Source organism: Podarcis liolepis (assembly GCF_965112155.1).
Source record: "Podarcis liolepis genome assembly, chromosome: 14".
Taxonomy (NCBI): Eukaryota; Metazoa; Chordata; class Lepidosauria; order Squamata; family Lacertidae; genus Podarcis; species Podarcis liolepis.
The window spans coordinates 22,816,446-22,887,761 of NC_139569.1; the positions used below are offsets into that span (position 1 = coordinate 22,816,446).

The window sequence follows — 71,316 nt, forward strand, 5'->3', positions numbered from 1 at the left end:
GTAATTTTGTAATCTTCTCAGTTGTCTGTTGCTACTTTAGTTTTCTGTGCAGTGCTTAGAGATTTTGTTATTATTATTAGCATTATAGAAATGGTGTTAATAAATAATATTTCGGAACGTTGTCAGTCTTTTTGCTATGCATTTGGACGTTTCTTAAGAGATCGTAACCAAATTTTGCAGGGTGGCTGCAGCTCCCATCAGCCCGCAACCTCAGGATGGGAAAGGCTGGTGTTAGGTGTGCACACGCTGCAATAAATTTAGTGTCGCAATTGGCACTTCTTACTTAAAACTGTTCTAACTCTCACACTGTGCCATCTGTGAAGTTTATTTCTTTTTGCACCCCAGAGGAAAAGGATGTCTCAGGATACTAAAAAAGACTGAAAAATTCCCATATGCCTTTGGGGTTGTATAAGTTGCCGATGGTGGTCCATTGGGAATCTGCCACCATTTTTAAAATAATGCACGAGGAAAGCACATTTTCATATTAGATGTCTTTAAAAATAAATAAATATTGTTACCAATTCTACACACATAAATAATCAGACATGGCATGACTAACAAAAAATGGGTCAATAGGAGGGTAAAATACTAAACATATTTACAATGCAGAATAATGAGGTGATTACAGTAAGCCAGTAAAATGAATTTGTCAATAAATCAACTTGGAAATAACAGAGTAATAGAAGTGAGCTAAAGAGCAGTGCCTGCTTATCTAGGCCATATTGCAATATATGATGTAGGTATTTCTCATGCGTGTGTTGTTTCATTTGAATATTTAATAAAATCACACCATAAAGTGCAAAAATTACCTTGTTTTTTTTCCTTTCCCTTTGCCACCTTCAATTTTTGTGACAGCTTTTCCATTCTGGCTGTTTGCCAGACTATATTATACCACTGATCAATATTCATTAATTGCAAGGATTTCCAAGCTCTAGCTATTACTGTTTTAGGTAAAGGTAAAGGGACGGACGACTCTGGGGTTGCGGCGCTCATCTCGCTTTATTGGCCGAGGGAGCCAGTGTACAGCTTCTGGGTCATGTGGCCAGCATGACTAAGCCGCTTCTGGCGAACCAGAGCAGCGCACGGAAACGCCGTTTACCTGCCTGCCAGATCGGTACCTACTTATCTACTTGCACTTTGACGTTCTTTCGAACTGCTAGGCTGGCAGGAGCAGGGACTGAGCAACGGGAGCTCACACTGTCGCGGGGATTCGAACCACCTACCTTCTGATCTGAACTGCCCTCCGATGGGTGGAGGTATAATAAAGATGTCATTTCCTAGGCTCTGTGGTTTAACCCACAGCGCCACCTGCATCCCAATTACTGTTTTAGTGGCTGTTAATAAATGTGTTATTAATTCATTACTCCTTAATTGGTCCATATCTGAAGTACAGTACATAAATTAAGTAAGGCTAATAATCCTGGGGTTATTGCATTTGTCTGAGCTGTAACCTGAGATATCTCTTTACAAATGTCCCTCCAAAATTGGCCTATTTGTGGACAATCCCACCACATATGTTGCTATGTACCTAAATTTGGCATCCTCTCCAACAGAAGAAAGAGCTATTTGGGCTGTATATAAGATAGGCATCTCAGTGTTAAATACTGTATCATCCATAAACAATTTTAGTGAATGTTCCCTAGTAGTTGCTGACAGAAATTTACATGCTGCTTTTGCCCATATGTTCCATTGTTCTCTTCAATGTTTATATCCCATGTTTTTCTACTAGAAAAAATGTGCCAGGACTCACTATGAAGTTGTTACAATAAGTGCCACACTTTTAACCAGTGCTTTTATTCTAGAAAAAAGGTGCTGATACTGCGTACCCTTGGGTACCACCAGGAAAAAGCACTGTATTATATCCCAATTTAATTCCCACCAGCTTTTTTTTATTTTGGGGGGGAACAAAATTGATTCTCAATATGAGTTTTGTATAAAAGGTTAACTAATCTCTTATCCATTGAGCTGTATCTTACTACTTTCTTTTCACATTCTCTCACTTTCCTTGTTGCTTCATTTTTAATTTGTATATTTGTAAGAAATGATCCCAATTGATATCCTAGCAGCCATAAAATTTGGTTCTTTTCTAAACATACTTAAATCTCTGCAACTGTAAGAGGTTGACCTTTTGTATAGTAATCTTTCAAATAATATAAATGGTGTTCTTTCCATGGCTTCACATTATATAATCTGCTTTTATTTTGAAAGAAACTTTTGCCCATTTCTTTCTATATTCTATATGACACAAATGTGTTGGGAAGAGTAAGCCAACCCAATAATCAAAGCTGATTTTTCATTAATGCTAGTACCCCATAAGAACACCATCAATTTCCATATCCTCTAGTATTGGCCACTAGGTTCTCTTATTGAATTACACGATTTCCACCATATGGCAAAACTGGCTTGCTTCATAATAGCTACTTAAATTTGGAATGCCCCAACTGCCCTCCGATGGGTGGAGGTATAATAAAGATGTCATTTCTTAATGCACATTTATGATACATTTGTGTTCATAAGGCAGTTAGGATGTGCACAGACGAGCTACACAATTCTAACCCGCAAATGTTATAAAAGTTTTAATGCTTTTTTTTTTTAAATGAGTTCCAATTTATACATACGCCTAATAAAATAAATGACACGTCCGCGGCCATAGGTTCATCAACATTTATTAAGTGGGCCTGGTGGAGTCAAGGACGAAGGAAGACCTGCAATCAATCTTTGATAAATCTGCAGAAATCTTAAAAATATTAATTATTCTGCAATGACAAGAGAACTCTGGGGACATTTCTGCTCCCCTCCCCCAACCCTCCTCTTAGGGGAGGGTCACAACTCAGAACAACACGCTAAGTAGAGAGATAGAAAGCAGCTGCGCCTGCGCGCAAGCATAGACCAGAGGGCGAGCGAGGGAGTTAGAGAACTCCGAACTCCCTCACATCCACCCCGCGCTTGCGCAGACTAGCCCCTCCACTCCTATTTTTTCTCCCTCCCTTCCATTTTGTCGGCGCAACCAACCTTAATGCTCATAATATGTTTCGGGGGAAGCAAAGCGAGAGAGAGAAAAAGACCCGACTCGTTTCCGTCTCCTTTATGACATTGATGGACACGTCAGACACCCAATAGGCTTGCGGAGGCGTCCAAAGGGACGATCGGCAGTGGCGTAGCGAAGGCAGAGAAGGCGGGATTTTCAGCCTTTCTTTTCACTCCTTTTTTTTGGCCGCAGCCAACCAATCACCCAGCCAGCATGTTCGGGTGACACCTTTTGGTGCGCTCGGGGCGGCGTCTCGGGCTCAGTGTGGTCGGAGGCGACGGAGGGGCCGGACGCTCCCCGGCCTTGTTGTTGTTGTCGTCGTCGTCGTCGTTATGGGGCCGCTAATGGCGTCCCCGTCCCCGTCGAGAGGCGCCCGCTTTAGGTAGCTGAGCGGCGGCGCACGACAGAAGCGGGAGAGGCAAGATGGAGGAGAAGGCGGCCAAGGAGGAAGGCGACGCCGAGATCCAAGAGCTGCACGGGCCCGAGCACTGGTTCAGCAAGTGGGAGCGGCAGTGCCTGGCGGAGGCCGAGCAGGACGACGGGGCGCTGCCGCCCGAGCTGCAGGACGACGACGAGGCCGCCGCAGCTGCCGCCGCCGCCGCCACCCCGCAGCCCGAGCACAAGCAGCAGAAGCTCTGGCACCTCTTCCAGAACTCGGCCACGGCCGTGGCGCAGCTCTACAAGGGTGAGGAGGAAGGGAGGGGGAGACCCCGAGGGATGGAAGGGAGGGAGGGGAGGGAACGGGGAGCGCCCCCTCTCAAGATGGCTGGGAGGGAGGAGGCAGAGAGGAAGTGCCAGGGCCATGGGGGAGGGGTTTCTTTTTGGGGAGGAGAGGCTGAGGTTTTAGGAGGTATATCCAGTTCATGGGGGAGGGGAAGCGGGTCCCCTAATTATACTGGGGGTGGGGGGAGGAGCAGGGAGATAGGGACCTCCATTTATGGGGGAGGAGATTTGGAGGCACGTCGAATAGCTTGTGGTTAGTGGGGAGCCCCTTGTATAGAGGCGGGGTGTGTGGAAGGGCACCCCTATTCATGTAGGGGTATGGGGGACCCCTATTCATGAAGGCAGAGGAGGAGACCCTGGAGAGGTTCTCGGGGTAGGTCGAAGAGCCTTTGGAGGAAGATTGGGATCAGTAGAGGGGGCCCGATTCATGGAGACGGGGTGGGGAAGCCTGGCATGGAACTGGGGAAGGGGGACCCCCACTATTAAGGAGGCGCAGGTTGAGAAGACGAGGATTCTGGCGGCTTTGGAGCAGGTCAAAGAACAAACGGGTCTCCATGGGCAGCTTAATAGAAGGGGGTTTCCTCTGCCTCTACGTGGGGCTGTTGAGTATCCTGGGGTTGGGCGAGAAAGGAGAAGCCTGTGTACGCGCTAATGCGTGTAGTTAACACACGGCACGTTCATACGTGCGCAGTCGCGTGTGCCTGTATGCCTTACACGTTCCTGCCTCCGCGCTTCTCGTGTGTCTGGGCATTGACGCGTGTACGTACACACGTGCGGTCTCTGTTCATTGATACGTGTGTGAGGGGCAGAGGCGGCGACGTGTCTGCTTCGCTTCCTTTGCCCCCTCTCTTTCGTGGGAACGGGGCCTGCAGGGGGAGGCGAGGAGGAAGTGGCCGCGGGCGGAGAGCGGGAAGCGCCTGTCAGTGGGCCCTCCGGCCGGCCTTCCTTCCTCCCAGGCCTCGCCCGCCCGTCACGGCCTTTCCAGTCGGCCGCCGTGACACAGACACGGCGGGCGCGCACACAAAATGGCGTGAGGCGGATCCCTCCGCCCTCCTTTTCTCGCCTCGCGCCCCATTTTCTTTTCCCTCACGAAATAAATGTAAGGAGGGTGGGGGGCGGAGGGGGAGAAAGGCATGTTGGTTTCTCCTTCGTTCTTTTCTCCCTCTCTCCCCCCCCCCGCGCAGTTGGCAAGTGGGTTCGTCCCGGCCCCTCCCTTCAGCTCCCCGTCGTCGGCCCTTCCCACCGACAAAATGGCGAGAGGGAGGCTCGGGTTGGGAGGGGCCTGTGGCAGGAGGGGAGAGAGGAGACGACGTGAAAAAAGCGAGTTATTGTAGGCTTCCCCTTTCCCCCTTCCTTTTAATGGTGTTTGTCTTTCCCTCCTCCTGCTGCCAGTCTCCCCCTACGTGAGGGGAAGCAGTTTTACTCCCCCCTCCATTCACATGTGGTTGGTTCCAGTAGTCTCTCTCCCCCCTCCATGAAGACTTGGTTGATTCCAGGATGCTTCATATCCTGATTTTTCAATCTTTTTTTGTCCCCCTCCTTCAAAAAAGGTATCCCATTTCCCCCTCCCTCCTCTGTCCAGGCAACTGAACAAAATGGCGAAGCCCAACATGGCCGAGGGAGGGTCTGAGTGACAGATCATAAGCAGAGCCTGAGAAAGAGATAAAAGCGAGTTAGGTGGTTTTCTCTCTCTTCATTTTCTCGTTTTTGTTCTTTTGTTCTTCCTCCTCCTGGCACCCCCCCCCCTGCACAGACCGTGTGTGTCAGCAGCCGGGCCTCTCCTTGTGGGTCCCATTCCAGAATGCAGCCACTGCTGTCACCAATCTATACAAAGGTGAGAGATTTCAGGTTGGTAGTGGGTTGTGGGGAGGGTGGCAGGATGAATGGGGCCTGAAGAGGACAAGTAGGAAATGGACTTCAATAGAGGAATAACTGAGTTGTTTTTCCTGTGTGTGTCTGTGTGGTTCGACAAGTCATGCTGTGCCTCTTCATCTCTTGCCTCCTTCAAATCATAGTCTTGTTAATAAATGCATACTGGTCTTCACTTCGTATTCTTGGGCATTTCTGCTCCACCAGGAGTTCAACCCTCCCTCCCCATTTTATCCTGCAGCCATCCTGTGAGGTCGGCCAAACTGTGAGACAGCAACTGTCTACCTAGTGAACTGCATGGCCAAGTGGGGATTTAAAACCTAGTCTCCCAGGAGCTAGCCCAACACTATCCGCTACATCACACTGACTGTTTTGCAGTTTCCTGCTCCCTCCCTCTCTGTTTCTGTTGTGGTAGTTGCACAAATTGTGGCCACACAGTTCTTCAGTCTGGTAAAGATTTGCTGTGCTTTACCTGACTGTGGTACTGCAGTTACAGATAGCAGAATAACTTGCCACTTTCAAAGTTAGGCTGGTCAGCCAGGTTTTCCCTCTTGCCTTCCCACACAATTAGTGAACGTTGCTGGACAGTGCAGCTGTATATTTGTGACAATAAATATGGAATTAGGGTGCTGGTGGTTACAGATAGCTTGGCAAAAATGCAATGTTGTGGAGTTGCATATTTGATTAGGAGGGAAGCAGGGGTATAGTTCTTTATAAATGGCCTGAGTCTCCAGGTGCTTCACTATTGCTCCCATTATCCCTTACCATTGGCTAAACTGGCTGGGGAGTCAGTAGTCCAGGTGCTCTTGGGACTACAAGGTTGAAGAACGCTGGCCTTCAAGTAGTGACTTGCAGTGTGTAGCTGGGTATTTCCCAGACTAGAGACATGTATGATAGACTTCTGGGAAGAGAGGAGTGATTCATAAATGATAAATTTGAGAATGCTGAGGTCTGAAAATCAGTGCTGTATGTTGTAGAATAAGGCCTACTCCACCCTTTCCCAGAATACTGCTGCACACTGTAGAGAGAACTGTTTCCATTTTATAAAACAGAACACTTCTGGAGTATGGTGCCATGATATTTTCAGTGTTAATAATTGTTAATTATAATATGTGTTGAGGTGCCTGCATCTAAATAACTCAGCATTGAGTGCCTTCTGCTTCCATCGTATAGATAGAAGCTACTGAATCATGCCCTTCACTGTTCTTGGAGATGCATTGTGAATTGTGAGTGAGTGACAAAATCTTCGTTGTAAGGAGTCTTTGGCCAGAATGACAGAGCCAAATGTACTCTGAGTTGCCAAGGTTCTTGGAAGAAGAAATGAATCAGTTTAACTGCTCCAGTGTTTGGAGCCTACCTGTCCATTCCTTTCCCTATCTTGAATGTCAGCCATTTTTGTGCTGCATTGTCCTTGACCTGCATTACCAGCAGTCTGTTAGGTCTACCTGGGTCCGAGTGCCTTTTAGGAACTGAGATAATAAGGTCCATTCATTACAGAAGCCTTTCTCAAACTATGTTTTGACCAAAAGAGCCTTGTAAGTTAAGAACACCTAGATTTTGCTGAACATTTGTGCATAAGGCAGTCTGAGAGCCACCTTTTCCTCAGTGGATTTGGTTATAGAGTGTGGAATTGGTGGTGTAAGCCTTGAGACCTAACTGTGATAGAATAGAATGGTGGTGGGGAACCCATCACCCCAAGCCAGTATGGCCAATCGTCAGTGCTGATACAAATTGGGAGTCCAACAGTACCTAGAGCACCACAGTTTTCCTATCCCCAGAACAGGAATGTTGAGGTGCCCCAGGATGTCATCTGTGTCTTTATTCCCTTCATTCTGACCCTCTGCCTCATAGGAATGACTAAGAGCTTTCTAGGTTCTTCATTATCACAACACAGACAGAATTACCTTGGTCTGTCTGTCAAGTGGCAGAATGCTTCTGTCTCACCTATTGTAGTACACCTGGCCCTTGGATATGGAGTACAGGTATTATTCAGCTAAGAAACCTAGGTGTGGTTCAGGCTAATTTCTGAACAGTTTGAAATGGGGGTCTTGAGTCACCTAGCACATTACTGGATGAAAAGTTGCTTTGTGACTCAGTGCCCTAAGGCCTCCATTCTTGTAGGAATCATGAGAAAGTTGATTTGCACACTTGGAAGGGGAATTTCTGGAGTCTACAAGGAAGTCTAGAAGTGGTTAAATCTCTACCCTTAAGTTATGTTACAAGCAGACAGCCTTGAATTGGGGAGGCTGACTCCTAGAATAGTGTCCAGCTTGACATAATAGCATAGTTTCCCTTAGGAACAAAGTGGTTCTACACTTTGGCTGTGTAGTAGCTGACATTGGAGAGAACTGATCTAGTATTAGTCTGGTGCTATTTATACTGTCTTCTAAAAAACCTTAGTTCTTAGTGACACTGAGTGAATTGCAAATCAGTTGGCATCCAGAATGTAGATGACAAAGCATCTAGTTCCTTCTCGCAGTCACAGAAGACAGCTTGCATACTGACTGCTAGGGTATTAATATTACTCTTTTTACTTTTAATGATTATCATTTCTATGTTTTGAGCTTTTTCTGTTTTATCTGCATATTTGTATTTTTAACAGTAAGTTGCCTTGAGTACCGATGGGGTGGGGGAAGGCGGAATATAACTAAATAGCAACAGTTCATCCCTCAAATTAGCGAGCTGTACTGTGCTGCTAGACTTAAATGGATCAATTTGTGTTTGCTTCGTCTTATATGAGAAGGGGGCAAGAATGTGATTATGGGTTTTTGTGGGTTGGGTTTTTTTCTGATTTATGAACTGCAGACCAGCACAGGAATCTTAGCACACTGAGACTAAAATAGCTTGCCAGCTACTGGTACATCCTCCACAAGGCTCACAGGTTCTTTTCCATCCACCTATGGTGGAAAACTGAAGACAGGACTACATGCTACTGACTTTGTCTGAAGTTGCTCCCATTTCCTATAAGGAGACCCTTCAAGGAGTAAGGAGCCATCTGACAAAATGGTTTCAGTTTCAGTTAAACCACAGGTTACCCTTTTGATACTTTGACCCAATATGGTGGGGTAACAATAGTTTAGTCAGACTTAACTTTTTCTGCAATCATGTGAGTAACTTGCTATAGAGCAATAGGTGTAATTAGATGGTGTAGCTTCCAGTGTGTAGTGGTTTGAATGGAATGCAACACTCAAAATGGCAAGCTCTTAGTCATCAAGGGAGGTCTTTGCCAACTCAGCCAATAGTATTAGTCAGTGCTGTTTTTCCTTATTTGTGCAGCCAGCTTCCATTTTGTTTGTTTATTGCTTGGTAAGGGAAGACATCTGTGTGATAGCAGTGACTTATGCATGTACCTGTTGAAAATAAAAATAAAAACCCATGGAATTGGGTTGTAAATTTGCCATGTGGAGTCAAAAGACCTGTGTGCTAGACTAGTCTTGTAACTGCATCCTGCCCATCAGTTGTGTAAGGCAGAAAGTGGGTAGGAACAGGTGCACTGAGTACTACAGGTCAGCTTGGGACAGTGCAGGAGCATTGCTCAAAGCTGTGGAAAGTCGACTGTAGGTGGAGTTGGGACAGGATGTTTACCAGGGCTGGTGGCCCAGCCCACTTAAATTGCAGGATACTGCAGGAAATTGTGCCAGTGCTAATGCAGCAGCACTAGTTCTTGAGCAGAGGTTCTCCTGAAATCCCATCAGCTCATATAAGAACATAGAATAGAACATAGGAACACGGAAAGCTGCCTTATAGTGAGCATGACTTAAGGAGCACTGTTGACACCAACCAGCAGTGGTTCTCCACAATTTCAGGTCCTGGCTCCTTTTAAGCATGGAGAACATGTGCTCTTCAACTGAGCTACAGCTTTTCCTTACACAAATAGGTAGACAAATCATCCAAAACCAGTTTGAAATCCATTTTGTGTTACCAGAGTCATATTTTTGACCTGGCAGTATATTGTGAAATCACAATGTTGGAGAAACCACGAAGCCAGCCAAATCCTATACATAGTTCCATATTTATTTCAGACATTGTAATGTACAGTATTGATATATTGTGATGTTTAGTTGGTGATCTATCGTGATATTGAAAATCAGGTATCTCCCAGCTCTGTACTGTAGCACAATGGTAAAAAGGTGAACTGTGAAATCTCCAGTAGATGTCTTGGCTATGGACTCACTAAGAAGTCTTGTGTAGCTGACTCTCTCTCTATACCCTCCATCTGTAACTGAAGTTAGTACTGACCTATCTGTACATGTAATTTATGAGGATTATATAGTACAGCAAAAATTGTATATAAATGCTGTTTGCTTCCTGCTCTTCCTCTTCTTACACTGGGGTAGCATGTGCCCTTGTCCTTCACATTTTATTCTCTCAGTAATACAGTGATGTAGGTTTGGCTCAGAGTGACTGGGTCAAGGCCACCCAGTGATCTTTAACATAGTGCAGGATTGAATCCATGTCTTCCCAGTCCTTCCTTTAACGTGCTAACCACTGTACTACATTGACTTTCAAATTGACACATTGATAATTTTAAGATAGAGGCAACTGCTTGTCTTTTGCCATGGATTCACATTGTCTTGCAGATAGCCCTGTTCTTACTGAGTTTGCCACCTCTACCTCAACCTCAGTAGCTGGATCTATGTGCGTATGTTCGGCTCTTGTGGCAACATTAATTCCAGTTGGATCTTCAAAGCGTGCTTAGAATCAAGGTAGCAAATCTGCTTTAATCTTTTCAAAAATGGAACAGCTCCTTGAGTAAGGAACATTATTCTAAATGTATGAATCTGACTAGGAAAAAGGTGTCAATTTTATTATTTACTGCCAGACTTGTATACTGCTATTTCCACACCAAGAATGGACACAGGTACCTTTTGACACTGTGCACACACATGCTTTCACATGTATATGTGTTAGCAGTCCTACAAAAATGTTCATCCACCATCATTCAATTACTCATAATACATCAAGTAAACAACTGTTTCTTCATTTGGATCCTACTGACGGTGGCCTTTCAAGGTAAAACAAGTTGCTTTTTGGACTGGCTTTGATCACCCAGTCAATACAATGTGGTAGTTCTGATTTCTCAGTGGGAGGTCAGTCTGTTAACCCCAAGTAAGAAAATTGCTGATAATCATGCCAAGCATAATGGCACCAGGCAGAATAGGAAGATGTGTAAAAACAAGGAGTGTCAGTCTAAGACTGTAGTTCTCACTTTGATATATTGCTGTTGATAAATCACAGTGCAATTTACAAAGTTGCCAAGGACAAAGTGGAATGCATGTATTTCCTAACTCAGTAAGGATAGGATTGAAAGTGCAAACTTGCAACACTTTTTAGCAGGTAAAAACTTGTGCTGAGGATTTTGCAAGTCGAGCAAATTTTAGGAGTGTTTCTAATATATAGGTCCAGTGGTGGTGTAAATTGTGTAGTTTGCTAGTGGTTGAAGATGCCCAATAAAAGCATGATAGTTTAACCATTTTTTTTGTTAGTAGTGCTCACGTTTTGAAATCTCCCTATAAGGTCTGTTAAAAACAAAGCTGAAGGCTTGTTTTCAGTTCCTTCAGCTTGAAATGACATGTGACTACTTGGCTGGTATGAAGATCATAAGCTTTTCTTGTCATTGCAACTCTGGAATGCGGTGTCATACAACTCTTGAGTGTGTCTATTCTGGATGCTAGCTGAAGTATCTGTGTAGAGGGCAGATACAAGTGCAGATGGTTGTCAGTGTGCTGTCATAGAAAGTAGGACTTAAACATGTTAAGTGAGTTGCGTAACTTCTCATACTGCTCTGTCTCACCTTTGCAGATATGTATTTACTGTTGAAAAGCAGCTTAGTATGCTTTTTATATAACTTGAATGTAATTAGCATTAGTATATTGATAGATAAATTTGCTTTTGCTTCCTTGGCAATTTCTGTGTCATGGAAGCATCTTTTAACATTAGTTCTATGCATGCAATTCCATTTTAAAAACTTATGTGAGGAGGCTTTTAGACTTGCTTGTTTCCCATGGGCAAGCTCTTTGTTCAGATTGGGATCATATTGATGAAATTGCTCAGTCTACTCTCCTAATTCACCGATACAAATAAGACAAGTGTATTGTAGGAAAGTTAAGATGGTGGTAATGGGCCTAAACACCATGGCACTTGAGATTAATAACTGATGGTGGTGCTCACCTCAATTGCTGCCTTACAACATTGCCTTTAAAAGTTGCCTGTAATCAAAACCCTTGTACAATGTGGCAATATGGTGCTGCCTGGACTAAATAGCAGATGTTTTACCCTCACCCTCCCTCTCAAGAAGCATAAAGGTGGCTGTCAGATTGCACCTGTTTCTTTTTATTGCCTACCCCCATTCTCCTCCTCCTCTGTGATCTGTTTGTCTGGCTTGATTTTGGCTGTCATCTGTCTGTTACTGACCCCTGGCAGCTTTAGTTGACCCATAGAGGAGGAAGTGACTCAGGGCTCTCTTGACTGAGTTCATTTGCTTTAAACATCTACTTCCCCTAAGCGTCAAGGTGTCCAACAACAATAAAAGTGATACTGTATATGAAAGACAATAAACACAATTCTTTAAAAGCTGTGTTGGTTGCAGGAGGGTAGGGATTACTGTAGTTTATTGTAGTTCCTGTAAATTATTCCTGGTGCTTGTAGCCGTCACTTAACGCCAAACTACCACTGGCCATGAGCAAATGCTACAGCCATGGGGCACCTCCTGCAGTGGTTAACAGCAATAAATCAGCAGTAAAACTTCAAGGCATTTTGTAACTCTACCAAAGGGTTCTTAATGAGACTTCATAGAAGAAACTGAAAGGCATAATGTTCTCCTAATACAAATGCTTTCGGGTTGTGGAGTTTTTTCTTCCTAGTAGTCATAGTTCTGCATTATAAGTTGCTGGGTCAGCAGCAGAATGACTGTAGTTCAGTTCTGAACCCCATGTGAACAGCCACTCATCTTGATAACCTATTGATATGATATCAGCTGTGGATATCCTGAATAGTGAGCTCTGGCTGACTTGTGAATGAATTTGAAAATGCAGTTGCCATATAGTGTGAAAATTGAATAGTTGTTCTAGAGCTCAGGAAAAGATTTACACATTTTCATAGGTGTAGATCCCCCCCCCCAACACCTAGGAGTGAAAAGGGGTTTGGTACAGTATGCTAAATGGCTTAAATTGTCTTGTTAAGAATGGATACTCATCCAGTAATAGAATGTGAAGCACAATGGTTATGTGAAGCAAGCCTCTTGCATATGCCAAAAGTTCTGATATTATTTCAGAATTCGTCATACATAGTTTTCTCTTGAATTGGAAGAATGGAACAATTTTTAAATTGAGTTTTAAGGCATGCGTGCAGTTTCAAACTGCCAGAGTAGTTTTGATACAACTTATGGCTGTTCTCATTGCTGGCTTTACTCAGATTGCAGGGCTAGGCCCCATGGCATTCTCCTGGGAATAAATGGATATTCTACACTGTTTGCAGCTCAAGGACCGGGTCACATTGTTGTGCATGGTTACTCAACACCTGATGGTCTCACTGCTGAATATGCAAACTGACTTGGTTGAAAAACATTCTGTTTGAGCTGAACTGATAGGAGAATGATCTAGCGTGTCTTGATCATACATGTAGGCCACTGTTGGGTGCTGCTTTCATCAAATGTGAAAGCATGAATGTGTAAACTGTAGTCTGTTGCCGGTTGCAAGAGCTAGAATGATCTACCATGGATACCATTTGGCTTGGGTTGAGACAGTTGGAATCAGCTGCTGGATTCCATGTGTTGGCTAGGCAAGTCTTATGATTTCCTGTTTGTTCATGTTTGTAAAATGAGCAGTTCAGTTTGCAGTGCTTGAGGAGTATTTTTGTATAAATAATTTCTCCTCAAAAATTTCATGCCACTTTGAAATTTGAAATAGTTTGTTCTAGGTAGCGTGCATGAATAGTTTGCCAGATGTGATGTTGGTAACCCTTTTGGAGGATTAATAAAGTTGTACTTGACTCCTAAACTTATTCCTAATGCTTCTGTCTGATGTCAAGAGTCTGTTTACCTTGGGATATTACAGAACTCCTAGGGTAAAATTACATGTGTGCTCAAAAATGCTCAATTCAAATCTTCCCCTTGAGTTAATGAGCATTGACACTATCTATAGGTTACACTTTTCTGTGTTAAATATTACTGTGCTCACCCTCCCAATTTGAACGAGCGCCACTATGCATCAGGGTTCACATGGAACCCTCTAAGAGTGCGCCACTGCTTTTACACATTGCATGCCTCTAGCAGCACAAGACAATGCTCTTGAATGTGTGGCAAGAACTTTAGCCAGTGTTGCCCCCAAGAAGATTTTGTCAGCTTAAAATATTCAAATAATACTTTGCTACAGTCATTACTATACAGTTACTAGGTATGTGGTTTATGTGCTTAACCTTTTAAGCCAAACTTTGCCATAAGTTTGGGACTCATGGAAGCTGTTCTTCAAAACATCTGGAGGGCATCAGGTTGGCAAAAGATTTTTTTTAATCAGACAGAAGTTTAATAGGATTAAATCACATTTTAATCCCATTGGAGTGAGACAACGAGGAGATGGATACAGGAAACAGACCAGTCTTTCTAACTATGATCATAATCATGAAATAAATGCTTCCCGTTTTGCCTTTATTTTTATTATCTCCTCACCCTGGGACACAAAACATTCTCAGAGAGCATAGCCAGGACATCTGGCAGCTTGTTTTGTATACTCCTTTTCTTTAACTTCTATGCTTCTTTTGACTGAACTTGCATTGCTTCTTCTCCCCTCACCCTCTTGCAAGATCAGCAAACCAGAGAGGTTTTTGCCTTCATGCTGCATCCAGCAAAGCACAACTCTTAAAAGGACACTTGTATGTTTAGAGAAACTTCACACAGGAAAAAGATGTTTTAAAACAAAAGCCAGTTTCAAATGTGTGCAACTCCATGGGAAGTGGTGGAGGGAAGCAAAGAAACCATACATTTAGTGCTACATTTCACAGGTTGCACAAAGAGGCTCAAAAGTGTTTTAAATGAGACACATGAAGTCAGTATTTGACTCCAGAAGCAGATTTTAACTGTGTATCTAATGCACCTCCTAAAATTCTTGTCTCTTTTTCCAGAAAGCGTGGATGCCCATCAGCGGAGTTTCGATGTAGGAATCCATATTGGCTATCAGCGTCGTAACAAGGATGTGTTGGCTTGGGTTAAAAAGCGCAGAAGAACTATTCGCAGAGAAGACTTAATCAGCTTCCTGTGTGGGAAAGCGCCTCCTCCACGAAACTCTAGAGCTCCCCCAAGACTAACTGTAGTATCCCCTAACCGAGCTACTTCGACAGAAACTAGCTCCTCTGTGGAGACGGACTTGCAGCCCTTCCGAGAAGCCATAGCTCTCCATGGTAATGGTTCTGGCTTTTTCAATGCTTTTCATAGGAATGGGTGTTTAAAGCTCACGCCTCTACACTCTTTTAACTTCTTTAATGACCGTGAGGTGTTACGGCAGCTAACATGAAGAGTAAAGGCACAGTTGGACTGGCTCTCAGTAGCTTGACACCTCATTTGCATTTTCTGCAGTTGCATCTAGCTGTAGAGTAATTTGTTGTTTCTTGCCCTGGAAACTGCTTAGTGCACTTTCCAGTGAATATTCCATGTTGGTATCAAAGGGTTGTATAGCTCTGAATCACTGTTCCTTAACTCTGCAAGCTCCAAACACACAAAAAACACTTGCTTGTTATGAACATAGTTGAGCAGGGCTTAAGAAACATATTTTGGGAAAAGGAAGAAACTTTACTTCATTTCCCTCTTCTAGCAGAGGGAAAAGGGGGAACTTCAAAAATGTTAATTTTTGGAGTTTAATTGATTATTTTTATTTAACAAAATGGATATGCTGCTTGATGATAGAAAACTGCTAAGCGGTTTTTTGTTTGTCCATGGGACAGCCTTGCTCCTGTGGCTCTTTAAGCCATGCTTTCAGCCATTTTGTCTTCCCAGGGACTTGAGCAAGAATCATAAAGTCTAAGGTGCAGTTTAGGTGAAAGTAGTTCCAGCTTTGTAGACTTTTCACTTGGATACACTGGCTGACACCTTGTATTTTATGAGATGAGGCTTGCATCCATGCTCTCTATTTGTTAATGTGATGCATGATTGTTTTTGGCTAAGTGTACATGAATTTGGAATCTGTAGCTGGCCAGCAGTCAAATGAATGTGTACTTATTACTTTGAAAGCTTTCTTGCAGCATGGAGGAATTTAAAACATTACTAGCTTGTTTGGACACCTTCATCCTTGCAAGAAAAGAACATGCTTCCTGCTGAAATGCTGTTCTCTACTTGTTTCACAGTGCTAAACTTACCACTTGAGTGCATGCCTATGAAAAGATCCCAGTGGTGCAGACATGCTCAAATTGAAGTGCAGGCTGATGCAACTGAAATAGAAAACCATTCGAAGTCACCTGCATGTATGGGGGAGGAGGCTTGATTTAGAATGATTGCAAGCTCTCTTATAAATTACTACTGATGACTCAGTTTCGAGAAGATGGAAGACGCCAGGGTTGTAAGCATTCAGAGGTGTGGGTATTTCAATAATGGATGTTTGAAGAACATGTTGACCTGATCTTCCAGAATAGCTTATTTGGATTCCCATCCTAGCACTGATCAGACCCACACTTGCTTAATTTTACATACTATAGAGGTGACATTTAACTTGCATTGTTTTGAGGGATAGAAACACATTTTAATGTTTGATTTTTTTATTTTTAGAAGCATAAGCTATGATGCCCTTCTAAAAGTTGCCTAGATTTGGATAAACACAGCAAGGCAAGGTTTTTTTTAAAAAAAGTTTTGGTGCAACTCATAACCAGGAATGGGAACTTCAGGCTCTAGTGCTGAATGTTGCCCTCAGGCCCCTCTTTCACTTGCTCAGGCAACACCCCTCACTGGACCTGCTTCACACTCCTCGATTGTTGTTGCCTGGCTGGCTAAAATTCTTGAAATATTGTCCTTGAACTCCAACAATGTCTTGCTTGCCTGGGTTGAAAATGGAGGGGTGTGTGTGTTCATGTGTGTATGTAGAAACCGTACAAAGGTAAAATTGTTGTCTCTTGCGTCACCCTCCACTCCCAACCCCGGTAGGTTGACCAGAAGGGAATGTGGCCTTCAGCCTGAGGAAAGACTTTGAGAGCCCCAATGTTAATAGAGCAAAGCACTGCGTATTTTTAAGGGAAACATTCAGTAGGAGACTTGTGGGTTGCGTTGTTTGGATCACTGATAGCATTTCCCACAGGTCCCACTAATCATCCTATAGTAGTAAGAGAGCTGAAGTGGACGCTTGTTTAGTGGTGACTAAATATCATGCATTAGTGGTTTGGGTTGTGATTGTGCAGGTGTTCTTGGCTTCAAGTCCTCATATGGTAAGCTAATATAAATAGTGAGTTGTTGAGATAATAGCATGGATTGTAGTTGGGTTACTATTTATCTTCAAATTATGCAAACCACTGGTCTAGACTGGAATTAGAGACAGGTGTATCTTGGCAGAGCCTTTTGTTGAAACCCCCCTCCCACAAACACACTGGTCCTCCAATGTTTTCAAAGCAAGATGGAAATGGGAAGTGCTTCTGTTACTAGGTTGCAAGCTGATGCCTAGCCTTTGTGGCTGTAACTGCAAGCTTTCTCTTCCTTCTGGATGAATACCAAAGATAGTTATAGTTGCAAGAAATGCCTGCTAACTATAAAATGAATATTTGCCTCTTTACTAACATGGCCAATATTGCTGAGGAATATGCTCTACCTTCTCATGTAGGAATGCAAATATCCAGAGTGTGGGAACGCCTCATTCTCAGGCTTTCTGTTACGTACGTATTTGTGTATCTATTTGGCTGTGTCTGGGATTGAGAAAAATGACTTGCATCTCAGCACAAGGTTCAGTTCCCCACATCTCCCATTAAATGATCCCTGAAACAGGGTTCAATATGCTGAAGAGCTGCTGCCAGTCAGAGAGCACAATGCAGTGCTAGGTAGGCATAGATGTGCTATGACTTGGAACAAGGTAGAGCTGTTTTGGCTTCTGGTTTTTCGTGTTTGCCTTGCTGCTTAGTAATGTCGTGGGGTTTTGTGCTTGGAAATAAGACTTTAGAAACAACCTGAAGTTCCAGTATTGAATTGAAAGCTACCATTGACCAGGATTAGGGCATGTTTCTGCATTGATGGAGGTGCTAATTGGATATATGCTGGGTCTGGAAGATAGAACTGAGGAAATCTCTGTCCTTTTTTGGTAGCTTTAGAATAGAAACTCTTTCAGGTTGTGGTAAGTTATTGCAGTTTGGAATGCTTCTGTTTAGGGTGCCATCCATGCCACACACACGTAGGATACTCCATTCCATTATTTCTTCCCTGGCTTTCCATTTTTATCCCTATAGTCTTATTCTTACATTTAGATCAGATCTTTTCCCAAGGAGCTCAGTGCTTCCCCCACTCCCCATTTTATCCTCACAACAATTTGGTGAAGTAGGTTAGACTGAGAAATAACTGTCCCAAGCTTACCCAGTGAAGCCGAATGGCTTAGGGGTTTTTGAATGCTGTCCCCACAAGTCCTAGGTTGGTACTCATAACTGCTGTGCTACATTGCCTTGGGTAGCATTTCCTGGCCATGTAGCATGTTTAGTCCACATGGGGTTGCTGTGGGTTTTTCCTTCCTTGAGGTCTTTCGCTCTGGTTATTTGCAGCTTGTGCACACAGTGGAGGTCCCCCACAGTCATCTGAAATTACACTACTTAGGTGGGAAACACGGTTAAGTGTATAGTCTAAACCCTCAGATTGTTTCGTTTTACTTGTTAAGATTATCTAAACCTTTTCCTAACAAGAATCTTCAGGACATGTTTGTCTGAATCTCAACCAGGGTCATTGGGGTCAGCAAGCACCAGGCCAGTCATGGCACCATATTGCCCATTGTGCTTCTGAACTTGGGTCAAAAAACCTAGATAGAAAAACCTAGTGTTACTGAGCCCCTTTTCTCGGGTTTCCTACCTAGGAGACTCTCATTGACTTTAGCAACTTCAGTTCTAAAGTTCTGCCCTGAACATGGAGGATTGCATCTCTGCCTTGCATCTTTTGACAGCTGTTGCCTAGAAAAGCTGTGCTTTCTGCAAACCACTCCATCAGCAGATTGGGCCCTGTTCAGGCGTTGTGCTTGAATGGGGATTTGGAAAACAAATAGTGGGTGTGCACACTGGCCTCTCCACATTCCCTCACTGATATTTCTTCATTGAGTGGGGAGGTCTGAAAGGGGCTTCTAAGCAAATTCAGTTGATCCAGAATTGGGAGCCCCAGTTGCCCAAACACACTTAGAAGGCCCCTTCAGGCTTTCCCATTCAATGCAGGAAAGTTCAGAGTGGAGCATGGCATGCATGTTCCTGTGCCCATATCTAACATTCACATTCCGGATTCAGGTATAATTCAGCCAAACAAGCATTATTGGAGTTCAAGAACAGATTTCATTCCAAGGAGGGTGCAAAGCAGACTGGTGAAGACTGGTAGGGAGAGGGGATGTTGCTTGACAGGGTGTGTAACCTATGGAGAGGTCTGTAGGGCCATTGGCTCCTGCACCTGATGTTTCTCTGGTGCACTGTGGAAGTATATTGACACACTGGCTGCAGCAGGAAAAGCTACTTTGGGCCATATCCCAGATGGGCTTGATGTGCCCTGTTCCCTATTTGTAGTTCTCTGAACAATGGGGCTTTCCTGCCATCTTGCAAACAGCTTTCAAAAGTCTTTTCCCTGTCAAAGTGGCTTGCTCCTTGGCAGAATAAGGGCTTGCAGCTACTGGTGTGGCTACCTGCTCAGACACAGAGAACTGGTTGTGCAGTTCAGGTCCTGGCTTTTGTCTCCCATATTCTTGTGAGCAACTTTGAGTGGCCTGGAGTCTGTCTATTCTCCAGTGACATTCTGATAGCCGGGAGAGATCAAGAGTAGAGTTAATTTGAATACCAATTCATTTCCCCATACTCATATCCTGCCATTCCTGATGGAAGCACAGAGTGGCTAACGATAACACTATTGTACACACGTCACAGCAACAAAAATGTTAACATCATAACAAAGTGTTCAGAAGAGCAATGGCAGCAGAAGGGTCAATTACATACCAAAGGCCTGAGTAAATAAAAGTTTTTGCCTTGTGCCTAAATGAGGCCAGCATGAGGGACAATCAAATATCATTTGGGGAGGAATTCTGTAATTTTAGGGGGAGTGGGACCATTTCATCTCCTACCCAACAGAAGTTGAAGTCAGATTAACAAGTAGAACAGATATTAATAGATGGGTAGAGCAGTACTAGAGAAGATACTTTTTCAGGTACTTGAGCCTCAGTCTTCCATTCTGTTAACTGTTTTGTTAAGCAATAATTCATCCCCCTTGCTTTGCCATTAGCTGTGGTACACTTGTGCAGTAATGTGTACTTGGAGTTGCTTCACTTCATATTACCAACTCCTGTTAACCAGCAAGCGAGGGCTATAGGACCTCTGTCTTCACATTTCATGAGAGAGGTTCTGTTGGTTGTGGACTGAACCCTCAACTTTTCTATACTGAACAGTATTTATTTCGGTCAGAATGTGACAGCAGACTATCTTTAGAGGTGTCCACAATTTTCTGGCTTGGCTTTGTTGCCAGCCATTATTAGTGATACCTTCTCCCCCTCCTCTCCCAGGTGTCTTCCATGTGTAGAGGATATGGTGGTAGCATGGGGACTTTGTCTCACTTTGCATTGGATGTTGGAATAAGTAGAAATTACTTCTTAAGAGCCCAGTGTCATGTCCCTCTCAGCAACTCACTGGATTGGTTGGATGGCTTTTCTGGATAGACTTCTGCCCAAACACTGGAAAGATGCTGCCAGTCAATGTAGATGTTCCAGAGCTAGATGAACCAATAATCTTGACTCTGTAAGACAGCCTTCTATAAGGGAACAGAGGGACATTGGTTGAGAGTTCCTGCTTAGGGAAGAGAAGTGATTGCCATCAGTGACTGAATTTGTCAACTTCTCTAAGAAGTTCTTTGTTCTCAAGTTCAGATTGCTGCGTAGGTTACATGGAATTAAGCCTGGAGCCAGTCTAAAATCTTGCTATCCAGATACTGTTGTTGGATTATAATTCTCCAGCTGAAATGGCCACTGGTTAGGATGATGGGAGTGATGTCTAGAGGGCACCACGTGGCCTCCCATGAAATGAAACCGTATATTTAATTGAGTTGGTAGATTTGCCCAATTTAGTGTGTAAATACATGAAACCCAAAGGAATATATGTTTGCTAGTCTTCTGAATGTGTGACTTGGTCAGATATTATTTTCTCCTTCTTCTGGGAATCTTGTGTAGCAGAATGTTGGATTTGGAGGTGTCCCTTTGTTTTTTAAGGAAAGTTTATTTGGGGCTGTTTGAGGTTTAGGAATTAAATTGACGGAGCTGGTGTTCAATGGAAATAAGCTAGCCCCACCCCTGAGGCTTCCTGCAGGGAAGGACACTTGTCTCACGTGACACCATCTGGAAATATTTCCAAGGCTGGAGGTGAGGCAAAAGGTGTTTTTCTCATGTGGCTGATTCTTTGGTGACTGGTAAGGACAACTGTTTCTTGTCAGATCTGAAAGCAGGGAGATGCAAACGTAAGAACCCTGGTGCACATTACTCAACAATGTGTTCGTTAACAAAGGCTTCTTCAGGCAATTCCCTATGTCAGATGCATCTGCTACATTCTGTTAAAAGTGCCACAGATTTTTGTTGTTGCTGTTGCAGAAGGCTGATGCTACTCTTCTGGATTCTGATCCAGTGTTGTTCAAGGGCCTGTCAGTATGTTTCTTGACTGCTGGTTTGCAAGGGCCTGCCTTTGGAAACTACATACTGTTGGTGCACATTCAGTTTTATTGTGCAGGCATTTGGTCATAACAATTTGACTGTTCAATGAAACAAGTATTTCAGAGGTCTATAGTGAGAATCAACATGGATGTGATTTGAACCTTGTGTTCTTGAATCAGGGAGTACTGTTGACTTTTGAAAATCATTGCCGTCAAATCTATGCACTTCAGGAATAAATTCTGTGAATTTTAGAACTTCTATAGAAAGTTGTCATTCTGAGGATGAACGTTTCGCTATAAACCCTTGAAGCAGAGTAACACGACCTGGTGGTCACTTTTTATCGTCTGACTGAAGCACATTTTCTTGTACTGTATTTTAATTTTTGTGAATATGTAGCTCTGAGCATCATTGTGACTTGATTGCTTATTAATAAACAAAAAAGACGCACCGTGGCTACTTTAAAATATGGCTACAGACATAATGTCTGAACTAAATCAAACCTTTAACAGTGAAAGTAGCTTTTAATGGCTGGTATTTTGAGCCCGGACCATATATATTTAAAAGTCTACATTGGCTCCCAGTACGTTTCCAAGCATGATTCAAAGTATTGATGCTGACCTTTAAAACCCTAAACAGCTTCAGACCTGTACACCTGAAGGAGCATCTCCACTCCCATTGTTCAGCCTGGACACTGAGGTCCAGCTCCGAGGGCCTTCTGGAGATTCCCTCACTGCAAGACGTGAAGCTGCAGGGAACCAGGCAGAGGGCCTTCCCAGTAGTAACACCCGCCCTGTAGAATGCCCTCCCATCAGATGTCAAGGAGATAAATAACTGCACAACCTTTAGAAGACATCTGAAGGCAGCCCTGTATAGGGAAGTTTTTAATGTTTGATGTTTGCTGTGTTTTTATTATGCTGGAAGCGGCCCAGACTGGCTGGGACAACCCTGCCAGAGGGGCAGGGTATTACCACCATCATCTTTTAAGGTTTTGGAAGCACCTATATTAAGGGTCTTGTAATATGCAACTTTAAACCTAATTGATCACTCGCCTTGTGGTAACCGATCAAACAGATTCTTGACTAGAGCTATGTGCCAGTATAGGTTAACACCCTGGCCCTAAAAATTGTTCCACAGACTGCTACAAGGCATAAATCTGCATGTTACCTCCTTGCAACCTTGTCTGTCTGTGTGTATGGTTATAAGGCTGATGGGGCTTGGGTGGGCCACAGACTATTTGGAGAACTCCATAAAGCATGTGCTAGAAATACTTGTTTTGCGCGACACTGTTAATACCATAAACATGTGAAACCTTATCTGCCAAGGTGAATTTAAACTTACCACCAACTAAAACATTTTACTTTAAATGTGCCGTTGTACTACTGTAATATGCCTCTGAATGCATGCACCATTGAGCAACAGCACAAGCGGACAGGATATGTTAGGCTAGATGGGCCTTTGGTCTGAACCAGCAGGCTTTTAGGTTCTTAGTTAGAAGCTGTGACTGGACAACAAGCCCACTAGCTAGTTAAATGCATGCTGTTCCAGCAGGCTGCCTCCAAGTTCCTTAAAATGGGCATCTCATTCTGTCATGTACTTGCTTGGGAATAGTGCTACGTCCTTTAGGCTCCCTTCTGCTGTCAGACAATGGAATTTTGAAATTCTTTCCCATTGTAGTCTTGACGTGCTTCTTGGAGATATACAGATAAAACGATATTCTCCTAGAACAGCCCTCCCTCCCCAAACTGTGTATCTTTCAGTATAGTTGGTAATTATATTTCCCCAGAAATTGGTATGGCCTGATGAGGATGTTGCAGCATTAATACCTAGCAAGCATAACAATGGTTTAGACCAGGCATGGCCAAACTTTGCCCTCCAGCTGTTTTGGGACTACAATTCCCATCACCCCTGACCACTGATCCTGTTAGCTAGGGGTGATGGGAGTTGTAGTCCCAAAACAGCTGTAGGGCAAAGTTTGGCCATGCCTGGTTTAGATGGTAGGTAGACAAGCTGTGGCTTTTGCAATGACTGACTTTGGTGTTACCCAAGTTCAATGTGACTATCTCATAAACGTACCCAGATCACCCTTATACTGTTGAACCTACCGCTAACATTCTGACAAGTAACAAAAGTGCAGATTCCTAAGTACCACAGAAAGACAACAAGCAGCTGCCCCCAATTCAGAAATTCTTGTACTGTGGCTTAAGCAAGTGACCAGAACGCAGAGTTGGAAAAATGTTTTGAATTCCCAACCCCTTGTATAACATTGTGGGTTACCAAGGCAACCAAGAACCTGGCCTTCTTCCCAGTCTTGCCTGAATTGGCACTCTGCATGGGAAGGGAAAAGGGGGCCAGGAAATGATACCTTCCATTAGATGCTGGTTGAAGCAGAACACATCCGTGCAAGCCTCAAGAGGGCTAGGGTGGCCTTCTCTAATATTGAGTCCTCAGATGGCTGATGGGAGTTGTAGTCCAACAATATCTGGGGGCTCAAGGCTGGACTAGGACATTGGTTGTGATCAGTGATGTGGGGCAGAAAATCCCCATTCCCCAAAATTCCATTACTTTTTTATGTGTGAAGAAGGTTTTCTGCTTGATACATTCATTAATAACAATGAATGGCCATTGTGAATACAATATTTGGCAGGCTCTGCAGTTTGGGGCTTTGTTAAATGCAAGTAGACTTGGGCCCTGTTTTCAGGCTTCGCAGAGGCATATCTGGTTGACTACTGTGAGAACTGGGTGTAGAGCCTAGATGGACTTTGTCCTGATCCAACAGGTCTGTTGTTATGTCAACATACTAAATTAGGGCACAAGAGAATTTTCCAATGTAAGTTACCCTAATCTGCATAAGAGAAATTTCAAGGGAAAGAAAAATTCCAATTCAATCTTTGACCCTGATCTTGTGGCCACAGGAAGTACTTTACATAAACTTGTCCCAACTTGTTCTGAACTTCTTGCATGTGGAAAGTATGTGGACTCTTCTAATGTTCCTAACTGATTTGATTATGCGCACTGGGCTGCTCTCTGGAGATCCTCAAAAGTCATAAAGCACCTGAAGATCCCTAGGCCTCAGTTTATAAATTGAAATATACTGTACATTGCTCTGTGTGACTTGTGTTTTCTGATTCGGCCAGTCATGTTGCAGGCTGTTTTGCAGGAGGAGACTTCCTATTTTGAGCTGATCTTTAGGTCATGAGGGTTGGGAACGGTCCTTAAGACAAATGCTGTCTAACTTTGGAGTTGGGCTGATGGGGCTTTTTTTGGATGCTGACTTTTTTTTCTAATTTCTGCTTTCTCCTTCCTTCCTTCAGGTCTTAGTGGTGCAATGGCTAGTATAAGTGTTCGTTCGAGTACCCCGGGCTCACCCACTCATGTGAGCAGCGGCTCCAACAGTAGTCGAAGGAGAAATGGACTCCATGACGTTGACTTGAACACTTTCATATCCGAAGAAATGGCACTCCACTTGGACAATGGTGGAACTAGAAAGCGTACCTCAGCCCAGTGTGGTGATGGCATTACGGACTCCCCAACCCATAAACGCAATCGTATGATCTAAATGGCAAAACCTTTTGATCCCCACCTCTCCCTCTTCCTCATTTCCCCCCTCCCCATGCTGCTTTAAAGGCACTCGATCCGCAGCGTACCTACTGCTGGGGAAACAAACCTGAGGCGCTCTCCTCCCAAGTCACACAGATTCAATAATTGCCATAAAGGAAAGCTTACGTACTGACAGTAGATTCTTCTCTCGTAACTACAGCTTTCTTCAAATTTAGATTTCTTTAGCAGAGGACTTCCAATGTTGTGTAGTAGCTAGCAAGCTCATCGCAGGCAGAACATGCATCCGTTCCAAGGCTAAAAAGTGACCTTACTTGTACTCTTAAAGGGAAAAAGGAAATATCAGACATTTATTTGGTTATAGAAATGCTTTTCTGTCCTTTTTTTTCTTGCTGTGTTTAAATACTTGCTTCAACAGTACTGCCATTTTGACAACAGTGTCAAAAACATGACTTGGCATGTAAGACCTGCAGGCTTCTTTTTTGAATATATATATATATATAAATATTTTCTTCTTAAAAGTTCTACTGGGCGCATTAATTTCTATATAGTTAAGTGTGCAAATTTATAATTAAGTATTGGCCTGTACCCTTTTTTAAGTTCCCAAAGCAGTTGATGGTGGCCGTGTGGTAATGTAAAGAGGTTCTACGATGGTTCTGCAATGGAAACTAAATCAGTGCTAAAAAGGATCTTCATTGGATTTGCTTTGTGTGTGTGAGAACTCTGACATTGCTGCACCAGTCTCACCTCCCACACCCTCCTGGCCCAAGAACTTTTGATTGGAAGTCTTTCAGCTGTTTGCCCATTATTACTTGAGTATTCCCTTGTAAGCAATCAGCATAATTCTTCATTAATTGCCACAGAGGAACATGTTCTGTCACTGGCGAACAGGTGGCTTGGGTACTACATGACTTGTATTGTGTGCTTCCTGTGAAGAAATTATCATTGTGGAATGATGAGGAAATGGATGGATGGGACTAGTTTTTGTTTTTTTAAAGGATATTGGATGTTTTCCCACTATGTTGTGTGTGACTTCCAAGCCGCTTAAGGAGACATGACTTGAATCACCAAAGTCAGCCAGTGCAGGTCTTCCGACAGGGGCAAGATGTGACTGTTTTCAAAGTCCCATGAAATAAATTTCTCTAGGAAATAATCCTGAAATGTTTCCAGCGGCTTCAGTGCAATATGCAGCAGATGCAAACTGAAAGAAAAGTCTTGGGTTTAAGCTGTCCTGGCCTTGAATGTGAGCTAATAGCCAAGTTCTTGCCACCCTGGCCACACTGTGGCATCCTTGGTGAAGCAGGTTTCTGGCTGTACCATATTTTCTCAATGTCAGTCATGTGGTGTGTTTGATCAGCTAAGTGAACCTTGGAGAATGTTGAAGGGAGCCTTAGAAGAGGACCAGCATGTAAGGGCTATTCTCCTCCACCTGTGTGGGAAAGAAACCGATGACAGTGACCCAGTTTGCATGTAACAGTAAGTCAAAACAGTGGCTTAGCGCAACTGAGGAAGTGGGCTGGTTGGTTCCAGATTGCAGCTGTTACTCTCTTTGCCCAGTGAAGTTAGACATGGTTGGCTTAGTGGTGCACCCGAACCTGGGCTTGCAGTGGGCAGACAAGCCATGAACTGTAGCCATGGTTTGTTCTTGGTTTCTCACTCCAGGAGAGACAAAACAACAGGCCTGATTTTGATGCAACACTAAGCCAAGCTATGGCTTAACCCAGGCTAGCAGGGCACCTTGAGCAGGGCGCTGTGGCTGCTGTTTTCAGTCCAGGGACCCTTGCACCACTTGTTCAAACTATTCACACTTAAGCCATGGTTTAGCTACTGTTATGTGTGAACTGAGGCAGTTGTTGCAGAAGGCCCCACCCATGCCTAGTTCCTGAGATCTTCCCAGTCTTAATCAAGTGGTGAATGGAATGATGTCTTGCCTACTTTCTGCTTCCATAACTGGGGGCTTTTTTAAGCAGCCTAGCCTGCAAGTAATTCAATTTAAACTTCTTGGCCTGACCAGTTAGGCGGCATCAGGACCCTCTTTACACCGTATAATGCATATGCAAACCCAGGTCTCCACCCCCACGGTCACTTCCACATTTCACTTAACAGGATGGAGAGCTCAAAATGCATGTGGATCTTCCTGGCTGGAAGCACCCTGCAAATGGCTGTTGTGAGGCAGGGGAGGGGGAATTTGTATGCTTCGAATACCTACGGGGAACTCTGTTGGATCGTGGGATGCAACAGCATGACTAGTTGGCTGTTACCGAGTCACATGTAGCTCTTGAATTTTTCTGCCTTTTCAGCCTTGAGGTGTCCTGTCACAGGTGCCCTTTTGTCACCATTTAGAAGAAGTCTGCTTTGAACCACAGGGTACTCTTATAGCTTCCTGAGGCCAGGAACATGCATTGCAAGAAGCATGTTGCTTTTTTGCTTTTGTAGAGCTTTTAAGTATTGCTAAAATACAAACAGCTTGGGGGAGTTGCTAAACAAATAATTTTTTTTTTAAAGTTACGTGGTGTTTGTGGCTACAGGTTTGTAGTTCATGATGCTATGCGTGAATTTTAAAACAAACCCTGAGATGACACTTTCTAAAGGTTGCCAATGTATGTACAGCTAGTTCACTATTGTTGACCTAAAAAAAGTGCACCACGGCTTCTGTGTGACATTTGTAATTTGCATGTGGTCTAGAACTAGCTTCCATCGTGAGAATTCACACTGGTATGTGCCGTAGTGACTTAAGACCACAGTGCAAAAAAACCTGACTACCCACCAGCTTTTTCTGCCAAAAAAAGTGGCACTTCAGAAACATAGGAGGAGACTGTTTAATTGAGAAGCCCAGAACACTGGGCAGAGTCTTGTATTTTTGGTAGCAGTCAGCCTGGAATGGACAAACGTCGCATAATATCGTCTGCCACTGCTATGCTCCCCAACCCCCTCACTCCTAAATTGATTTAGTTCATAGGTGTACAGAACTAGTAGAGGAAGGTTTTTCTAGGGCTTCACTAAACACTGGGTTTTTCTGATCAGTGGTATGTTTTCTCCAAAGTAGTTAAGTGAGGGCCAGCCCATAATGCTAGTTGGAGCAGGATACGATACGTTTGTTTTATCGCTTAATGAGTTTGAAAAGATTGAAATGTGGATCTTGATGTGTGGAGTTCTTCTTCCCTCAACCCCTATCAGATAGAATATAATAATTCCTCTGTTCACTAATGCTTTGAAGCTTTGCTATCAGTCTAGCTCCTCTGAACAAAATTTGTCAAGCGTTTTCTTTTTATATTTTTGGTGCCATTTTTTCCCTTTTTGGTAAAAGAAAAGCTGGCTTTGATAATCTAGCTGCACTAATAGTGTGTGTGCTTGTAAGTCTTTCGACAAAATTTATTTTTACTGCTTTTTGAAACCCTTGTATTTGCTGTTGAAATATTCAGCCTCCTGCCAAAACAAACAAAAAGCTAGACTGCATGATGGCCTCATCTGGGAAATGGGTGTGTAACGAATTAACTTAAATATCCAGTGTGGATTATTTCCATTGGTTGTGACTTCTGGAAGAATAAGACTATTGTAAAACAGACATGTTTAGCGCTTTGGGATGTGGTGGGAAATTAGTCAATTGCAGTTCCGCATTTTTACCTGGTTCAATTTGAATGCCTTCCAGTGACGTTTGTCTCATCTCTTTCCCCATGTAAACCAAACTTAACATGAATGTGGGGCAGATTTTACATAATAGTGTATCCTGCATTGAAGCTGAGCTTGGCTTGCATATTACTAAAAGTTCAATTTAAATATTAAAACACATGAGCTATAATGAAGTAATGCAAAGCTGATTTTTTTCTTCTTCCTTTGTCTGAAACTGAACTCCTGCAATCCTCAAATGTGACTTACCCTGCTGGAGAAATAGATACCTTTTTAAAACCCTAATAAAATTCAAAATAAACCAACCTAGCTCGTTTGGTTTTTTAATACTTCTCTTCACTTTCTCTAGGCAACCGGAAAAGAGGGTGGGAAGTATCTCCAAACTCAAACGAGGTCAAACATAGCTTGTTTAAAATCTCACATTTATGGAGGACTAAGCCTACTTGTAAGAAGAAGAAAATGATTACCGGTAGTTCCGTTTTCTCAGTGTCCTGGAGACTTCTGAGTGTGTTTAGCTGTGCTGTGACTGAATGTAAAGCTCTAATTTGTATTGTATTTGGATGTAGGACATGAGAATGTTTATACAGTTCTTCACATACATTGGGAGAACAGCCATAACTCTGTGGTAGAGCATATGCTTTGCATGCAGAAGGTCCCCAGTTCAAACCCTTCAGGTAAGGCTAACAAAGATTCTTGCCCCAAATGCTGGAGAGTTGCTGCCATCAGATCAAGGGGCCCCAGGGACCAAATGTGGCCATCTCCATCTGGGTCTTGGTGTAAGCTCAGGCCACAATCTTCATTGGCATTATTTAGTGCCCTGTGTTTACCTGACTGGAATGTGTCCTTGGATTCTGATAATGATCTTTGCTTGGCTGGATGGAAGAGAAAAAGAAAGGTAGGTATGTCTGTAGAAACTAGCCTATTGTACAAAGGTAAAAATTTGGCCTCTGGCCTGACCCACTACTGGCCTGTGGCTCCTGGAAGACAGCCCATAAGGAAAGTGGTTCCAGGGCTGGATTAACTAACATTACCCATGTTAGTTGCTACCGTAATGCTAACATGGATAATGTTCTCCACCCACCCCACACTAGAGGGACTAAATGATCCAACTTTATATTACATTTTTATGTACGTTATTGCCACCATTGTTTTAACATACTGTGTGTGTGTTATGCAGGACAGTTACTGCCTGTTTTCAGACGTTTGTTTGTGCGCTGAGTCTGTGAATATAATAGCACTCCTGAAGCTGCCTGCCCAGAGGCTGGGATTGAATTGCTTTGTAACGGCGCATCCTTTCTCTGCTTCGTAAAAGTAGCAGAAGTTTCGTGGAATGAGAAGAAAGTGAGCTATAAAGGGATGGTATAAAACACTGCTTCCCAGAAGCAGTGGTTCACAGACCATGAGCCACCAGCTGCTGGTCCACAGTGACTCCACCACAACACAGTTGGGTGGGACACTTCAAGGACAAAATCTGGCACATTGACTGGTGGGGAGTGCCACTCTGCCACATCAGATAGTTTGAGATGCACAGGTGTAAAAGTCCCTGTTGTTAAAGGAGAAGGAAGCCTTTCAGGCCCAGATGGCCAGATCTGTGTTCTCACCCTACAGGTCAACTTTTACCAGTGTGCAGAGCTACCCACCTGTCAGTAATGTGGCATAATGATGATAGGCGAGTGAGATGGTTAGTCCCACCCACTGAGTGCGGGGAGGGATCTGCTTCACCTAGTGATGGCTGATTGACAGGTGGTTGTAGTTTGGGGGGAAACGGGCTTGTGGGCCAACATTCGCCTGTTGTGCGGACTGGAGATTCTCCATCCCTGATAGAGAGTTCATCTCACTTGTAGGATGCACAAACACAGATCAACTTGGGTAACAGAGCCCTCTGTGTTGAATGTACAGGCAGTGCCATTGGCCCAAACCATAAAATAGGCAGAATGGAGGGGAAACCAAGTCCCTGTCAAATCTGATCCGGTGTGTGTGTGGGAGGGGATTCCTTCTAAAATGGGTAACCTTTTGTTCTTGATAATTGATTGTGACAGTTCTCACATTTGGTTGTAGACTTCTCTGAGCAAGTTGTAGACTTCTACCTGAGCCCAGGCCTGTGTATGTGGTGGCTTTTCCCTCAAAGCTACCCTGTGAGGTTTGGAGCAAGAGTTGACATGCCCATGGCCTCTGGGTGAATTTCAGGACTAGGGATTTGAACCCAGGTTTTGCTAGGCCACGTGTGGCATTATAGTACATGGGTGTGGAATTCAGAATCGCTCTTGACACAGTTGCACACGGACCTCCATTTCCTTCCACCAAATTACAGCAAAGTCATCAGCACTGGGTAGCCTCCATGCTGAAGATATTTCTGCACCAAGAAAAGGTATTTCTGCACTAAGAATACATGTAGTGTTCTAGTCCGGCCCCCATGCTCCTACCAGACTTACTTGGATGGCCACCTCTCTGGTTTCCAAGACCAGCTGCCATTGGTTGCATGATTTTAAGAATGCCTTCACAAGGGAAACTTTTTTTTAAAAAAACTTTTTATTAAAGATTAAGCCCAGCTGCTGGGGGTCCTGTGTTCATGCCGAGTAAACATACTCTGTGTTTCCGGGCAAGTATTACATACAACTAGCCTTGTATTTGGCCAAAGTGTGGATTATGTCCTAAAGTAATACTTCTGGGTCAGCAACTGCTTCTAATCTTAATCACTCATTCACTGGTTCAGTGCAAATGTATGCAAGAGAAAACCCATGAATTGGCTCAGCAACTCCAGACTGCTATACTGCCTGTGTGTCATTTGTGACCTAAATCAACACCACCCCCACCCCCATTTTTCTTGCAGGAGTGTAGGAAGTTGTTTCGTACGGAGTCAGACCATTGGTTCATTCAGCTCAGTATTGCCTATACCTGTGATGGGGAATCTGTAGCCATCCAGATGAACTACCAAGACATGTTGGCTGTGCTGCCTGGGGTTTTTAGAGTTAGTGCAGCATCCAGAGGGCCACAGGTTCATAATCTCTATAGTCTACTGCAGTTTGCCAGGGTTTTTGAGATTGTGTGTGTGTGGGGGGGTGTGTCCTTTCCCAGCTGCAGCAAAGAGCCATTGCTCAGTAATAGAGCATCTGCTTTGCATGCAGAAGGTTCTCTGGTTCAATCCCAGGTTTCTCCAAGTAAGGCTGAGAGAAGACTTCAGCCTGAAACCCTAGAGAGCTGCAACCACTCAGTGTAAATGGTTCTGAGCGAGATTGACAAATAGCCTGCCTTGGTATAAGGCAGCTTCCTGGAGATGGCTGGACCTGCTGCAGGCAGCTCATGCTTGACCCTTGAGCTGGAGCCCTTTCCCAGATTCCAAGGAATCTGACTTACTGTCCCTTCTCCTTTTCTCCAAAAAAGTGAATTGATTTGTCTGTCCGGACTTAAGAACACAAAAGGAATTCATGTCCCCTTTAGTCCACCCTGCAAAGCCAGAAATGGGATCCCTCTATGTGATGCCCCTTCTCCTGGCATTTGAGGGGGTCATTAGACCCACAAAGTCACATTGGTGCTGAGCCACTCTGCTGTTACCACTGGGGCTGCAGGCAGTGTGCTAGCCCATTCAAACAGGAATTATTACTGTTTAGTTTATTACCTGCACTTTACTCTTAAGATCCCAGGGTGGGTTACAAACTCTTGCAGTACAACCTTAAAAACAGCTTTAAAAATTTGCAATTACAAAACACGCAGTCACATAAAGGTAGACTTACATCTTGGGTGGCAAAGGCCAAGGTAAAGAGACTTGCTGTCAGCATTGTCTGAAAGCTGTCGTGATGTTGCTAGATGCATCTACGTAGGGAGATGCATCACGACAGCTTTCAGACAATGCACAATTTAGGGGCTGCCACAGAGAAGGCACTCTGGAGCCATACAGCCTGAGCTGAGGGTGGTGAAACTAGTCTCCCACCCTGATCATCTTAACACCTGAAATAGTCTGTAGGGAAGGAGGTAGTTGAGGCTTAAGACTTTTACGACTTTAAACACTAACCTGAGCAACTTGAATTAGACCTGGAAATGAACTGGCAAGCAATGCAGCTGTTTTAAATGGATTATATTTGTGGCAGCTGCCTTTTGAACCCCTTGAAGTTTTCACATCATTTGCAAGGCCAGCTCCACCGAGAGCGCATTGTAATAGTCCATTCCAATCCTCCCAGTTACCCCCAGCTATTGTGCCAGTAGAGTTGTAGAACTCAAAAAGCCGTAGGGGAGGTTAGAGTTGTCAGCTAAGCTGACATGAGTAATCCTTGACAGACATCTCCAAGTAGGGGTGGAAATAACTATCTTCACTCCTCTTTATAAATCCCAAACTGGCCTGCAAATTCTCACCACTTGGCCAGACAATTGTGTTTACCTGCAGACTGCCCAAAAAAGGGGACTTGTATTCTCCAAGATGGTTTACTACAACTCCCATCAGCTGGAGGAATATGCTGCTGTGCATACTGGGACTGATGGGAGCAAAAAGTCCAAAAAGCAGCCATTTGTGTTGATAGGATTTGTATTTCAAGCACCACCTTGTGGGCAGCTGTCAAAATACATTAACTAGGACTCTTCTGATACCATTTATCCTACAAATGTTAGCTGGAAGTACTTGGTCTGGTGCAACAAGTTGTTTCATTTGCTACTTGAAATGGAAGTTGTGAATAAACAAAACCCTTTGCATTAAAACAAAAATACCAAACTTGTTCCCTGGAGAAGAGCCTTATCTTGGTAGCGCCCTGCTTTGCAAGCAGAAGGTACCTGGTACCTTCTAACCCATGGCATCTCCAGAGAGGGCTGTGAAGGACCTCTGCCGGAAATCCTGCAGAACAACTCTCACTGGATAGCACTGAGTTTGGACCAGTGGTCCGACTGCAATGGTCTCATCAATCAGTGGTAGAGCCACCTGTATTGCAGGCAGGTCTCCTGTCCAGTCCCTTGCATTTCCAGCTAAATGCTGGTCTAAAACAAAGAAGACCTGTTCCCTGGAAAGCTGGTCTGATATAGACCAGCAATCTCCATTTTTAAACCTTCCTTGGACTGCTTGAAGATTGCTGTGCCTCCAGCAGATCCCCGAACAAACTATTTTGCTTTGCACAGGAAAGCACTTAATATAGTTCAATACAGTGGTGCCTCGCAAGACGAAATTAATTAGTTCCGTGAGTTTTTTCGTCTAGCGAATTTTTCGTCTTGCGAAGCACGGTGTCGGAAAAGTTTTGGAAAAGCTTCAAAAACCACCAAAAACCTCAAAAAAGGCTACCACACCACGTTCTATGAGTTGCTCCTCAAAGTCAAGTCACAACTGTATTAACGGTGTTAAGAAAAAGGAAACAAACTTGCAAAAAACGCAAGACGTTTTCGTCTTGCGAAGCAAGCCCATAGGGAAATTCGTCTTGCGAAGCAGCTCAAAAACTGCAAAACCCTTTCGTCTAGCGAGTTTTTTTGTCTTGCGAGGCATTCGTCTTGCGGGGCACCACGGTAACTAAGTTTCCAATTTAATGGATGTGTCTGTTTTTGAAAGTTGTTCAATATTGGATTTAGTGACATTTGATGCTTAGGTTGTTCTCCCTATCGGACTTGATGAATTTTCTCTTTCAAATGTCCTCTCCCCACCCCCCAAACAATAAATCCAATTTTATGGGTTGACTAGGATCCTGTACAGATAATTGGCACACGTTTTGTAAATTCATGTACTTTTCAAGTGAGAGCAGTGGAAACGGACAGAGGTGCCTCCATCAGTTACACTACAATAGAGGTGGGGGGCCCTTTCCAGCCCCAAATCCACATTCCCTTGTGGTGGGAGCCACATGGCAGTGGAGGGGGTGGCTGGAGCTAAAAGTGGGGGCAACTCATTTGATGCATGCAAGCAAGGGTTTCCTTACATTTCAGTGGCATAGTGCAGCCAGGCAAAGCCATGAGGGATGTGGCCTATACCTCCCAGGAGACAGATAAAGGGGCCTGGAGGAACACATCTGACTCTGGGCTTGATGTTTCTAGGCCCTGAGACAGCCATAAACTATGACAGCTTTGTTTTCCCCACCTCAGTTTCATCATGTGCTACAGCTGCTGCCCACTTGATGTCCAGCTCTGATTCTATGAGCCGATGCTTCACCTTTTTTTTTTTTGCCACTGACACGTGCCCCTCAGAAGGGTCTAGGTTGAGAAAGTTTCCCCACTGCTTGCCTAAGATCTCCTGTGAGTTCAGAGCCTTGAGATGAGATCTATTTTTTAAAATACTGCCCTTTGATTAAAATTAATTCCAGGGGGAGGGTTTTGTAAGATGTAATTAAGCAATAACAAAAAATTGACTAAAACAATTGCAAAGCAATTGAGGACAACAGTGGGAAGCCCCATTGTAATTAGAGCACAAGGAAAAACAAAGCTGAAATGATTATGATGCTGCTATATTTTTGATTTTACTAACAGGGCAATTTGTAGCCACATTGATTAGTGCACTGGGGGCTCAGCTCCAGAATCCTTCCTTTTGCAAATGATATTCCCAGCCCTGTCGCCCCATTGGCTCGCTGCAGTCTCCCTAGGCGACAAGAGGCCGTGTCAGGCTTAATGGAACATTCCCCACGTGGCTCATTGGCTTCAGGCGTCACCAGGGGCAACAGGACAACACGGAGCCTCAGCAAGGCTTTGCAGTTTTCTCGTAGTAGGTGAGCATCCCCAGTGAGCCTGGAGACTTTCCTGGCTGGGGGAATCCTCTTTGTGGCGTTCTCTTGGACCCGTGGTAGGCCTGAAGAGCTACTGGCACCATGTCTCACCCTGGTATCCTCCTGACCAAGGAGCCGGCTCCTCAGACCATCCCTGTTTGCGAGCTGCCCATGAAGGTCTACGAGCCAGCGCTGAACACTGGCCCTGATTCCTCCAGTGGTTTGGCCACTGCTGGCTTCCGCACGGCCAAGTACCTGCCTGAGGAATGGCACCAGCACAACTACAGCCGGTACCATGAGGCCTTTGCTGACCGCGACCACTCCGAGCGAGTCCGTCTCGAGTCCCAGAACGTGGCCGCCTTCACGGCAGAGCTGGCCCAGCGCACCCAGGAGGACTCCACCGTTAAGGTAGGCGAACGCCTCCAGGACATCCACTTCTGGAAGTCAGAGCTCCAGAGGGAGATTGAGGACCTCACGGAGGAGACGAACCTGCTGGCAGCCCAGAAGCTGCGCCTGGAGAGGGCCCTCGACGCTACTGAGATCCCGTACAGCATCGCCACAGACAACCTGCAGTGCCGTGAGCGCCGGCAGCCTCCTGATCTGGTGAGGGACCAGGTGGAGGTGGAGTTGCTCAAGGTAGGATATTTCCTTATTCATTCTGGGCTCAGGACATGAAGGACCGCTTCCCCCTGATCTGGCCCCTGTGATCACTCTAAGCACTACACCACACTGGCTCTCAAGGGGCAATGTTGTTGTGGCCTTATTTCTTTTGGGGAAGCGTCACAGCTCAGCTGAAGAGCACCTGCTTTGCATCTTCAAAAAGGTAGGCTTCCTGTTTGAACCCCTGGAGAACGGCTACCAGTCAGTGGAAACAACACTAAGCTAGATGGACTGATGGTCTGACTCGATGTAAGGTTATATATCCCATGTCCCTAACAGGAAGCAGCCAAAGCTTTAAAAAGTCCCAGGTTCAGTCCTTGGCATCTCCAGGTGAGGCTGGGAGAGATTCCCTGCCTGAAACCCTAGAGAGATGCTGCCAGTCAAATACGAGACCATCGTGTATATTTGCAATCATTTAAAACTTGTCTATGGGAAGCACTGTGTCCGGAAGTGAAGTGACCCCCCCCATCCCCAGATCCGCATGTTATCTGGCCCACTGCCAGGTTGGTCCAGGGCTTGGGGGGGGGGCATGTCACAAGGGTTGTGGTTTAGGGCAGGCCCTGTTGCCACTCCTGAAGTGCTTTTGTCCTCTGGGGGGCGGGTAGAGATGGAGGCATGAGCACCAATCTTGTCAATGACATTTATTGTGCCACACTACTCCCACTGGTGTGAACGAAATTTGGTGCAAAATGCTGGCATATTGGGCAAAAAGCCACAGTTCCATCACACAGCCGTCACTGCAGGGTGGAAGGAACATTAGGAAATGGGACAGAAGGGCTAGTGTTATAATCAGGAAAACTAATGCAATTATTTCCTGTGGCTGAATGCACCTTATTTCTCCATACAAAACAAGTGAAAAACAGAAGAAGCACAGTTCAGCTTCGGAGAATATAATAGCCTTAATATGATATCTAAAAGACACTCACGTTGATGCCTGTTTGGGAGGAGGGCACTGAAGGCCCAAACTGGAATGGCTATTGCATAACCTTTGGAAGTTTGGGGCACCCAGAGAAGAAGATTGGGCAGTTCCTATAAGACAGCCTCCCCCAACCTGGTGCCTTCCAGATGATTTGGACTACAACTCCCAGCAGCCCCAGCCAGCTGCTAATCTCTCTACTGCTTTTATCTAGGAAGCTGAGCTCATCAGAAACATCCAGGAGCTACTGAAACGAACTCTGAAGCAAGCTATTAACCAGATACAGTAAGATCCCTTTCCACTGTTGCGGGTTGCTGGTGTTCTAACTCACTCTTGAACCTAGTCCTGGTGTAACATGTGATCAATCGGGAGGAAAATCAAAGCATTATGCTCTGCAGAGGGTGGTATGTGTGAACTGATGTCTTGTAACTTTGGTATCATGTGCCCCTATGCAGAGCCTGGTGATGCTCAGTCCAGCCAGCATTCTGAAGCTAAGCAGTTCTGAGTCTGGTCACTGTCTAGATGGGAGACCAAATGACACACACACACACACACACACACACACACACACACACACACACACACCATCTTTCAATTCATCATAGAAGCAAGGTGGGCGTAGAATTGAACTAATTAACTACGTAATAAGTGTGCGAACTGCTTTGCAAATGGTTGTGATTGTGATGATAAAACAATGATAATAACAAGGCAAATCTATCTGCGTGTTACCAGAGTCCTAGGAGATTAATGGTTCATTGCATCATTGATTGGCATGAGACTTTTTAGTGGACCACAGTAGACTTGCCTCAGGGATTCATGCATGAATAACCTCCTGTCTGGACTGCTTCAATCTAGTCTTCATGGAGCTGCCCTTGGAAGCAGCCTGGTAGCTGTAGCTGTTGCAGAATGCAGCTGCCTGGCTGTTGTGCAGAGTACATATCCCCCTTGGCTGCCTGTGAAATACTGGGATATTTCACAATTAAGGGATGCTGGTATCAAGTGTACAAAGCCCAGTTCCTTCTGAGCTGGCTGTGTTCCTACATCCCCGGGGTCTTCAGCTTAGTGTAATGCCATAAGACCTTGTCCCCCTCCTTCTGGAGCTGTGGATAAGTTCATGGTAAGAGCATAGTTGGTTGGCTACCAAACTGAGCCAAAACTAGCCCCATCCTAATGTTCGATTTCCTTTATAATAAACACTGTATATCTTTTTACAGGGAAAATGTGTTCTTATAGTTGCCACCAGATGGCACTATGAACTAAGAAACAAGAGAACACACAGGCAAGCTGCAGAACTGCTTTGGATAATATGGAAAGGGATTGTTTCGGGGAAGAATATCATCCATGATTGAAGCTTCCTGTCCCCCACGCTTGCTTGTAACATCCACGGCAGAGCCTGTGTCCCTCTCACACTACAGTAAAATATATACAGTGGTGCCTCGCAAGACGAAAAACTCGCAAGACGAAAGAGTTTTTCGTTTTCGAGTTGCTTCGCAAGACGGATTTCCCTATGGGCTTTCTTCGCAAGACGAAAATGTCTTGCAAGTTTGTTTCCTTTTTCGTAAAACCGTTAATACCCAGGGTGCATTGCTTGAAGAGGTGCAGTTGCGACTTGACTTCGAGGAGCAACACATTGCACGCGGTGTGGTGGCCTTTTTGAGCTTTTTAAAGAGTTTGCTGAATTTTTGAAGCTTTTCCAAAACTTCTTTTGCAGCTGTTTGGTAAGTTAAACTTTTAAAACTTTTTTGGGGGGTTTTGGATTTTGGGTTGGGGTGTTTAGAATTCAAGGACTTGGTGTTGGGGAGAGGTTTGCAAGAATCTGGGAGCTTGTGTGGTTTTTTCTGCATTTTTATGATTTTCTGTGACCATTGGGCCATGTTGCTTTTTTTTTTGAAAAAAATTCTGGGTTTGAATTTCTGTGTGCTGGGTGGCTGGGGGAACAGCTGAGGAGGGGTTTGAAAGAATCTGGGAGCTTGTGTGGTTTTTTCTGCATTTTTATGATTTTCTGTGACCATTGGGCCATGTTGGTTTTTTTTGAAAAAAAATATTCTGGGAACGAATTAATTTCGTCTTGCGAGGCACCACTGTATGAAGCTTGTGTGTAGCACTGCAGGAGGAAAGAACACAGCTCCCCCTTTGGGCATCCTGGAAAAATGCAAACAACTAGAAACTTGAAGCAGAATTGGAGGTTTCTGGTTTCCTAAGCTGCATAATGCCATTGTCCCATAGCACAAATGTATGGATTTGCCTTGCAAATAAGTCTGCAGGGAACCTTTGGCCCTCCTGATGTTGTTGGACTACAGCTCCCTTCAGCTCAGCTAGCCTGGCCAATGGCTGGGGATGATGGGAGATGTAGTCTAGCCACCAGGAGGGTCACAGGTTCCCCTTGTCGGCAGAATAAAAAAAACTCTGCCTCATTTTGCACCTGCCTGGCTGGCTTTCTAACATTCTTGGCAAATATGACTGTCTCTAATTTTTATATAAAGTGAGATCTTGATGTGTACCCTGAATTACTTGATTTGCCTTTCTCAAATTATGTTCTAATTACTTTTAATTGCACTCACTTGAGCGTGTGTCAAGGATGGATTTTGCTCTTGGATGAGCATTTCAGTCTGAAATGTTCTCAGTATTGCATAACGTAATGTTAAGGCTGATGGGTTGTACATTCTGGGTTGGAACTGCCACCAGGTGTCATATGGAGAGATGGAAGGAATATTCACTGGGATTCGAATCCAACAGTGAAATCTATCTGTGAATAGCAACTTCCCCCATGGGGATCTAAATGGAAGGGTTTTTCCTAGAACTGGTGTCAAACCATGTGCTCCTGAAATAAGGTACTGTATGTATGAAGGCAAATCTCAGGGCTCTCCAACATTTTCTCGCTGTTAGGTAACCTTCTCCATTCTGGTGTCCTGCAGATATCTTGGGGAATACATCCCTTCCAACATTCCTTGGATGAAAAAAGGGCATTTCTTACTCCCTCCCCAACTGACCAGCTAGTGTGGTGTAGTGGTTAAGAGCAGTGGACTCATAATCTGGTGAACCGGGTTCAATTCCCTGCTCCTCCACATGCAGCTGCTGGGTGACCTTGGGCTAGTCACTCTTCTTTGAAGTCTCTCAGCCCCACTCACCTCACACAGTGTTTGTTGTGGGGGAGGAAGGGAAAGGAGACTGTTAGCCGCTTTGAGACTCCTGAAGGGGAGTGATAAAGCAGGATATCAAATCCAAACTCCTCCATTTTGTGTTCCTCCTCTGAGCATTTCCTATCAGAAGATGGGTGAGGGCCACCAGCACGCAACACAAATGGGACACAGCACATATGTCATCCACCATCCTGAGAAAACCTTTTCATCTCCATTTCATCTTATTTTATTCTTTGGTAGAATTGCAAAAAGAAGAACACACACCAAGAAATAAATTTTAGAAAGGGGCAAGATTAAATGCGGATGCACAAAGTTTATATATATAAAAAATCAAGACTCCTTGCGCTCTGCTCCACCTTTCTTCCTACCTAGGTTGGTTCTGCCCCTCAGAGCCAATGCATTATGTGGGTCTGGGCCTTGCTGGCAGCAGCTTCTCCTCCTCCTTGCCCACTCTCCAGCAACCACTACAAGCTGCCCAAGGGAGGAGGGTGGCAGCAGCAGCCATGGAGAGACAACGAGATGCTCCCTCGCATCTGCCACTGCCACTTTGGACAAGGGCCGGTTCATTCGCCTCCCTGAGCTTGGAGGCGCTGGCAGGGGATCAAAGCAATCGGATTGGCTTTCGTAATTCTGGGTCTGTTATTGGAGGGTATGGGAATACAATTCTGGAAGCTCAGCCATGCTGGCTGGTGCTGATGGGAGTTGTAACCCTAAACACGGCAGCACTGTCTGGGGCTGATGGGATTTGTAGTCCGAAACATCTGGAGGGATGCTAGGCTGGGCAAGGCTGCTGTTAGGTATTCAGTACCTATTTAGATGGGCTGCTCTCTGAAACACAAATCTCTGAGGAACTGAGCTTCACAAGGTTTTCTTGGGCTGACTAAAATTGGGTGTGTAGGTTGCATTTTGCCCACAAAACAAAGGTGAATGGTGTGGAAGGGGTGTGCTTTCAAGGCCCCCCTCTGTTCTGAGGTTTGCGGTGTTTGATTCTGCAGATTAAATCGAGATCACAAGGAGATCTGTGAAATGGACTGGTCTGACAAAGTTGAAACTTACAACATTGACGAGAAATGTGGGAGGTACAATAACCAGAGCACGAACATCCAGTTCCATCCAAGCACATCAAGGTTTGAGGACAGGTGAGAACCTCTGGATCACCTACACCTGGGAAGGAAGGCGGCACAGAGTAAGGAATCCATTGTACCCACCCTTAGGTGTCATCATTTGTATAGTTGAGAGGTACTTGCAGTGGCCGCTGGAGCCCACTGGTAGGAGGGAAGGCCAGGAGACCAACAGCAGGTGGCGCCAAAGCTGATGACAGGCAGAGCCAACTAATTCTTGTTTTGTAACTATCCCCTCTGCTGAGTTGTACAAAGGCAGAATTGAAGCAATAGAGGAAGCTGATAGGGAGGGCTGCCCCACTGAACTGGTTGCAAGTAAGAAAGGTGGGGGCGGGGCAGGCTAAAGGCAGGCCGAGGTTGCTGGGCCCACTCATCCCAATGGACTAACCTCTACAGGATGAAGGCTGCTCAGTGACCTTCACAGCTTGAGTAGAGATTCGAACCTGGGTCTCCCCAAAGTCCAACAATTTACCCAACACATCGTCCCCATCCCTGATGAGGTGAGCAGAACCATACACAGTCTCTTAAATGTGAATGCCCCATAGATGCAGTCCAGATAGATGCAGTCCCAAAGATGGGACGCAGGTGGCGCTGTGGTCTAAACCACTGAGCCTCTTGGGCTTGCCGATCGGAAGGTTGCCGGTTCAAATCCCCGTGAGCTCCCATTGCTCCGTCCCAGCTCCTGCCAACCTAGCAGTTCGAAAGCATGTCAGTGCAAGTAGATAAATAGGTACCGCTGTGGCAGGAAGGTAAATGGCATTTCCGTGTGCTCTGGCTTCCATCACGGTGTTCCATTGCTCCAGAAGCGGTTTAGTCCTGCTGACCACATGACCCAGAAAGCTGTCTGTGGACAAACACCAGCTCCCTCGGCCTGAAAGTGAGATGAGTGCCACAACCCCATAGTCACCTTTGACTGGACTTAACTGTCCAGGGATCCTTTAACTTTTTTATCTTTTACTTGCAGTCCAGGAGTGGGGCCCAAATGCCACCCTCTGAACTTCTCTGTCTGGCCTTTGGAAATCTCCTCAGGCCTCCCTGATTTTTGCCAGGCTGGAATGTGTCCTTGAACCTTGAGGATACCTGAGGAGAGACAGCAGTGCGTACATCTGTGTAGAAGCTAGCCTACTATACATAAGCAATGTTTGCATCATTTCCTCTGCCCACGTTTGCTTTGGGCCCTGCCCACCACTGCCATGTGGCATTCCCGCTCCCCACAAGAGGAGAACATGGCCCTCAGTCTGACAAAACATCCCCTAGCCCCGTTTGGAGATGGCGGGCGTTGTGACGCTCACCGTTTTGTTTCCCATCTCCTCCTGCCCTCGCCGCTCCTCCCCGGGGCCCATGCCACAGTGCTTCCACGCCCGAGACGTGGGCCAAGCACAGCCACGACAACATCTACCGGGCCGAGCGAGAGAAGCTGGCGTCCATCAATCTCCGTGCCCTGATCGACAACATCCTCCGCGACACAGCTGAGGACCTCCGCATGCAGTGCAACCGGGTGAACGACGCCTTCGCCCAGCAGTTGGAGGTGCTGGAGGATGCCAAGCACAAACTGGAGCACCACCTGAAGAAAGTACGTGGCCCCCTTGCTATGGCCCAGAGCGGGAGAAGCTTCCTGGATTGGGCCACTCCAAATATCAGCACTGGGTTTGGGGGGGCGTTGCTTGAGCAAGGCGGCTTCCCTCAGTGAATCTACTTCTTCAGGGGGAGACATACCCTACAAGTGTCCCGGGAAAAAACGAGGACATCCCGTTTCCCCCTGTGAGAGCACAGCCATTTTGGCCGCCATGATCTCACACGATTCAGCGCCCCCCGATCTTGTGTCAAGAACATGAGTTTTTGAGTCCTAGAAAAAGTGTGTCCTTTTGGGCTCTGTGATCTCTCATGGGAGAACAGACGCATGTTCCGGTTTCGGGACTCAACTTGTTGGAGGGTATGACATTGACAGTGGCAACTTGACAGATACCTGACTAGGCTGGCCCTTGACACTAGTCTAGGCATGCCATAAAGCAGGGCTAGGAAACTTAAGGCCTCAGTGTGGGCCGTAGAATTGTCCCTAGGCCACAGGCCCTCACTGGGCCTGCTTCACATCCTCCCTGAGTGTTTTTGCTTGGCTGGAATGTGTGTCGTTGAACTCCCATATTGCCCCTTGCTTGCTTTGATGGAGTGTGTGTGTGTGTGTGTGTGTGTGTGTGTGTGTGTGGAAACTAGCCTACTGTACAAAGGTAAAATTGATATTTATTGCTCCACCCCTCCTTTGTCACGCTCTCCGGCCACGAGCATATTGTTCTACGGTAGAGTTGACATGCCCCCCTGCTCTCCATCCAGCATTCACCTCAAGAGAGATTCAAATGAGGAGAAACACAGGAGATTGGAGGGAAGAAAATAAGTGTTTGGGCAAGTTGAGCAAAATTTCTCCTGGGAGGTGGGGTCCCCAGTGGGCATCATAGGAGGTGGTAGTGGGGATGTTGGCAACCTGTGGTTTAGTGTTAGGTGAGAACCAGGCCGCGGACAAAGCTACAGCCAGTGCACTTTACACCTGCAAATTAGTTTCCATTTGAAGGGTTGTGGTATCTTCCTTGTTTTCAGAACAGCCTCTCTAATTGAAGCGTTGACTCTGTCTCCAGCATTGACTTGTCACCAACACCACCCTTTGCATAACAAGATACTCCAAGCTGATTTACCGTACTTCTCTGTGTTTAAGACAAGGGGGTTGTCTTATACACAGATAATGCAGAGGGGGGTTGGGCGATTGGTGTCCGTCACGAGCAGGAGATTGTCAGCGGTGTTTGGGCGGGTGATTGGTGGCCTGCTGGTGATTGGCTGCTGTGGTGGCAATTTTTTGGGCGATTTATGGCTGCTGGCGATGAGCGGGCATACCAATAGCGGCTTCAGCGTGTGATTGGCAGCGGCAGTCAGACGGGTGAGCGATTGTCTGCAACCCCCCCAAAAAAGCTCAAGAACTCTTGTCAACCCCCCCCTCATTTCCTTAATTTGGAGTCCCAAAAAAATAGGGGTCGTCTTGTACACGGGGGCGTGTTATACACGGAAAAATATGGTACTTTGTGTATAAAAGACTTGGAATCTAAATATGCCCCAAAGTGTCCCCCTCCCCTTTCTACATACGTGCTGGAAGCCGCCGGGGTGGCTGGGGAAACGCAGCCAGATGGGTGGTGTATAAAACAATAAAATTATTATTATTTATTTTAATTATATTAAAACAGACTCTTAAGGAAATTGGCGATCAAGAGCACAACATTGAAGCTCTCAAGCAAGCTATTAAAGACAAGGAAACGCCACTCAAGGTAGCTCAGACGAGGCTCTATGACCGTTCATTCAGGCCCAATGTGGATCTCTGCAGAGATGCTGCCCAGTTTAGGTAAGTGTTGTTCCAGCCTGGGGGTGGGGGGTGGGGGGTTTGAGGGATTTTTTTTAAAAAAAATCTGTGCTAGTTTTTCTGTGAAATAACCTAATTTTCACTAACCTAATGTGCACGTTGGAATAGAATTACCCAGCAGATCTTGCACTTCTCTGAAGGTGGTAACATGATTCTCAGCAACTTAAATATTCCTTTTTGCAAGAAAAATGCGTATATGGGAGTGATATGAATTTTAAGTCCCATTTTCAGAGAAAATGTGCATTTAAACACGAATTCTGGAAAAATGCCTTTAAATATACATCAAAGGGGGTGTGTGAAGCCCATTTAAAACACTTCTTTTGGAGAGAAAATACACTAACACATATTTTGACTAAATAAAAAAATTCCTTCCAGTAGCACCTTAAAGACCAACTAAGTTAGTTCTTGGTATGAGCTTTCGTGTGCATGCACACTTCTTCAGATACCAATATCTCTTGTCAGCACAAAAGGGGAGAAAGTCATCTTCTTGGGGATGAGAAAGCTCCCCTTTCATGCTGCTTGAGTGGTTCTAGGATACTGGAGACAGGGACCTTGTTGGGACCCTGCTGAAGAAATAGTAACTGGTCTTTGATACACATACACACTACACCTGGTTATATAAGCAGCATAGATGCTACCAGGAAACTGATCTGCATGGGCCTATCTCTGTGTTTAGACAAGTGCTTTGTGGTAGTTTTGTGTGAGTGAGACAGAATTCTAACAGTTCCTCTTAAGTTCTGGTTAGCAGACTCACTTGCAGAAAGGTACTCGAGGGACGAGGAGACAGACTGTACACTGTACTTAGGGTACAGGATTGTACAGAACAGATTGATTCCAAGTTGCAACATATTACTAATACATGCTTTAAAAACCTACACACATACACTATCTTTTCACCCCAGTGCTTCTAATTGCGGCCTGTCATTACAGCAGAAAGGTTATCTACAACTCTTGAGTGCAGAGGTAACAAAGTGGGCATTTATCACCTTGCAAACATGTTTGACGGTGGGGAAGGGGGACTGTCAACACTGTACGTCTCCCGTCACCAACATGTTTGTACAAAACAAACACGCGAGAGGGGGAAAAAGGGAGAAGAAAAGGCTGAAATTGCTTGATGCCTTTTCACCTGCCGGTCTTCTAAATTAGAAACGGGCTCCAAGGAGAGATAGGCCTCCGCCTTAGAAGATGTTCGCTAGACATGTAAAAATGGCTTGCAATTCTCATTCCCCGTATTACAAAATTGATTTTGTATGAGCCATAAACGATATAGCCTGGTTTTAGTCCAGAGGCAAATGCAAATGAAGGCAAGGAGAACTGCTGACCAGTCTAGATCTGAAACTCCTGCTTTGGATGAAGAGGATTCCTCTTTCATGTGAGATTGGATTACTCCAATGCACTTTCATGTGGGGTGTCCCTTGCGCTTGATCCAGAAACTATTGCTAGCCTAGAATGCTGCGGCACAATTGCTGACAGGAGTGAGACCCCGTTAGCATAGAGACAGACATTTACTATCTGTCCAAGTTGTTGTTATTGCTATATAAAGCCCTTAACAACTTGGGGCCACTTTACCTGTGAGAGTGCGACAAATTGGAAGAGTGACAAAGTTCCGTCGAGATCAGAATGGATTCAAAAATTGGCCGAATATGCGGAACTAGATAGCTTGTCAGAGAAAATAAAAAACATACCAAAACAGGTATTTACTTCAAGATGGGAAGTCTTTAAAACTTATTTGAAAAATAACAATTGTAGTTGAAGGTCAGTTGCAGCCTTTGAATAATTTCAGCAGTAGTCTTAAGTATGATGTAAAAGATAAGACAGATCAAAGATGATCAAACTTTAATAGAACTTGTGGCAGTGTATAAACAATGAGAATTTGAGGTGGGGAGTAAATGGGAAGTCTGGTCGACAGAAAAAGATGATTATTATTTCAATATTAGGAGAATATTTGTTGATGTATCAAGTTTTCTTTCCTCCCCCCCTCTCTTTGTGGTGATGGATAATTGTTTTGTTTTTTTGTTTGATGTGTAAAAGTGAATATATATATATATATAGAAGTATTATTAACAGATCTGGAAAAAAGAAAAGAAAAAGAGAGATTGCATTATCCACATATATGCCCACTTAGCTGCTTCAATCTGTGAAACTGACACTGTTACAAGCACCACATAATACTCATTCTGCACTTGTAGGAAATAGATTTTTTATTTTTTTAGTGTGGCAGCGTCTTCAATTTGGAACTCCCTGCCTGTGGACAGATGCCTTCACTGTAATTTTTTTGTTTTACTCTTTCTGAAAACTGCATCGAGGTTTTATGACAGTCAAGCAGCATATAATTTTGTGAAATAAATGTTGGATGGTGTGGTTTTTCTAGGCAGGCTGGACCACCCGCTCCCCCAGCCCAACCTTTTTTTCTTTAAAAGAAAATTAAACGCTGCACCTCTGACATCCGTTGCTCTGTTTCCCACTATCCAGGCTGGTCAGCGAAATCGAAGAACTGACAGCATCCATTGAGGCTCTCAAGAAGAAGCTTCTGGAGTCAGAGCAGGCACTGCGCAACCTCGAAGACTCTCGGATGAATCTCGAGAAGGAGATTGCCGTGAAGGCCAACAGCATCTTTATTGACAGGCAGAAATGCATGGCCCATCGATCGCGATACCCTACCATCCTTAGACTAGCAGGCTATCAGTAGCCATTGCTGCCTCCGGTAGAGGAGAGTGACCCACTTGCTTCGACTGACGAGAAATTCAGTTGCATAGGAATGTGAACTTCTCTTCCCTCCCCCAGTTTTTGGTTTGTGTTGAAATAAAATGAAGACATTTTGCCAGGAGTTGTTGTCTGCTATCTCCTGGAGACTGGAGCCTTTTATCTGGGAGACTTGGTGGTTTATAAACACCAACGTGGGGAGGGGTGGTGGTGTCCTCAAAACACGGTGTTGTGGCAAAGAGTGCAAGCTGCTACGTCCTTAAGAGAAGGGTAGAGTACCTGTTTGCATGCAGGAGGTCCCAGTTTGGGTCTCTGGCACTTCCACGCAGGAGAAGCTGCCTGCCTGAGACCCCGAGGAGCTGCTGTCAATCAGTGTGGACAATGCTGAGCTAGATGGACCAAGAAGTCTGACTTGTCATAAGGGAGCTTCCTATTACCGGTATGTTCTGGTGTTCCCATCTCACCTTGGTCACAAACTGACCCGGTGGCCATAAAATCAGTGAGTGCTGGTCCTCCTTTCTGTGGAGGAAGCACAAAGGAACCTGAAGCAGTTGGAGCAGCGAAGACCTGAGTAAATTGAATGCCTTTGAGAGGGCCCTGGCTGACCTGTTTTGGGAGCAATTGACTCATTATCTGTTCCGGGCCTGGAGAAAGGGAGAGCTCAGGAAGAGGGCCGGGCGACAGGGACGCGGACTTAGAAAAAATATTGGGGGGGGGGCCGGGAAAGCTCATGAATAATAAATAAGCTCATGAATATGCAAATAAAGTGGCTCCGGCCCTAAATCGGGCAAGCCACGCCCCCCCCAGCCAGCCGATTGGCTGGCTGGGAGGTGTGGCCAGTCGGGATTCCCCTGTTCTCGCGGGATTTCCGGCAGTGCCTTGGCTGGGATTCCCTTGGCCGGGGCTCTCCGATTAGGGCGCGCGGCTGGCTGGCTGGCGAACGAGCAGGTGGGGAGGAGGCGGGGGACGGCGGCGGCGCTCTGGTGGAAGGGCGCCCGCCCGAGATTATTGGGGGGGCTGAGCCCCCCCCAAAATTTTTTTGAGGGGGCTCGAGCCCCCTGAAGCCCCATGGAGTCGGCGCCTATGCCGGGCGATACCTGTGGTTTTCAACACTGTGATATATCACCAGCTAAACATCACAATATACCGATGTAATGTCTGAAATAAGGATGGGGCATTGGCTGGTTTCATGGTTTTCACCACATTGTGATTTTTGCACCGCACACACCACGATTCGCAATATATTGCCAGGTCAAAAATTACGAAACCAGTATCATGAGATGGACTTGAAACTGGGTTTGGGATAATATATCGCCCAGCCCTAACAAACATCATGATTCATGATATATTGCCAGGTCAAAACCTGATACCGGTATCACAATATGGACTTCAAAGAGGTTTTGGACCATCAGAGGCGTAGGAAGTAGTGGAGGGGGATTTTCAACTGGTGGCAGAGGACAGACTGTGACTCCAGGAGACATAGGTGTAAAACCAAACTAAAACAAAGACTTTATTACAAAACAATAAACAGAAACTCTGGTGGGTGTTATTCCTGCAGGCAGAGTACAAAATGCAGCTTTTTCCTTTTGTAGCCACGGCCAGCTGCAACCAATTAACCCAGAAACTTCTTAAAGGTACACACACATGTTTCTGTGCAAAATGTCTCCCAACAGGAAGGGGTGTGGTGGGTGCGGTCCGCCCCGGGTGTCATGACTGAGGGGGGTGACAAAATGGCAGGCGAGTGGGCGGCACACCTCGCGCCCAGTGGCAGCAGCTCTTCTGACCCGGCGGCAGACAGCAGCCCTCCTCAGCCGTGGCGAGGGGCACCCAGCCGCAGCAGCTCCGTTGCCAGGTCATGTGTGACCCAGCTGCGGAGAGCAGGAGGAAAGTGAGCAGCAGCTTCCCTGCCCCTCTCCTACCCTGAACTGTGGCACGTGGGAGGGCACCCTCTGCGCCCCGCCACCTGGGAGTGCGCCCCCCCTTGGGAGCATGCCCACCCTGGGCAGCACAGGCATATGCTCTGCCACTGTGGACGATATGTTGATATATCACCCAGCCCTACTCAAGAAAAGCCGCTGCTTTGTTCTAATGAGGCCCAAGATGCCCTGCCCTCTTCAGAGCTGTATTGTTTTTCCTGATCTGCTTTGCATGCATCGGCAGGCAACAGTTTTCCACAGGCTTGAGTGGCACTACCACATGGTCTCCTGCTGCTGCTGCAGAAGAAGAAGAGTTTGGATTTGATATCCCTCTTTATCACTACCCGAAGGAACCTCAAAGCAGCTAACATTCTCTTTTCCCTTCCTCCCCCACAACAAACACTCTGTGAGGTGAGTGGGGCTGAGAGACTTCAGAGAAGAGTGACTGGCCCAAGGTCACCCAGCAGCTGCATGTGGAGGAGCAGGGAATCAAACCCAGTTCACCAGATTACGAGTCCACCACTCTTAACCACTACACCACACTGCAGAGTCGCACAGACTCCCTGTTTGAAACCCTAGAGAGCCATTGCTGCCAGTGGATCAATGGTTTAATCCAGCTCTCTATGTTCGTTCCTGCATTCTGACTTCAGCGCTCCCTGAAGCCCGAAGGCGGCTTCCGGACACAGCATGCCTTCCCATCTTTCTTTGAGGCTGAATTCAGGCATGAGGCTTGATAAATATTTGTAAACAAGGCATTATCGAGAAGCGGAATGTGGTGCTTGCAGGAGAGATGGGTTGTGGGGGGTGTTAGAGAGAGATTGATCTTTGGACAAAAGATGGTTAATCGCAGAATCGTTCGAATGTTGGCGATGAGCTACTAATAGCAATAGGCCTGCCTGAAAAAAGAACCGATCAGAACTGTCTGAGCTCTGGATCTTTTCACAGGCTCTAAAAGACCTTGTAATAGCATCTTTGCAAGTATCGATCCCTTTGTGTCGTCCTGGTCCATGCCATAGAAACATCCAGCCGGGCTGCTGTGGAAGCGCTTGCATTTTCAGTGCGAGATCTGAAGGCAACGTCGGTTAAATGCTGAAATGCCATTGAAGGCGATTATCAGGCTTAATTGCTGAGTCGCCTGCTGGAGATTAATGCAGTTATGAAACTTTGTTGTATTTTTTCCCTTAAAAAATAAATAATGTGGAGTAATTGCAGGGTAGATCCTTAGTTCTAACGATCCATGATGGATAAGCGTGACATTCAACAAAATCTACCTGTGAATCATCACCCAGAGAAATAAGTACAATTAGCACTCTTTTAAAATCCCTAGTAATTACACATTTCCCAAATAGAAGCATCTGATTGCTTAGGTCAGCCTTTGCCAAACTGGGGCCCTTCAGATGTTTGGAATACAAAACCCACACAGATGTGCCAAGAGTAGACCATGTGGCCATAGTGTCCTGGGGCTGATGGAAATTTTGGTTCATCTTGAAGGCACTCGGTCAGGGAAGGCTTGCCTAGGTCATCATCTGAGGCCTTCCAGTATTTTTGTCCTTGTGATGCCACCTGTCTCTGAGGCCCCTTCTGCACTATACATTTAAAGCTGTGTCATATCAATTCCCTCAAAGAATCCCAGGAACTGTAGTTTGTTAAGGGTGCTGGGAGTTGTTCGGAGACCCTGATTCCCCCTCACAGAACTACAATTCTCAAGAGTTCCCTGGGAAGAAGTATTGATGGTTAAAGCGCCCTTCAGATGTGAAGGAAATAAGTAGCTATCTTATCTTTAAAAGACATCTGAAGGCAGCCCTGTTTAGGGAAGTTTTTAATATTTAATGCTGTATTGTTTTTAACACTCGATTGGAAGCTGCCCAGAGTGGCTGGGGAAACTTAGCCAGATGGGCGGGGTATAAATAATAGAACTATTATTATTGTTGTTGTTGTTGTTGTTGGAACTGTAGCTCTAGGAGGGTCTCTTAGCAACTCACAGCATCCTTAGCAAACTATAGTTCCCAGAATTCTTTGGAGGAAAGCTGTGACTGGTTACGGTGATGTCATAGTCCTTTAAATGGGTAGCGCAGGTGGGGCCTAAATGGAACAGGTTGCCAAGTTAGTGGAGGCCCCTACCTGATGGAGCTTTCTTCCAGGGGGAGTCTGCCCTGGCACCCACCCCTCTCTGTCAGGAAAGAGGCTAATGCATGGCTCTGTTCTAGAGAGCCTTTGCTAGGGGGTTGGTGCTGCATATTTCACACTGCTGTGCTTTAGTAATTACTAATTTAAAACTTGCTTCTGAATATTCAGAAGTCCCTTCCATTGTCCCGTGCCATAATCTTTTGTTAACAGACTCCTTTTGTTTGGTAAAGATTCCAAGCGCTTCAGGCTGTGCAGTTATTTATGTGCATCACTACTCCTGGAATTTCAGCATTTTATCATTTCCCCTCAATATTGCACCAGTAGATTAAGTGAAAGAAAAAGAACAACTCTGCAATTCTGCGACAAGAAGGCACACTTATATAGAAAACAGTGAAGCTTGTTATCAGGACCACGGGGGGACAAAGCTAGAATGAAACAAAACCTAAGCATGCAAGTCTAGACACGAGCTTATAAAAGGGGACTATAATGGGATGGCGTCTGGTTTGCATGGCTTGCAGTGTTTTCGTGCCCTAGAACTGAAATGAAATGTGCATGAATGTGAAATTCAGCAAAATTTGAAACCCACACACACAAGTAACTATCGATCAGATAAGGAGACGCGAGGGGCTGCTGTCCCTGTTCCTATTGCTTACCAACCCTGCCTACCCCGCTCCTCCTTTTAAACTTCACCCAAATCTCCATCCCCCCACAGCTTCTCTGTGTCCCTCCATCCCCGCTTTATTCAAACCCCTGCTGTTGTTTGGAACTGCCATTTAAAAACCTGCCTTCTCCTTTGCTCCTCATCGCACACCCTGACCAAGCAAACCTGACTTCATCCAAATCTGAGATTGCGATGCAGCACTACAAATCCTCCACTGGGGGCTGTGTGACAACATTAAACCCACCCCCCTCGGTAAATCATTTACAGTGGTACCTCGGGTTACAGACGCTTCAGGTTACAGACGCTTCAGGTTACAGACTCCGCTAACCCAGAAATAGTACCTCGGGTTAAGAACTTTGCTTCAGGATGAGAACAGAAATTGCGCAGCAGCAGCGGGAGGCCCCATTAGCTTAAGTAGTGCTTCAGGTTAAGAACAGTTTCAGGTTAAGAACAGACCTCCAGAATGAAGTTCTTAACCTGAGGTACCACTGTACAGTGGTACCTTGGGTTAAGTACTTAATTCGTTCCGGAGGTTCGTTCTTAACCTGAAACTGTACTTAACCTGAAGCACCACTTTAGCTAATGAGGTGTCCTGCTGCCGCCACGCCGCCGGAGCACGATTTCTGTTCTCATCCTGCAGCAAAGTTCTTAACCTGAAGCACTATTTCTGGGTTAGCGGAGTCTGTAACCTGAAGCATATGTAACCCGAGGTACCACTGTATATAAAATATATCATTTACAGGCAACCAATCATCGCATTCCAGGGTGGTTTCCAACAATGACTAAAATACAACAACAACAATCTTTATTACGGTCCAGAGACCCAACAAATCGTTACAAAGCAATACACAATTCATACAGCCTACCTCCAGGTTAAACAAGCATTTTGTTCAGAATATAGGGATCATTGGTTCTTGCAACCACCGATAAAAACTTTGCCACTTTGATGCAGGTACCCAACTGTGTCCCCAACTCCATACTTCTGTTAGAAGCTGGTGAATGCCCAATTTCAGCTAAAGCGTGGTGGGCTGCCCTAAAACATTGGCTCAGGATTTCAGTGTTTGATCTAGGGAAGGGTTTGTACCAACACCTGACCAAAGAGGAATTTGTCAGCAAATGGCAGAAAACCATGGCTAAAAAAGCCACCTCTAATGGTCTGTCTCCCCCCCCCAACTGTATTACCTGGGTTATGAAGGCGCAAATATTATGGGATAATGCACACAGTGACTAAAATACACACACACACACACACACACACACACACACACACACACTCACACTCACACAGAACCTAAGAAGAGCCCTGAAGCTGAATCAGGCCAATGGACCATCTTGTCCAGCATTCTGTCTTCAGAGTGGCCAGCCAAGTGCCTATATGCAGGACTTGTGTGCATTGTCCCTCTCCCACCATTCTTCACTCCCATGTGACTGCTATTTGGTTGCCGAGGACTGATCTAAGGGATGGTAACGTATGCAGAGCACTGACTTGGGAGTCCTATGTGTGCTTTGAAGTATATCAGGAGCCTCTGTGGCAAAGAGGCTAAATAAATGATGGGTCAGAAGTTTACCTCCCCACTCCTCCTTCTTCTGGAGCAACTGATGGGGAAGCAAAAGAAGAGATCATGTCAACGGGGGCCCATCTAGTCCAGCATCCTGTTCTCACAGTGGTCAGCCAGATCCTTATGAGGAGCTCACAAGCAGGGCCTGAGTGCAACAGTATTCATAGCAGCTGGTAGACAGAGGCATTTACTGCCTCTGGCAGTGGAGGGAAAACACAGGCATCATAGTTATGATTATGAAAAACAATCCAAATTAATAAAAACAAGCGACAGAACAACAGCGTTAGGACAAAAACCGAACAAAAATGATTACTACTTTACTGCAAAAGCCTGTGAGGACAGGAGTATCATTATTTATTTCATTTGTGAAGCATCTTTCCATGAAGCATATCGAAGCAATTTCACACTACAATAAAAACCACAGTATATAGTAATGGAAGCGTCAAACAGCACTTGAAGCAAGTTTGTTCTGTGTCCTGGCAATATGCAGTTAATCACTAAGAAGACCATATATTTGTTACAGTAATTAGCAAAATGGAATTTTTTAAGATTCTTAAAGCATGCTGACTTCTGCCTCCATCAGTTGCCCTGATAAAAAATGATGCTGTTTCCAAGGTGACCATTCTAGAGCTTTGAGGATGGGGTGCTCAGAAGGCCTTCATTTGCTGAAGTAAAGCAATGCTGGTAGTATCCTCTAGGTCAGTGTTTCCCAAACTTGGGTCTCCAGCTGTTTTTGGACTACAACTCCCATAATCCCTAGCTAGTGAGACCAATTGTCAGGAATGATTAGAGTTGTAGCCCAACAACATGTGCAGATGCAAGGTTGAGAAAGGCTCTCCAGGCTGACACCATACAATGTTAATGTGTCCAGCGTTCACCTCTGAAAATTCTCCTTTTTCACTAACATTGTTGGATCTGTTGGCATTTCATAATTAAATTAATTAGAATCTTAGAATCTTAGAGTTGGAAGGGACCCAAGGGTTATCTAGTCCAACCTCCTGCAATGCAGGAATCTCCACGACAGATGGCCATCAAATCTCTGCTTAAAAACCTCCAAAGAAGGAGAGTCCACAACCTCTGGAGGGAGACTGTTCCACCTTTGAGTAGCTCTTACTGTCAAAAAGTTTAGTCGGAATCTCCTTTCTTGTTACTTGAAGTCATTGGTTTGAGTCCTACTCTCCAGAGCAGGAGAAAACAAGCTTGTTCCCTCTTCCATGTGACAGCCTTTAAGATATTTCTAAATGGCTATCATATCTCCTCTTTTGAATTATGGCGCTGGAGGAGACTCTTGAGAGTCCCATGGACTGCAAGAAGATCAAACCTATCCATTCTGAAGGAAATCAGCCCTGAGTGCTCACTGGAAGGACAGATTGTGAAGCTGAGGCTCCAATACTTTGACCACCTCATGAGAAGAGAAGACTCCCTGGAAAAGACCCTGATATTGGGAAAGATGGAGGGCACAAGGAGAAGGGGACGACAGAGGACGAGATGGCTGGACAGTGTTCTTGAAGCTACGAACATGAGTTTGACCAAACTGCGGGAGGCAGTGGAAGACAGGAGTGCCTGGCGTGCTCTGGTCCATGGGGTCACAAAGAGTCAGACACGACTAAACAACTAAACAACAACCTGCTCTCAGTTTCCTCTTTTCCAAACTAACCATGCCCAGGTCCATCAAGCGCCCCGGCTTAGTTTTGCGTAAAAAGAACTGCATGTATGAAACAATTTGAAACAAATTCAGATACATACTGTTAGGAATCAAAATTCCCACTTAGAAGGCTTGTTGAAAGAAGGAGCTCATGGTTGGGAAAACACCAGAGTTTCCACCACTGGACTTCTGAGAAAAGGGTGTTCCGGAGTCTGGAGTCCACAACAGAGAAGGCCTGCTGACAGAATGATGAAAAGGAGAGCCAGTGTGGTTTAGTAGTTAGACTTCTGGACTAAGACCTGGGAGAGCAGGGTTCTAGTCCCTACACAACCCTGAAGCTTGGACCAGTCGCAGACTCTCAGCTTAACCTACCTAACCGGGTTATTGTGGGGATTAAATGGATGATATAATGGTGGGGAGAAAACTATGTACACCAGCTTGAGCTCCTTGGAGGTAGGGTATAAATTTAATAATAGTAATAGTAATAAAAGACAGATTTTTTAATAAAACCATTGAAGTGTCTTCAGAACTAAGCTCTTGACAATTCGGCCAAGATGAAGGTGGTAATAAAGAATCGGGAGTGGATTTTACACATCTGGGAGACTTGCTCAAGAATATTGCCAGAAATCTGTACCGGCCATGTATTTCTTGTCGAAATAATGAGCTGTAGAGTACCTTGGCATTCGATAGCTATTTTATTAAGGCTTTTGAAAGATGTGGAAAAGGAGATCTGAAGGCTTTCAGAATTAACTGGGCTCTGGTTTGTGCCCCCCCCACTTGATGCAGCCTCAGAGAAACACCACTGAATTGTCTTTAGATCTTCCTTCTGGCAGCTTATGGTTAATGGTCACTAGCTGGTATAATATTTTTGGTTAGTCTAATGCAGGAGTAGGCAACCTAAGGCCCGGGGGCCGGATGCGGCCCAATCACCAGCCTGCGGATGGTCCGGAAATCAGCATGTTTTTACAGGAGTAGAATGTGTCCATTTATTTAAAATGCATCTCTGGGTTATTTGTGAGGCACAGGGATTCGTTCATTCCCTGCTTCCCCCAATATAGTCTGGCCCACTACATGGTCTGAGGGATGGTGGACCAGCCCATGGCTGAAAAAGGTTGCTGATCCCTGGTCTAATGCTACAGGGTGTTTGTTTTTTTTGGTGGGGGGCAGCAGACTCATTTAAGTCTGACAGCCATTCCGTCAGCCAGACTGTGATAAAACACCAGTTGATCATAGATTCTACTCCATTTGCAAAACAAAAAAATATTACACCAACCTTGGAATAGTTAAGTTGTTGATGAAGAGGAAACCAATTTTCATGAGCTGACACATCTTGATGCAGCTCTTGCTAAATCCAAGCAATCAACCTTGGCAACAACCAGCACTCTGAATAAAGAGGCAATGATTTCTCCACAGTAAAACTGGTAAATTCCATTTGATCATTCGGCCGTTGATGCATGCTGCTGTTTCTATAGCAACGCTTAAAAGCGTCTTTCTAACAAGATCATCTTTGCTGTCGATTACCTTTGGCTTACCCACAACTCTCTTGGCTTTTCTCTCATCCTTTCTGACTTTTGCAGGGTGAAACCTTTCCTGACAATTCGGGATAGCTGAATGTCAGTTTTAATTTCTCGTCTTTCCACTAAGTCAGACATATTGAAGAACCCCTTGACCTTGAAAAAAGCCTCCGTTACGAGTATGGCGTACGGTTCTGGTCAACTCATTTCCAAAAGGATATTGCAGAGTTGGAAAAGGCTCAGAAAAGGGTGACTCAAATGTTGATCAACGGAGGGAAAGGCTCCCCTATGAAGAACGGTTGCAGCATTTGGGCCTTTTTAGTTTAGAGAAAAGGTGAGTAAGATCTGATGTGATAGAAGTGCATAAAATGGTGCACAGGGCAGAGAAAGTTGTTTGTGAATTGTCCCCCCCCCATCCCAATTGCTGAGAGTCACAAGTGGGGAGAATGCTGTTATAATAATAATAATAATAATGCCTTTATTGTCATTGTACAACCTGCGTACAATGAAATTAAACAAGCCTCCCCCCCAAACACTCAATCTCTTATCGAACAACACACCACCTCGCAAGTCAATTTCGCTATGTTATTTTCCCTCCAACAGCCTAACAGCCCACGGATAGAAGCTATTTTTTAGCCTGTTGGTATGGCTGCTTATACGTCTATATCTCCTGCCCGAGGGTAGAAGATTAAAGAGGTGATGGCCAGGGTGTGAGTCATCCCTGAGAATTTTTCTCGCTCTCCTAAGGCAACGATCCCTTGCGATGTCATCTAGCGGACTCAAGGGACAGCCTCAAGTCCTGCTTATGGACTGGGTGGCCAATGTGAGAATAGGATGCTGGACTAGATGAAGCACTGGCCTGATTCAGCATCCAAGATCATCTTATGTTCCTATATTCTCCTATGGTTCTTATGAGTCCTGCAATTCCCTGCCCCATCATGACCTCTCAACTTTCTAGAGCAGGCATAGGCAAACTCTGGCCCTCCAGACGTTTGGGACTACAGTTCCCATCATCCCTGACCACTGGTCCTGTTAGCTAGGGATGATGGGAATTGTAGTCCCAACCACCTGGAGGGCCGGAGTTTGCCTATGCCTGTGCCTAGGTCTCTCTCTGGCAGTGCTTCCCTGACACTGTGATTTCATTGCGCTCCTCAGTTGGATAATTCAACCGGTTGCAGGAAGAGCCAAATCTCTGCCCTTTAGCAACCAGTATATGAACACTGATCTCTACTCACTGCCTATATAATTTCTTTATTAAGTTGGTTTCAGGATCTGTCCCAGGCTTGTTAGGGGATCAGTTCGTTTGCTGGGTTTGTATTTAGACTCTATTGAGAGCCATTATGTTAATGATATAATTGACTCTTTTAGGGAATGTTTATGGATTTGGTTTTGTGCGTTGTTGTTGTTTTTAAGAAGCAGGATGTAGTTGCTAATTAATATGTCCGCTCCAGTGAGTTAATGAGATTTTCGGGAAAACAAACCAGCATTAATTAGCATTATTGGGGCAGTATACCTAGTAACATTGGATTCGGAAGCTTGATATACCACAAATCAAACCCCAGATTTTCTTCCTCTCCACCTACCCCCTATCCAGCAGGCAAATTGTGTTAAACTCATAATTTGCAAATTGAACAAGCCATCACTGCGGTTTAACTGGATGTTGTAAGAATTGCAGTTATTTTAAAAGTGTATCTGTATTCTTTACATAGAAAAAGTATATTCAAAGTAACATAAAAAGGCAAGAACAACCACAACATAATTAAAGCCTAGCCATCTAATAAGTTAAGAACATTTTATTCCTTTTTGCTGACAATGATGATTATTTATTAAACTTATTAGTCACTCCTTAAATGAAAGTAACTGAAAGCGACTGACAACAATAAAAAAAGGCATGTAGTTTTAGCCTTCTAGTTTAAGTAATTACTTAATACAGGGAATTCAGTGGTACCTTGGTTTACAAACTTAATCTGTTCCGGAAGTCCATTCTTAAACCAAAGCTGTTCTTAAACCGAGGTGTGCTTTCCCTAATGACGCCTCCCGCTGCTGGCGCCCTTCCACCGTTCGGCTTCCGTTTGTAGACTGAGATAAAGTTCGCTAACTGGAACACTACTTCCGGTTTTGCAGAGTTCGTATACTGAATAGTTCGTGAACAGGGCTGTTCTTAAACTGAGGTACCACTGTACAGGGAATCAGGCTGATGTAAAACACTTAGAATTTTGGTCCGGGGCCCCAAAGGGGTTCGCTACGGTCAGAGAAAATGGATGATGTCCAACCAAGGAGAGAAAGAAGCAAGAAGCGTTTTAAAAGAAAAGATCCTTTATTCGGTTGCAACCGGGTTCCCTACGCAAAGGTGGCAAAAGCTATGAGGAACCCTGCCCAAAGGTAAGTTCAGAATTTTATACAGCCGCAATTGTGGGTAGTCTTAATTCGTCACAGGTTCATCAGTTTACAAGGTAAGGGGGAGATATCTGGGAGCAGGGTGCAGAAAGGAGGTTCGGGTGCAAGATACAAGGTGGGGTGCAAATCCTGTCTGCATAAGTAAGGTAATACTTTGAAATCCAGGGAGAGATGGCAAATGATATGGTAATCCGGTTTCTCTAGAATAACAATAGGGATGAGAGTTTTATCTAACAGCGGAGTTCCTCTCCCCCAGGATCAAAGGAAATGGATCTGGTCGTCTGGCACTTTAAGGAAGAAGGAAGGGGAGCTGAGTGGAAATGATTAGGTTTGAGGCTAAAAATAACAGTTGTACTTTCATGGTTACAATAAAGTGATGCAATTTGAATACATGGGTTCCAATTCTTATTTTCCTGAAAGTAGTTGCAGTCATTGAGAAGTTGAACAAACGCTGTTAAAAACGCAAGTATTCAAAGTATGCAAAGATGCCAAATGTAACAATTGCATAAGGGTCACAGTAAGAATTCACACTTACAAGTAGTAAAGACACAATTACAAAAGGGGCGGAACTACATAAAATTTAAAATTACCTGGATACAATTATATATAAAAACATGCTTACAATTACAAAAGAATACTTGGATACAATTATTAAAAATAGGGATAGAGAAAAATTCAGGAAATAGAGTAAAGGGCAGTGCAGGGAAGAAAGAAAAAGGAAAGAAAGGATTTGAAGAAGGGGAATAAAGGGAGAAACGAATTAAAAGGAGAGCAGACTAAAGCAAAATTGAGGAAAAGGTTTATATATATCTCTTAGGTTGTCTTCATTTGGTTTATTTGGTCTTGGTTTTCAGCTTCTTTAGCTATTTTTCAACATCATGGCAGAAGGCCTTCTCGGTAGTGGCACCCACCCTGTGGAACACCCTCTCATCAGGTGTCAAGGAGATAAGTAACTATATAACCTTTAGAAAACATCTAAAGGGAAGTTTTTAATGTTTGATGTTTTATTATGTTTCTGTATATGCTGGAAGCCGCCCAGAGTGGCTGGGGCAACCCAGTCAGATGGGCAGGGTACAAATAATAAAATGATGATGATGATGCTTTAAGGCAGACTGGATTCTCTTGGTATTTCCCCCCATTCCCCCCTGTGATAGGAATTTTATGGTCTTAGATATATGGTAATGTTCATAACCGCACATGCATAGATCAACACAGGAACAAACTGACTTGTAAGCGGTAAAAATAACATTTACTCATTCATAATACTTGTTGAAGAGTAACAAATAACAGCAGCTTTGTTCAGACAGACTTGAAATAGTAATCCGGTTACAAAGACATACTTTAGTGTAGTTTAAAATGGAGTCTGAACTGTGGCTCAATCTTAGCATATGTTCTACATTGCTGAAATAAGGTAAAGAGGAAAGTGGAAGTGCCCAGCCAGATGAGGAGAGTGTATGTGGCTATGACCTCCCCATGTCAAGGGTACAGTTACAGTGGCCCTTGGTGTTCACTCTAGCAAAATTACAAGAGAACTCTGTGAGCTTCAGCCTATCTAGCAAATATGCATTGTTGGTTTGACTGCATTGCAAATACCCCACAGATTCCCCCCACCCACCCATGCCCATCGTTAACTATTGGCCATGCTGGTTGGGTCTGATGAGAGTTATAGTCAAGCAACATCTGGAGGGCACCATGTTGGCTATCCCAATCTAGTGTGATCCACAAAGTATGCATCTTCATGTACAACAAGAACTATGCGTTCCAAGCTGACCCTAACTCTTTGCCTTAGCGGGATATGGTCTTCTGGTGGGAATCCAAGAATGGAGCAGATAGGACTGATAAGAATCATAATCAAGCAATTCGCGTGGAAAGGTTAATTGCTGAATCATAACGCAAAACCAGGATGTCCTTCAGGCTTGGAGAGCTGCATAGGGATTATGCAAAACAGGACAACCAACTGAGGATACAGCTCTCTTGTGAGCCAGGAGATTTTGCTACGGGAGGAATGATTGCAATGAGAGGGGACTGAAGAGCCAAGACTGGAGGTGAGCACATTGGAGTGGAGGAATGAATGGAGAATCACACACATTTTCTAGCTTGCCTGGGCTAAACCAAGGACATTCTGAGGACAGCTGGGTTCTCAATGGTCAGAATTAGCTCCAATAAGGCTCTTAAAAAGGTGGGTGTTCAAATTGGCCCCAGTATTCTCTTCTTCGCCTCCCCTCCTCAAGCACACCTTTCTCTCTCCATACTCTAGACGGTGCTACGCTCTCTCTGAAAGGACATGGGTATCATTTAGGGGGGCATTGTTGGAACCATCTCTGTCACTGGAGGCAAGGTATGGAAGAAGGCATCATTTTCTGTTCTGCCCCATGGTTGTCTCCTGCAGTGCTGTTTCCATTCCACTGCAATTCATCTTCCACTCCAAAACAACATTATTCATCTTGCTACCCACTGTGGAGAATTTATGCAGCTTTCATAATTTAAATAATTGTATAAATTACGTTATCATTATGTTCCTCCAACCCATTCCTTTCAATGCATGGGAAACACAATGCAAATGAGGGGCAGAGGAGAGTACATTATCAACTACATATTGTTTGTGGACTGAAATAAGCAACAATAGGGAATACCAATTTGCTGGGTTGAATTTTGTTCCAGACATGGGGCGAAGAAGTGAACAACAGCAACTTCCACTCCCATTTCTGTTTCTGTTGGAATCTTGGATGCCTGAGCAACCTTAGTGGCAAGAAGCTGCCATCTCAGTCAGGTGTGCTAAATACCACCATTCTTGTACAGGGGTAGCCTAGCTACTGTGGTCCCTGCACAGGTAACCTTGTGGTTGGATTACTGTAACATGCTTGATCTGGGGAAACCCTTGGAGGCTGGTCCAGAATCAGCAGCCAGTGCTGAATGCTGCAGCCAGGCTGCTCTGTTGTGAATCCGACCATGCAAATATATCACTGATGCAGAGGAATCAGCACTGACTGCCAGTTAACTACCGAGCCAAATTTTAGGTGTTGGTCTTGCCCTCTAAAAGCCTAAACAGCTTGGAAGCAGGTCTCTGAAACTGCCCAGGTTACTGCAATCTGTGGTTGTGGGTCATAGGATCATAGCATTGCAGAGTTGGAAGGGATCCTGAGGGTCATCTAGTCCAACCCCCTGCCTTGCAGGAATCCTGCCCACAGCTGTCCCTGGGTGGGCTTGAACCTCCAACCTTCTGCTTAACAGCTAGACACAATTACCCATTACACCACAGGAAGGCTTCTTTGACTAAATGCAGAGGTTTTCAACCTTTTTGAGACCTTCTTTCTGTGGCACCTCTGTGGGGCTCAGGAGCCATCAGTTATATCACCCCATGTCTGCAGAGCTGGCAGCCTCTCACCCTTTTTGGAACACCCTCTCTTGTGAAGTGTTCCCTTAGACTCCTCTCCTCTTCCCTCTCCTTGGGAGTCCTCTGGCTGCCACTGCTGCCACCCCTGGTCTTTGAGCTGCCCCGCCTGCCCCAAAGAGAGGTGTCTCCTCACACTGCCCCACCAGGGGCCTGGGACTTGTCTGTCCATTCCCAACAGCAAGGGCTGGCAGACTGGCTGGCTGGGCTCCCTTGCCCGCTTGCTTGCTTACTCCAAGGCTGCTTCAGCTCCTGGCAACCAGCACCCCCTGGGAGCCCCAGAGGCCCCATTCGCCTGCAGAGCTTGTAGTCAGGGCTGCTGCTGCAACAAACAGCTGTGCAAGCCTTTGGGAGGCAGAGATGCAAGAGGGCATCAGAGGAGGGAGGGAAGGAAAGAGGGACAGAGGCCAGTGTTGCCCGTGGCACCCCTGACTATCATTAAAGGCACCCAGGGGTGCCACGGCACACTGGTTGAAAACCACTGACATAATGTTTTGTTGCCTGGGATATGAACGGGGATATTTTCTGTTATGGTTCCCATTTTGTGGTATGATCTCCCTGTGGGGTTAAGCACCCACAAAGGTGTGGTTCCTCAGAGAGTTAGACATTTCCGTTTCCCCTGGTGTTTCCTGACTGATAGCAATGGCTGAGTATGCACCACACATTTAAAGCACGTGACTTCTTCTAAAGAGCTCTGGGAACTGTAGTTTGTTAAGGGTGCTGGGAGTTGCAGTTCTGTGAGGGGTATACTACCGTGTGCCTCAAATGTGCTTTCGATGTGTGGTGTGTACCACTGAGTCCTCTTCGTTTTCGCTTGAGAGATTTGCAGAAGGCTCCCCTCCCTTGCTGTGTTCATTAATGGTACAACATCCTCATGGATCTAAATGCACAGATGAAGCTCTTGCAGGTTAAAGACCAGAAGACAAAATATGTTCTTCCCACAGACTTTTCTTTATTCGGCTTCTCTCCTCTTCTGCCTGGCCCAGCCACTTCTGGCAGCAGTCAAGAAATGGGAATCTGAAAGGAACAGGGAGCCGACGTCATAGAACTTATTAGCTCATTTTTCAATGCATATCTGCTGACTTCTGTGATCATAATCCTGTTCCAGAAACAGAGTGCTCCATTTATTTCCTTCCAAAAGATTAAATAGTTTAGGGAAATGGGGACTTGCATTGGGTTCTAATAACAATTTTATTTCAAAGTATTTCCCCCTTAAATCAGACTCTCTCTCTCTCTCTCTCTCTCTCTCTCTCTCTCTCTCTCTCTGTGTGTGTGTGTGTGTGTGTGTGTGAGAGAGAGAGAGAGAGAGCATCAAACAAATTAGGATCAGAATTATCAAGCTGTAGTTCAGCTACACCCAACAATGCCTTTCAGATCTTTTGGGATACAACTTTTATCTGCACTAGCTGAGGTGGATGGGTGTTGTAATCCAAAACATCTGGAGGGCACCAGGTTGGCAATGGCTGAGACAGATGTAGGAAACACATTGCAATTTCTTCTAGCACATTGTCAGGTCCTGGCTTTGGGTGTGGGGGCATGTAGGACAGCTGTAACACATGGAAACCTATGGAGGATGCAGTTCATTGACATATTCAAGCCTGGCAAAAATACTTGAGGAGGGTGCACCACAGGGCCTGCAGAGAGACATGATCCACAGAAAGTCTCAAGGGCTAGATCAAGAGATCCCAGAGGGCCGTATTTGGCCCCCAAAGTCTGAGGTTCCCCATCTTTGCACTAACAAATGCCGTAGAAATATATTAATAGCTACTATACATATTCCCTTATTTTGATGCATGGATGTTCTTTACAGGAGACTGAAATGGCTCCTGTCAAAACAAGATGTAATGAGCTCTCATCCACAGAGGTCAGAAATGCAGCTGTTTTTGCATAGGATAACACAGGGAAAGTGCTCTAGAGATGAATTGCAGCCACTAAGCCATGATGAGGGTGAGCCAAGGAGCTATTTCAGTGCACATAATGGCATATATTTTCTTTGTCGCTTAGGCTGCTAGCTTCTCTACCCCACCTTTTCGTCGCAATTTGATATAATGGGTGCCCATCTTGGCTTATGAATTGATGAAAGGAGAGGGGTCTTGTTGGAGGAAGGGGTGTGGGCGCGGGTTTAGGAAAGGCTTGGTCTGGGTCCACATTTGCAGGGTGTTACATACAGGATGACAAACTGGGTCATGAATCCCACAGCTATCTTCCTATATATTTATAAATGTAAGGTTGTCATTGCACAGCCCCCATTGGAAGATTCGTAGGGTCTCATCACAATCCTGGATTGTCATGATTTCGGGGCAAGGCAATGGAGCAAAAGAGAGGAGGCAGGTTTTAAAATGGTGTTTTTTTAAAAAAATAGCAGAGGTTTAAATAAAGGAAATAGAGATAAAAAGTGTGATTTAAGGAATGGCACAGGTATGAGTAGAATGAGTAGGAAGAGTCACTGAGCAGGGGACGTGGGAAAGGCTCTGTTGTGTTAGTTTCAACTATCCCATAATACTTTCCCATAATCATGCATTTCATTTCTGGTACCATGTGCTGTCTTCAGCCTGAAGTTCCAGCACCAGTGTAGTAATTCAGTAGTGATAATATGTACACTATCCATCAAATGGACTTAACCTTTTCTAAATGAGCAAACTTATGGACAGGCTTGCTCTTAAAAGTCCATTCACTTTAAAGATACAGTGGTACCTTGGGTTACATATGCTTCAGGTTACATACGCTTCAGGTTACAGACTCCACTAACCCAGAAATAGTACCTAAGGTTAAGAATTTTGCTTCAGGATGAGAACAGAAATCGTGCAGTGGCGGCGCGGTGGCAGCAGGAGGCCCCATTAGCTAAAGTGGTGCTTCAGGTTAAGAACAGTTTCAGGTTAAGAGCGGACCTCCAGAACGAATTAAGTTCTTAACCCGAGGTACCACTGTACAGTAATGGATATCCTAATGGGGTATTGCAGGAAAGAGGAGGAGGCATGGGAATGGGGTGTGATCTGGGTGCAAGGGAGAGCTGAGGAAAAGTAAGGAGAAGGGCGGGGAGAAAAGGGGAGTGAATATGAAAATGGGGGTGCAAAGGAGGTTGCAAAAAGGGAGGGAACAGGAGGCATGGGAATGGGGGTGAAGATGAAAGCTGCGGCATGAAAGGGTCTGAGGAAGAGGAAGGAATGGAGGCTTCTTAGCCGGGCAGAAAGTGAGAAGGATGCTTAGTCGTTGCAATGCGTGGGAGGAGGAAGATGCAGGAGGGTATCATGGGGGGTGGTTTGTGGGCACAAAAGGAGCGGGTAGACATGGACACAGGTGTGAATGTGCAAAGCAGGGCTGCAGAAGAGAAGAGAGAAGTGGCTTCAGAAATGGGGTTGGGAAAGGTGAAAAGCAAGTTGCATGGGGTGGGAAGGGGGGGCTCTAGGTGGGAGGTGAAGTTGGGTGGGTTGGCGAGTGGCACAAGCAAGGGTGCAGCTCTATCTATCTATCTATCTATCTATCTATCTATCTATCATCTATCTATCTTTGGCTATCATCATGCTGCAGTTCACGTGGCTGGCTGTTGATGATCACACCAGCCGCCTGGCTGATGGCACAAAGGCAGGCAAGTAGTATGTGTGGCAGGTGGCCCAGGTGAGCTGTTTAATGAAGTGGGGAGCTGCTTCAGAGAGCAGTCTACCAAACTTCTCTTCTCTTTTTTAAGGCCTCCCTCCCTCGATGCCATCCAACATGGATGCTGCAATGAAGTGAGGAGGGGTTGATCAGGTGTAGAGGAAAGGGGGTTAGTTGGCAGAGTGAGCCAGTGCAGCAGTCTCTACTCTCTCTCTCTCTCTCTCTCTCTCTCTCTCTGTGTGTGTGTGTGTGCATTCACACACACACACACATTTGTATAACAATACATGAATGATGCTCTCCACTGAGATTTAATGTTGACGGTGCCACAGAGAAAGAGCATCCTTTCCTATGCCGCCATCCAGACGGGGAAGGGCAGCAAGCTGTGCATGGCAGGGGCTCCCTTCTAGAGGGTGCTGTGATTTTTGTCAGTCAAGAGGTTGCCTTGTCAAGTATGTAATTAATTACCAGCCAGCAGTGACTCACTCAATATTGTGGGCTGGAGAGATGAACTCTCTCTTCTGGATGACTTGGGATTATTGTTTGTGTTGCCAGAACAACCGGCTGCTTGGAAATGTTAGCAGAGGCTGGTCCAGTAGGGAGTATGGGGTGCTGCCCCACCACCTCAGGGAGCCCCTCTGCCTGCCTGCCTGCTTGCCTTCTTACTTACAACCACTCTGAGGGGGTGTCACTGAAGCTTCCTCCCCCTCCATTTCAGTGTTGCTCCTTGTAGACCTCATCAGGGAGGAAGAAGATGGGAAGAAAACTAGAATTATTTGGTTCACCCTGTCATTGGCTCTGGCTTCACATAGCATTTAGGCTCCCTTCCTTCTTACTGTAGGGACGCGGGTGGCGCTGTGGGTAAAAGCCTCAGCGCCTAGGGCTTGCCGATCGAAAGGTCGGCGGTTCGAATTCCCGTGGCGGGGTGCGCTCCCGCTGCTCGGTCCCAGCGCCTGCCAACCTAGCAGTTCGAAAGCACCCCGGGTGCAAGTAGATAAATAGGGACCGCTTACCAGCGGGAAGGTAAACGGCGTTCCGTGTGCTGCGCTGGCTTGCCAGATGCAGCTTTGTCACGCTGGCCACGTGACCCAGAAGTGTCTCCGGACAGCGCTGGCCCCTGGCCTATAGAGTGAGATGGGCGCACAACCCCAGAGTCTGTCACGACTGGCCCGTACGGGCAGGGGTACCTTTACCTTTACCTTTACCTTCTTACTGTAGTCATCATGGTCATAGTAAATAATGAGCTTCTTGGACATAGCTGTCCATTAAATGAGCATCCTTAACTCATCTGCCAATCATTAGCTTACATTAGGCCGTAGAAAGAGGAGACAGGCCAGCACCACTAAAAGATCAGCAACTTTTGGCTCTTCATCTGCTTGAACTTTCCCACCCGGCTGAACTTGTAACAAAGAGCTTGCTTAATTCTTCTTCCCTCCCAACACCTTTTCCTTTCATGACGTGTCTTTTTAGACTGTACATCTCAGGTACCTCTGGGAGACTTCTCTTTTTGGAAGAAGGGTAGGGTCACTGCCTGTACACCATTCCTTTTAATGAGCTTCACATTCAAAAGTGGAACAGGAAACCCTTTTCTCGTGTTCCTCTTATAGATTAGCAATGGGGTGTGTGACCCTCTGGATATTTAGCTCTCAGAACTCTTCTCAAGCCATGCTCCTCACTGGCTATGTTTCTCACCCTGAGCATTTTCCCTTGGCTGTAATGTGTTTAAACTCTGACCATGCCTCTTGCTTCCCTGCAAGGCGAAGAGATGTGTTAGTGCGTGCAGAAACCAGTCTACTTGACAGGGGTGAAAACTGCATTTGTTGCTCTGCCCACTTTTGCCTCTGGCCCCTCCCAACACTGGCATTTGGCCCCTGGAAGGGAATGTGGCCCTTGATGCCCTCCCACTGCTACCAATAACCAGTGCTCATATTTTCTGCTTGAACACGGCAAATGGATTTGTCTGAGAGCCACCAGCAAATGTGGACAAAGCAATTGCCAGTCAAGGTGTGCTTCATTCTGGTTTGGATGCCCGGCCCTCCTTTTGGGAGAAAGCATTACCTGAAAAAGTGAACCGCCGTCTGATCTATTAATTGCCTCCCTCTCCTGGCGCTGCTCATTTCCCAACTGTTCTGCTTCTTGACTGCTTCATGGCAAGGAGCTCTTGATGCGATTAGAGAATCACCAAGCAGCTGCTCAACAACAAACCCATCAAGAGAGGTGTGCAGAAGGTCAGTGCAAATAACTGAAATGAGACTTCTAATGCAAAAATAAAAATAAAAGAGGAAAGCAAGGAGCACAGACATTTTGATCCTGCTCAATTTAATGGAAAAGGGTAAAGGCAACAGGCATAGTGGCTAGCACTTAGTATTCAGACAAAGCCCTAATAGGTACAGATAACCTTTTCAAAATACATGCCAATTTAAAGTCCGTCCTCATTGCCAAGGACCTTGCTTGCATCTGAATTCTCCCACAAAAATCCTCCTAATGCACTTTTTGTTTCCTCAGGCTGTAAAGGTAGCTCAGTGGCTGAGCATTTGCTTTGCCTGCAGAAGATGCCAGGTTCAATCCCCAACATCTCAAGGTAGGGCTGGGAGAAACCTCCTGCCTGGACCCCTGAGAACCACTGCCAGTCAGTGTCGTCAATACTGAGCTAGATGGTATGACTTCCTGTGTTCCTTCTTGTGTTCCATAGCTCAGTGTTGGAGCACCTGCTTTGTCTGCAGAAGAAGAAGAAGAGTTTAGATTTGATATCCCGCTTTATCACTACCCTAAGGAGTCTCAAAGCGGCTAACAATCTCCCTTCCTCCCCCACAACAAACACTCTGTGAGGTGAGTGAGGCTGAGAGACTTCAGAGAAGTGTGACTGGCCCAAGGTCACCCAGCAGCTGCATGTGGAGGAGCAGGGAATCGAACCCAGTTCACCAGATTACGAGTCCACTGCTCTTAACCACTATACCACACTGGCTCTCAGGTCTCAGGCTCAAACCCAGCATCTCAAGATATGGCTGGGAGACACTTGTTATTTTGGAGAGTTGCTGCCAGTAAGTGGAGCTGCATGGACCATTGCTCTGACTCGATATAAAGGCACTTCCTCCGTTTCTTAGTACTGTCCCTGTAAGTTAGCTGGAGTGTTTCAAGAGGCCATTTCACACAGATCTGTCCTTAGTACACAGGCACATAAATAGCTTGTTAGTCTTTAAAACAGGGGGAGCTTTAATCAAACATTGCTCCTTGGCGTGTGTGCAATCATGGATCAATAAAGCTGATTGCCTTTTGGCATAGATAGAGGGAGCTGTCATGATGAGCTGTTGAATTACCATCATCAACTAGGGTTGCCATATTTCAAGCAATGAAAATCTGGACAGAAACGTTGTTCAGCTTTTTTGGGCGACATCACAAAGTAGGACCAGATTACTCTCCCAACTGGTGGAGTGTGAGACTCTTAATCATAGGGTTGTGGGTTTGAGCTCCACGTTGAGCAAAAAGATTTCTGCATTTGAGGGGGCTGGACTAGAAGACCCTCATGGGTCCCTTCCAACTCTGCAATTCTATGATTCTTTTGGGTTTCCATCAGCTAGCATTCAGAAGCATTGTTGCCTCAAACAGCTGGAGGTCTCTGCGTAAAGATTTTTTGGAAAAACATAATGGTTTTGTATTGAATTATTGAGAATACTACATCAAACAATCCTAAATGCTGTCTTAGGGTCCATGTATTTTGCACACTTCAAAATGACCTTGACAGATTAGAGAACTGGGCCAAAACAAACAAGATGAATTTTAACAGGGAGAAATGTAAAGTATTGCACTTGGGCAAAAAAAATGAGAGGCACAAATACAAGATGGGTGTCACCTGGCTTGAGAGCAGTTCATGTGAAAAGGATCTAGGAGTCTTGGTTGACCACAAACTTGACATGAGCCAACAGTGTGACACGGCAACTAAAAAAGCCAATGCAATTCTGGGCTGCATCAATAGGAGTATAGCATCTAGATCAAGGGAAGTAATAGTGCCACTGTATTCTGCTCTGGTCAGACCTCACCTGGAGTACTGTGTCCAGTTCTGGGCACCACAATTCAAGAAGGACACTGACAAACTGGAACGTGTCCAGAGGAGGGCAACCAAAATGGTCAAAGGCCTGGAAACGATGCCTTATGAGGAACGGTTAAGGGAGCTGGGCATGTTTAGCCTGGAGAAGAGGAGGTTAAGGGGTGATATGATAGCCATGTTCAAATATATAAAAGGATGTCACGTAGAGGAGGGAGAAAGGTTGTTTTCTGCTGCTCCAGAGAAGCGGACACGGAGCAATGGATCCAAACTACAAGAAAGAAGATTCCACCTAAACATTAGGAAGAAATTCCTGACAGTAAGAGCTGTTCGACAATGGAATTTGCTGCCAAGGAGTGTGGTGGAGTCTCCTCCTTTGGAGGTCTTTAAGCAGAGGCTTGACAACCATATGTCAGGAGTGCTCTGATGGTGTTTCCTGCTTGGCAGGGGGTTGGACTTGATGGCCCTTGTGGTCTCTTCCAACTCTATGATTCTATGATTCTATGTGTGTGGATTTACCCAAAACACACACAAAATACATTAGCCACAACCACTCCCCTCTTCAGAGCCTGGGAAGGGAGATGAACCATGAAGCTTGATAATTGTGTTGTTGTTGTTGTTGTTGTTTAGTTGTTTAGTCGTGTCCGACTCTTCGTGACCCCATGGACCAGAGTATGCCAGACACTTCCCGCAGTTTGGTCAAATGATCATTGTAGCAACTCACAATAACCAAATTTTAACAGGGATGAAGGTGTCCCCCAAAGGCTTAATGAGGGCCAACATTTAGCAGACAAGCAGCTACAGGAAAAAGGGAACCGTGTCTGGTCAACAGTGAGCCTCTGCTGACTTTGCCCAAAGTTTTTCCATTTCCCGCTCCTTCACTCTGCTAGGGTGTGGCTCTGATCAGGCGCTGACAACTCACAGAGCAGACATTTCAGCTGGTCCTGTGGTTGGCGTCTATATTTATCCTCCAGCGATGGCTTAGTCAGCTGTTTTGGAAGACAGGGCAGAACGCTGGTGCCTTGGCGGAGATTTGGAAACTTCCACGCCAACAATGAGTGTGCCCTTGGAGAAAGCCGTTTTGAATGCTCTTGGGTGATGTCTGTCTTTGTGCTTGTGTGTACATGCTTGGTTGGGGCAGGGGTGGGGAAGCTGTGGACCTCCAGATGTTCTTGGACTCTACCCCCACCAGCCCCTGACAGCAGGACAAAGCCCCAGACCAACGGTTGGAGGTAGTTCAAAATAGCTGGAGGG

At 45.2% G+C, this 71,316-nt stretch overlaps 2 protein-coding genes across 3 annotated transcripts; both read left to right on the top strand.

Annotated features, from left to right (window-relative positions):
* Nucleotides 1-3,142: 3,142 nt before the first annotated feature.
* Nucleotides 3,143-28,928, top strand: HAPSTR1 (HUWE1 associated protein modifying stress responses). 2 transcript variants are annotated; one of them, XM_083473823.1, is made up of 4 exons: nt 3,143-3,713; nt 5,505-5,585; nt 14,738-15,013; nt 24,753-28,928. In XM_083473823.1, the coding sequence occupies exons 1-4, from the start codon at nt 3,452-3,454 to the stop codon at nt 24,995-24,997; spliced, it is 864 nt and encodes a 287-aa protein (XP_083329949.1). In that variant the 5' UTR covers nt 3,143-3,451; the 3' UTR covers nt 24,998-28,928. The 2 variants fall into 2 exon arrangements, with proteins under 2 accessions (XP_083329949.1, XP_083329948.1); XM_083473822.1 differs by lacking the exon at nt 3,143-3,713 and adding an exon at nt 3,989-5,081.
* A 5,180-nt stretch (nt 28,929-34,108) lies between these two features.
* On the top strand, nt 34,109-47,340 carry TEKT4 (tektin 4). The gene is made up of 6 exons (XM_083473802.1): nt 34,109-35,915; nt 37,070-37,140; nt 40,991-41,134; nt 42,467-42,689; nt 44,341-44,495; nt 46,986-47,340. The coding sequence occupies exons 1-6, from the start codon at nt 35,382-35,384 to the stop codon at nt 47,200-47,202; spliced, it is 1,344 nt and encodes a 447-aa protein (XP_083329928.1). The 5' UTR covers nt 34,109-35,381; the 3' UTR covers nt 47,203-47,340.
* The last annotated feature ends 23,976 nt before the right edge of the window (nt 47,341-71,316 follow it).

Bases quoted from the DNA above. Each gene is read 5' to 3' on its own strand.
- HAPSTR1 (XM_083473822.1), top strand. From the start codon at position 4,403: ATGCGTGTAGTTAACACACGGCACGTTCATACGTGCGCAGTCGCGTGT. The intron at 5,586-14,737 runs GTGAGAGATTTC...CTCTTTTTCCAG, and splicing joins TGTCACCAATCTATACAAAG to AAAGCGTGGATGCCCATCAG. The intron at 15,014-24,752 runs GTAATGGTTCTG...TCCTTCCTTCAG, and splicing joins AGAAGCCATAGCTCTCCATG to GTCTTAGTGGTGCAATGGCT.
- TEKT4 (XM_083473802.1), top strand. From the start codon at position 35,382: ATGTCTCACCCTGGTATCCTCCTGACCAAGGAGCCGGCTCCTCAGACC. The intron at 41,135-42,466 runs GTGAGAACCTCT...CCCATGCCACAG, and splicing joins ACATCAAGGTTTGAGGACAG to TGCTTCCACGCCCGAGACGT. The intron at 42,690-44,340 runs GTACGTGGCCCC...ATATTAAAACAG, and splicing joins TGGAGCACCACCTGAAGAAA to ACTCTTAAGGAAATTGGCGA.